This window comes from Spea bombifrons, chromosome 1, assembly GCF_027358695.1.
Source record: "Spea bombifrons isolate aSpeBom1 chromosome 1, aSpeBom1.2.pri, whole genome shotgun sequence".
NCBI lineage: Eukaryota > Metazoa > Chordata > Amphibia > Anura > Pelobatidae > Spea > Spea bombifrons.
This window is the reverse complement of record NC_071087.1, coordinates 9,509,457-9,565,199: the sequence shown is the minus strand read 5'-3', so window position 1 is coordinate 9,565,199 and position 55,743 is coordinate 9,509,457. Positions and strand designations below refer to the sequence as shown.

Sequence of the window (55,743 nt, the reverse complement as noted above, 5' to 3'; positions counted from 1 at the left end):
TATATGTTAGTACCAGGATTTTACATTTAATTCTAAAGGTAATAGGGAGCCAGGACGGTTTCACAGAGGGGGGAAGCAGAAGAGGAGCGACGTGCAAGGAAGATGAGCCTAGCAGCGGCATTTAGGATAGACTGTAGAGAACAGTCAACCAAAATAGTGTGTGTGTATGTATGTATATATATAATCATATACGTAGCGAGGGATTTCTAGAGCGGGAAAAATCGAAATCAAACAAAGTCATCACGGTTGTTTAGTGGCAATACTCAATCCGGGTCACTTAATAATTGGTCAAGCAGACTGCAGATGAGAGAGACATTGATTCCGGGGTATTCTGTTGACATCAGTCCACCATACCGCATAGAGGTTTGGCATGTACCGTCTGGTTTTGCCACGTTCCGGTAGTTTCCGGGACAATACAGAGCAGTCTGCCGCACTCCTAGCAGCGACTCTCAGACATATTTCAGTACGGCTTAGCAGGTGGGCTTGAAACGCATCACTGAATTTTGGTAATCAGCAAACTCCAATTTCCTTTTTTCTTTCATTGGCCTTTCTGTATTTTTTAAAGGAATTCTTTCTACGGTTTTCTTTTTTTTTTTTTTTACTTCATTTGAGCAAATATTGATTTACTTGTTGCGAATAAACATATTAGAAAAAAAATAGAAATACTTATAATATAGGGGGCGAGATACTATTTAGATAAATATTTAACTATTGAGCTCTTATCAAGAATAGCAAATCGTTTTTTAATAAATAAAAACATTTTTTTTTCATGACAACAAATACATAATTATGTTTAATTATCATTAAAAAAATGGAGCCACGTAATTTGATTATTTTAGTTAGGGAATAAGTTAATAGATTTGTTACCATGAGTATGACATAGCAGATATATTAAAATGCTATCATCTTATGCATTTTTTATGACCAAATCCGATTTCATTCCTACAAAACACACATTTGTGTCATAATAAAATCCAGATAATAAAAGTAATCAGCAAAGCTGATTTTAAACAATTTACACAAATTTAAATTAATCATTTTATTTTTTTACATTTAGGTTGTTTATTCTAATAGATTTTAATTTATTTACGATCACTAAACCTTTTATAGCCACATATACATCTGTCATGGCAGACTCTGAATTTTTTTCGAAGCTCCTAGACTGCCACAGAAAGCCTAAATTTGTTCTATTTACATAATTTAATTATCTGTGTCTTTTTTTCAACAAAAGGAATTAAGTTTTGTATCTAAAAAAATGTGGATAACAGAAAAATATTAAAATGCCGATATCCTTATCTTTTTGTTCTTCGTGCAACAGTAATAATGTAGGGAGAGGAGAATTCCAACACCCCCCCCCCGCGTCTGTCTGTCTGTCTGTCTCCAGGTCTAGGCGGCTGAAGTGCAGACCACCATAAGACAGAGCAGCAGGGGAGGTAGTGTCGGAGGAGTTAACAGAGTAGAAGAAAAAAACGTAAGATTGCATAAACTTAGGTTTTTTTTTTTTTTTTTTTTTACATATTAATATGTTTTGAGTTTTTCAAAAGAAAAGGATGTCCATGTTTGTCAAATGGGAAATCATGATTTATCCAAAATACGGTAAAAAAATGGCAAAAAAAAGCTCAAGTCATTGAAAAAGAAAAAAAAAAGCACGGTTCTGAAGGAGTTCAAATCACACACCCACGAGAAAAAAAAAACGCTAGAAGGGAAAATGCAAACACCAACATTTCAAGAAGAATAAAAACAAAATAAACAAAAAAGGCATACATCAGAAGGATACATTTTAAGCCAGAAAGGTGTTTATTATCCCCGTACAACATAAAATCAAACAAACGTTTCCACTGATATTTGAAATTTGCCATCACTGGAATGTTGGCCCCAGTTCAAATCATTTTCATAGATTCATTTTTTTTTGGACACAGCTTGGATGAGGACCTGAGTGTTAATAAAAAAAAAAAATATATAAAACTAGTAACCGTACAGCTGACAGCATTCCGGATTATGTAAATGAATTCGTTTCGGGAGCAAATTTACAGAACTGTTATTTTTAACATCAGTTTCAAACAAGGCTACTTGGCGTTAATAAAACGTCTTCACATAATGTATAAAGTCTTCTTTCAATTCAGTGTTTTTTTTTTTATACAGATTTAACACATTCTTTTTATAATTGTCCAACCAGAGAAGCAACGCACAGCCTTGTTGTTTGATGGAGAAAAAAAAAAGAAAACAAAAAAAAACACACTTTTTGGGGAAAAAGAAAACATTTCTGTTAGATTATCTGGCAGTAATAAAAATACAAAAATATGTGTTCCGTTTTGAGAACTTAACACCAAGATTAGTATCAGAACTAGAAATAAATAAAATAGCCAAAAAAAAAAAAAGGTGAGACGACGGTAATATGGTCTTTACAGATTGAGAAGTTCCTCGCGGAGTTAACCTCTCGCACCCCGCTAGACCATTCGGAGTATTCGTGTTTCTATGTGGCGGCTGACATGTTCGAGATTAACCTGCATGGTGCGAAAATGTTAGCTTCGCCCAGGAAAATGTAAAATTGCCCGTAGAACAACGCCTACAAAGAGTTAAAATAAATTACTTGTATGCAAAACACAAAGCAGAGACACCAATTGCCTTCTCACAATCCTCCTTCGCGGCTTTAATGCCAGGCTGCTAAAACGTTACCCATTCTCTAGGTGGCATTAAAGTTCCTTGGTCGCCGGACCCGTCATTTTGTGATGACTGTGCAAGGTTTCTTTTTTTTTTTTTACTAGGTTTATAATATATTTGTATTGTCTTAGTAAATATTCATTGTCCCTTTTCTCTGTAAATATACCTTTTTTCAAAACCCCAGTATGGATTCGTCCCACAAGATTTCCTCTTCTGTTTTTTGCACCTCTTCTTTTTTAGGCTTTTTGTGTTTTTTGGCCTCTTTGTCTACAGACTGTTCCTCTCGCTTTCTCTTTTCTTTCTTATGCTTTGATTTGTCCACTGCCGACAAGCGCGTTTCTTCTTTCTTACACTGTTTGTCATCATCTCTTCCTGAGTTGGCCTCGTCGACTTTCTTCTTTTTCCTCTCTGTGGTGTCGTTCTCCCTCCGGATTTTGGCTCTGCTTCTATGTTTGCTGTCTTTGTGATGCTTCCTTCTATGTCTCCTGTCTTTCCTGTAGGAACCACTACTGTGATCTGAGGAGGATCCTTCAGAGTCATCACTGGAGCTAGAACTGGATGAGGTCGGCATTCGGTGATGACCGCGCGGCGTATTATGGTGGGGATTTTCCCAGGGTGATGGCAACGGCGGATTCATGTGCTTGGCTGGGTGTAACGCATTAAATGGCGGATAGAAAAAGGAATGCTGATCATGATATTTGTAAGGGATGTTGTTTGTATGTTTGTATACCGGTGGAGGCCTCTCCTCCAATTCCTCCTCGTCATAATCACAGCTATCGTACTGATCTCTCTCTTGCCTAAACTGAGTCTTCGGCTCCAGTCCCCTGGCCTTCTGGACTTTTATGTAGTCTGCCAATTCTTCTTGAAATGAATTGTAAGACTTCTTTGAGGTGTTCATTAATTTAGTAACCATGGTTTCTCTGGAAGAAGATAGTAAAACATGTTAATGAAGTGTTCAAAAACAGAAACAATATCTCAACACTTGAGCAGAGAATGTTTAGTTGCAACATAACATCTAACACCAGCTTTACCACCAAATTCTACTCCTTATTGAAAGTGGACTGATTTAACCCTCTGTGCTGTCAGACATACACCATGTGGAATTGCAAGACTCTGAAGTTACCAATGACTGCACACAGCTCTGCCAAGGGGGTTTATTCACTAAAGTAGGAGTATGCAGAAGAGCTTGTCTGAGAGGACGATGGGCCCTTTCTAGACACATGTATAAATATAGTAGAGGACAGTAGATGTCAACAATGTAGCGGTGGAATAATAAGGGTATGTGCAGAAAGCTAGCCGAAAGTAGAAACAAATGATTATTAACAGTCCAACTTATAAAACCCGATACCAAACGGATGTGTGAGAGCAGCCATCTTCCACAATCTCGTACCCCGGGTCTCCCCCTAAGTCATGCGCCTGGTGAAGAAGTTATTAGGGAATGGGGATAAGAAAGCAGATCTTCTGCTGTGATTTATTATTGCGAATGCTTTCAGGGCATGACTTAACATCTACACAGACACCGACAAACACATTGCTATAGCACACAACATGCTAACACACTTGTGCATCCACCGGGTCACAGGTTCTTAGCTGTGATCACAATAAAGGGGGCAACTGGTGTATAAAAAAAAAGGGTATTTTTTATACTAAAGGGATTTTAAGCACTTTTCCTATTATGTTTTTAAGCATAACCTCCCTTCCTCTCGGTTAGTTCATCCACACAAACTAATAAAATAAATGAATAAATCTATTTAAATATAAAAACAAGTTTTTGAACTTGTCTTCTATGCCTCACAATCAGTGTGAAGCGATCGCTGCCCTCGGCAAAATGCATGCGATTGACTCATTGAGGCCGCAATTAGACATATTAATTCCTTAATTTTAAGCGGCGGCATAATATTCCGTCTTTCCGCCTGAGGGGGTTAATGAGAAACCGAATAAAGAATGCACTTACTTGACTTGATGTTTATTCCCTTGCATGTGAGCCTGGTACATTTCTATGGATGTGAGAGTAACGCTGCAAATTGGACACACATATTTCCCATCGCTCACTGTCCAAAAAAGAAAATAGAATATACAGATATGAGCGTTTCTAGCATTCTCAGAAAACAAAAGCATGGGCAGGAGCGTTCCCAGTCCATGACTTACCCACACACTCCAGAGGATCACCCGACTCCTCCATCTCTTCCATCATTCTTTTGCGGGCCACGTTCCGCGCATGCTTTTTGCCGCTGTAATGCTGCAGCGCCACTAGTGGCTTATTGAAGGAGGCGCAGCAGAGTTTGCAGTACTTGTCTGGGTCGGTTAAGTCCACCTCATTGTCGGTAGAGGACTGTTGCTCCGTATTGGCGTCCTGCGGCGTGGATTTCTCGACCACAGGAGACGAGGGACTGTAATCCGCGACGGGCGGCGCAGCTGGAAAAACAGCAGAAACAGACTTTACGCGGTGAGATATTGTTCGGACGATGCATTTTGGTTCATCTATATTTGTTGCTTTTAGTCTACAACCAAGTAGAGGAGTTTACTTTCAATAAGTAGATGCTTCCAATCAATTAAAAGGGCATTACTGGTAAAATTATTTTTAAAAAGTATTATATTCTATTTATAGAGCACTAGCATACAAATGGAAATTAAGAGGTTACTTTTAAAAGACTTGAAACTCCAGAGCTACGGCGTATCGCTTCCCTGATGTCCATCATTTCCCGCCACTGAGATCAATGGCAGCCATTTCCATGCATGCCGGATTCGGCAGAATCACTCCATATATTTGCAAGGGAGTTGCCGCGGCTACCACATGCATTTAAGTGCATTTGATGGATGGGTTGCCCCTTCGACGCATTAAGACAGTCTTAATATGTGTTAAAGGGCCATTGAGGTATCATCTGCACTTAAATTATCTTTTTATTATCTTTTAAATGCATGTGTCAGCCGAGTGGTCCCTTTAAATTTCCGTGGTGTAAATGTCTCCCCGTTCCAAAGGGAAAGCAGTCATTAGCCCCTTACCTGCGTCTGCCTGAGAGGTCACAGGTGAACACGCATGATCAGCCTGGGGCGTCCATTCAGCCTGGTCTCCACCAAGCTGCCTCATCTTCTTAGCATGGATCTTCCCAACGTAATGCGACTGCGCCACCACCGGGGAACTAAACACCATATTGCACAGGCTGCAAAACTTGTTTTTGTCACGCGATGCGCCGTGATCTGCCTGAAGCCAAATCAGAGAATTAGCCATTAGTCAAGTAGACAAAAGCAGGAAAAGCGAACCGATCTTACAATACAGTAAAACTTACAATATAATCGATGCGATCGACATTTTCCTTTTGTAAAGATGTTCCTTGTAGCTCCTTTTTCAGCAAGTACAGCCGGAGTTTCTGAGCGTGCTTTTTGCCCTGGAATTAAGACAAATTTACTTCCAAAAAGAACGCAGCAGAGTCCATGAGAGAGAAACTAGGCTTTTCTGGGTCAACACACACACACACACACACACACACCATTATGGAACTTCAAGTCTAAATGATGCTCCACGCATTACAAAATAGTTCAACACAATCCAATATCGGGGGTTAGACTTCCTTTAATATGTGATTTAACAAGAGGTTCGGTGCCGTGTAACGTAAGATGTAAGGGAATCTGGAAGCACTTTCCCAAGCAAGTTATACAAGAGCACAATAAACGAAATTCAGTTTAAATTTAGTGTTGTGGTATTCTCTAAAATAATACCATGCAGTCTGCTAAGTGTTAATCTAAGGCGTATATCCTAAAATGCCATTCCATAAACTGCAATCCAGGCATGTAGGTTGGAACCTCGCTCTAATACGATAACAGCAAGAGAACGGTCAAATACCCGGCTATTCGATATAAAGCCGTACGGCCCTTGTTGTTAGCTCCCATACCTCATAATGCGCAGACCTCTGAGACTCGGACTGCAGAACCGCTCCGCAGACCCTACAGAAGGTGTCTGTGAAAAGATCCTTCCTGGTTTGCTCATCCAGGATGCTGTCTGTGGGAATAAAAATAGACATTACTCAGCGGCGATCCCAAAAACAGAACGAGTATCAGATACGCACGGTATCTGGGCGTCTTGCGTTAATTCCATACGGAGGGATCAACTGACGCGGCACGTTCCGAATATAAACCAACATTCCACAAATCATCTTGTTATAAATAACTATTCAATTATCAGTCCCAGTATAATAAACATATATCAAAGGGACAATATTCTTGGAAGACAGAGAAATCCCATTTGTCTGACACTTTATGACCATACTCCATATATATGTGAAGTCATATGTCTACTCCTCTACACACTTCCTGTTTTGTGAGAGCTGCTTCCTGTTTAGCAGGCGCTAGAAAGCGTGATGAAACGTCCAGCAAGTTGACAAGTTATTTGCAAAATTACAAACAAACGATAGTCTTTGGGCAATAGGCTGAAGGTGAATCCAGGTACTAAAATATTATTTAAGGGCTGTAGAGCAGACCTGCCAATACGAGAAGCTAGAAAAGAGGGGCATCGGGGCAGGAAAGAGGGGTTTGCAGCCGAAGGAGGGGCTATCCTTTCTAAAAAGTGCTATTCCTCATGTCTGAATAAGGATGTAGTTTATTCTTTTACTTAGACACCAGCAGGCGTTGAGTTCTGTGCACGGCGCCGCTCGGTCTCCCCGCTGAGGTTAGCTATTCCCACGGAGCTACATAGTCCCCAGCATACAACCGCAACATTTATATCGTACAAACATCGGTCGCAGAGACCAGTAAAATAAACCCGTTGAGCCGGATATTTGTATAATGACAATACAGAGACTTCCATGTTCATTTTACAAAACATTTAACAATAACAAAAACGATCAAAGAGGAGAGCCCTGCTGCTAGCATTTTAAAGTCTACCCATACGCCAAACATTGTCATCGATTTTAAGATCCGAAGGGTTCTACAATCCAGAAAAGAATATTTCAACATTCTAACCATTATAAGCGGTACCTAGCTAAACCAATTATAAAAAGGACCCAAAATGCATATAATTGTCTATCTTTGGCAGTTACAGATTATATATATATATATACATGAAGGTACCAATCATTTTTTGCCAAAAGTAACTTTTTTTTCCCCTTTGGTATGCTGGGACTGTAGCCTAGATACATAGCATTCAAATACCTGAAAAATATAATACTTAGATAAGATCTTTATGGAGTCTTTATAGAAACCACAGAACTCTTGATTTTCCTATATTGCCCAAAAAGCTCCTTGTTTGACTCATTAGTACTTAGACCATCGTTCCCAGAACTCTTGAAGAACATCTAGGTGTCGCTGGCTAAACATTAGGCAAACATTAATGTTCTTTTAAGACGAAAATCAACGTGAAAAAAATATGCAAAAATCAGACGGGCCAAATACCTTTTCATCACCAACATTTTTGGATCCCCGCCCCCCCCCATCAGGCAAGGAGCCATGAAGAGACGGGCCTGCTGTTTGCCAACCAGTGAAGTCTCTCTTGAGCTCCCAAAATTCTTTAGACCAGGTTTTTTTGCTCTAACACTAGAAGCGAAGTAGCATACAAGCGTACGGCTTGCGATTGGGACCATAGAGATGGATGGGAGCTGCAGAACACTTTATTAAGCCAGAAAAATGTGTTTCGGTGACTTCCCTGTAGCTTAATGGGCAGAAGCAATGAAAGACTGCATTCGCTAACTGTACGTAAGCAAAAACTACCGGAAGAGCTAAGTGCCACAATTGGACAAACGTAGCTAGTTTTTTGGGAACATCTATTTTTATCAGAAGCCAGAAAACTGTATATAACCTATAGATATGAATATAAAACATCAATGTCTGGGGCCGTCTGGTGGAATTTGTTTAGCGAGATAGAATCGCTTGGCCTCTTGAGACATCATCTCTTCGTTAGCGTTACAAACTAATTGATAGGGAAATGCCCATCATTTTGTCGTCTCCCGTATGTGGACTTTGGACACATGCTTTTTACGGAAGTTACGAGATCTACTAAAGTAGAACGTGATTAATAAAAGAATGTGATTAACGGACGGCATCGCTGGTTTCATCACAGAAGATGGTGGATAGACGACAGGGATTCGTCATCCTTACATTAATCAAACCGCCTTAACTGAAATCTGCCAACTAATGGCCCAGGACACCTACCTGTAATTTTGTGGCTTTCGTGATATTGTAAGAAAAGTGGTTTATTCACTAAAGGAAGTGTTGGCAGGACAGCTGCGGTTTTTAACTCCTTCACTTCACTATTCACTACGAAGAGCCAACACAGACAGATCCCTCCAGCTAGGAGGGCTAAGCTGACCCTGCATAATGCATAATTAAATGAGACGCCGGATAACTCTCACTGAGGTAACAGTACAGTATCAGTGCATCAACCAAGTTCATCCTACAGAAGAAACTTACTGAGGATCACACTTCATAAGTTATAAGATATCAAACGACTCTCCTGCCAGCACACCCTTTGCTTTAAGCGGCACAGATACCTACTCCGGACTATCCTCTCATTCTAACACACCACGAATGAATGAATGTTCTGCACCAGTGGAAGCACGCAGCAATATGTCTCTTTAGGTTTCCATTTTGCTAAGTTGCTATCTTAGCTAGGAAACTGCCTTAAAAAGATGACATTATAACAAACGCCGCAGCTTAAAAATGTTAATTTAAAGGAACTTCGCTAAAGATTAGCAATGAAGTCGCCTTTAAGGTGTCTACGGATGTAAATATCACAAGACTGATACTCAAGGGATTCTGCACGGACTGAGAGCAACTCAGCAAATACTGATATAATAGCGTGCTCATTAGGTGAAATTCACCAGTTAATGCAGCAGTTCCATTACAAAATGTGTAACACTAACTGTATAATACTACATTTCCTTTAGTTTTGCTTGGGTTTGTCTAAGTCTGTCATTCTAGTTGTCATTCCCCTTGAATATATGGACTGTAGTAAGCGCTACGTAAATTGTTGCCGCTATATAAAAAAATTCTGTATTTTTTCTTAACGTAACATTGTTTTTTTATTGGAGGAACGCTTTAGAGCGTGTAGGGGAGCACCAGTGACGTCAAAAACTGATCCTTGCATGTTAGTTGAGGTCAGGCTTTTTTGGCCAGCCAATCAGCTGTCAGCATGCCGTCTTTTACTTTGTTTTGTTTTTTTTTTACACTTATTGGCCTTGTAGCAAGCAGCGATTATAGGCTGCCTGTTCCACACAGCAGAGATTGGATTTTATATTTTTATGGTGATGAATCTATCGATGGGTCGGTGACCTAATGTTTGATCTTTTCTGGCAGCAGCACTCATCAAGCATAACAATCACGCTAGAAACAAAAGGGCTTTAGGTAGCTTCCAGAAGGTTTCACACAGAAACGCTACGGAAAGAATGGGAAGCCAGGCCTGATAAACTTCTACAAACTGCTGCGTCAGCCATTAAAGAGCATTGCATGAGAATATTTAACAAATAGCCTCTAATACCTATAGATCAGGGCTCAATAAACCCTGGGCGCCAGGTCACCATGGCGACTAGATACCACTTCCTGGCACCCAGGTTTTCACAGCGCTGCCATCATGGCACCCTATGCCTTCCTGCGGGACATGGTGCAGCAGGGGCCATGAAGCTCCATGTAGGGTCATGTAATGCACATTATGTGACCCTGCACGGTGGCGGATTCACAATGGCAGAAGATAGGCAGCAGCGTGGCTGGTCGCCATAAGGGGAGGGGGGAGTAGTGTATGTGAGTGTATATTATCCTGTTAGTCAGTGTCTACATATGTATAGTGCTGGCATCAGTGTGTGTGTGTATATGTATAGTGTGTGTATACTGTAGTGTCAGTGTGTGAATGTTTAGTGCTGGAGTCAGTGTGTGTGTATACTGTAGTGTCAGGGTCAGTGTGTGTGTGTGTGACTGTATAGTGCTGGAGTCAGCCTGCAAGTGTGTGTATATTGTAGTTTCAGTCTGTATGTATTGCTATAGTCAGTGTGTATATTGTAGTATCAGTCTGTATGCAGTGATATAGTCAGTGTGTATATTGTAGTATCAGTCTGTATGCAGTGATATAGTCAGTGTGTATATTGCAGTATCAGTCTATATGTATTGCTGTAGTCAGTGTGTGTATATTGTAGTATCAGTCTGTATGCAGTGATATAGTCAGTGTGTATATTGTAGTATCTGTCTGTATGTATTGCTGTAGTCAGTGTGGATATTGTAGTATCAGTCTGTATGCAGTGATATAGTCAGTGTGTATATTGTAGTATCTGTCTGTATGTATTGCTGTAGTCAGTGTGGATATTGTAGTATCAGTCTGTATGCAGTGATATAGTCAGTGTGTATATTGTAGTATCAGTCTGTATGCAGTGATATAGTCAGTGTGTATATTGTAGTATCAGTCTGTATGTATTGCTGTAGTCAGTGTGTGTATATGTAGTATGTCTGTATGTATTGCTGTAGTCAGTGTGTATATTGTAGTATCAGTATGTATGTATTGCTGTAGTCAGTGTGTGTATATGTAGTATCAGTATGTATGCAGTGATATAGTCAGTGTGTGTATATTGCAGTATCAGTCTGTATGCAGCGATATAGTCAGTGTGTGTATATTGTAGTATCAGTCTGTATGCAGTGATATAGTCAGTGTGCGTATATGTAGTATCAGTCTGTATGTATTGCTGTAGTCAGTGTGTGTATATGTAGTATCAGTCTGTATGCAGTGCTATAGTCAGTGTGTATATTGTAGTATCGGTAGTCAGTGTGCGTATAAATGTATAGTACCAGTCAGTATGTCTACTGTATTGTAGTGCCAGATTCAGTATGTGTGTGTCCACAGTGTTAGTGTGTAATTTCATACATGTATAGTATTAGCCAGTGTGTTGTGATAGTGTGTATGGTGGTTTTTATGTTACAGTATGGCAACTTTTTTTGGCCGGCTCCTGGATCCAAACCAAATTTGCAGTAGGTAACTATGAGGAAACACGGTAACAGCACCTTCCAAGCTAAGGGTAAGTTTTGTTTGTAAGGGTAAGGCTTTCGCTATCTCTTCTGGGTTATTGAACACTTCAATCACTAGCATAGCTGTGTTGCGTTTAACGGTTTCACATAGAACGCAACATCAACCAGAAATCAACCCTTCTAGATACTTTTTGTACTTACCTCCCTAACTGTAGGTATATAATATGTCGCAGGAACAATTATTAGACGCTATTTCAACACCGAGACGGCTCTACCACATCGAGATTGTTAACAATTCCGGCCAGTGACCTTTCACACCTGTAACACACAGATCTTCCTATACTGGGAAAGGCATACAAACGATGGAATTTACAGCAATACGAGACTTAAGGGCAGCTACGTGGCCCGCGTGGCGTCTCTTAATGCTCGTCATTTTAAAATGCCCTCAATGCACTAATCACCATTCACCTACCATGCGCGCGCTAAAGATATACGTTCTTACACTTCTTATACTGCTAAACCTCCGGCTCTAAACGATTACCGCTTATACCAGTTTTCCTGTTGTACTTTAAGGCGTCTATCATGTTACCCGGTCCAAACATTTCAATCAACTTTAAGTTTATTCACTAAAGGGATTTTGGGGGAGGAGTTTGTAGTCCTTGAATTGATTCCAGGACATTTGGTACAAAAATCGATATAAAAACCATGTATGTTGTTTTGGAGTCATATATATATATATATATATATATATATATATATATATATATATATATAAATAAATAAACACACATACAAGTTGAAGTGTTCTACATAATTATTTACAAACTATCCCACTCTTCTGTTCAAATTCTATCATAAACTACCACAAATGAAGTAGCTTTTGTTTTTGCTCACAGAGCCCAGACCCTGAAAAGTGATATTCGTAATTACTTGTTTTATTTACAATTAAATTATTTCTTCCTAGAAAAATGTGCAGTATAAAAAAAACAAAGCTGCTGCTTCCGCTATGTGAAAGTTGCCAGATACGCCAATGGCATGGAGGACTGCAGAAGAGGCTTGCGTGTCCACATACGAGAAGGGTGCGCGGCGTAATCATTGCTGAATTCTGCCCCAAGTAGGGATGGGTTGAGAGGATAAGAAAGGAAGCATCGCTTACTGAAATGTCGCTCTGTTTGTAGGGACAAAAAGGACGATGAAGGACCTAATGTCACTAATACAGACATGACCATTAACCGCACCAGCAGAAGAATTCGCCACAACGAAACCACAAAAGGCATCAACTTGTTGCCAATGGCTTTGTTGTGTAAAGCTTTCACAATTCGGTAACTACGCTGCATTCTAAGGTTTCTCATTCCTGGCCCATATGATCCCCATCAGTAAGCCTTCCTTCCACGCACAAGCGGCTCTTTACAGGGACCTTCCAGCCCTATACATTACGTAAAATGCGCATTTCGCATGAGATCCAAAGCATTTTACTGCATCGGCCGCGTGCATTCAGCTGCTCTACGAGCCAGAATACATGCATCCGGCCGCCAGCCAACTCGCATGTACGCAACCCGAGGTTCAACGATTTCAACGGGCACTCGGGTTCAACTAAATCTACCCGGACTTCTGCAGCGCAGGAAGCCTACAGGCATGGGGAGGAACAAAATGAGATAGAAGTCTCATTCTCTAACTCAATTCTGACCTAAATGTACGCACTGCTGAGCACCCTCCGTGAACGCACATCGGGAGACTCCAGCTTATACTCTCTTAATCACGGATTTATATTATTTCAGCTACGCATTTTTTATAATAATTAAAAAAAAGGGGAAAAAATGTTCTGCTGAGGTATATTCTGTCAATAAGAATGCAGAAGCCCTCCTTAAAACAAGACTAGGAGAGCCTGGCACGTGGTGGGGTGCATCATACAGGAAAGCCATTCTCCCTAACAGATCCTATTATGTAAACCCCAAAAACCAAAAGAAAGCCCTCCGAGGCAAGAGTCATTTTATTAGTTGTTTTTTAAAAGAAAAAAAAAATGAAGATGAAAAGGTAGCTTGCGGTATCTGGGCACAGTAGGGCTCCCATGAATCCACACATACTCACATGCATGTAGCACGTGAAGTTTGAGTGGCCCGGTCCCACAACAAACACGCATCGTCCTGTATTATCCTCAGGTACGATTGGAGGAACCTCTGTTGATTACGTACCGCTTCGGATCAGCAGTCACAGAGGGTGCGGGGAGACTCACGTTTTCTATGGAACAGATAAGTGAAGGCTCTCAGACACCGAGCGCTGGTCTACCAGCCCATACCCCGCTACCCGTGCAATCATTCAAAGGTGCGATCAGCGTACTGAATTATATTGCTGGGCATTTAAGACACAGAGAAGTAAATAACGTGATAATTTGGGGCACTAAAGTCTGCCCTCACCCAGATCTGCGGTGATGTCACCCCACGCTCTGCCGAGGGCATCATTTTAATATCATACAGGATCCAGGGAAGGGGGCCAAACACACAAGAAATAATGGACTGGCTGCTCCAGTCAAGCAATCCACATACACTGGGATACTGCAATTATCATTGAACGGTCTACTTGATCCCCCCCCTTTCGTTACACAGCCTGTGATCCCGGGGGAAGATATTTCAGGACGCACATGTATACATTTGGTTTGCTCTGGGGACAGGGAGGCCCTTGTTGTAAACACACAGGCCTGAGGTCCATAGCCCAGCGCATAACACATACTATAGCGAGGTCTGAGAGCCCCGTAACCGCTCAGGGACACATACCTGGGAGCCGGCCCCATATCCGTGTCGTGCAACGCTAAACATAAGCCTCGCCCTCACTACAGGTCTACCCTGTGCCGTCCCAAGCAGCTCCCCGGGAAGCAAAGCCCTGGGCAGCTACTGGTTAACTTGGGCCTATGTGGACAGCTCCCTGCCGGGTCTCACTCAAACTCACCTTTCTGGCAGGGATTGGTGGTGTGTGCATTACTACTAATGTCACCCCCCGCCATAGTCACGCTACAATTGGCAGAGGGGCTGCTCTGTGTTATACTCTCCACTAGCTGCGGGACGGTGGCATCCTCCGTCGCCATGTTACAGGCACTCGGCTACTCCCACTTCCCCCCACAAACGCCGAGGGCCTGTCCAAGGCGGGAGCGTGAAAGCTACGTCACACGCGACGCACGCAGAAACGGTCAGTAGTTTTGGCCGCGTACCACGTGATCGGAAGTACGCCCACATCTAGTCACAGGTGGCGCGCGGCTGCCATCTTTAGTCAGGGCAATGTGCCCACACAAACAACTTCACAAGGGTCTCTCTCTCTTTTTTTTTTTAAGTTTATTTACTATAACATGTAGAAAACGAAAACAATGCATCATAAGGTCTAAAGGGAATGTTAATAAAAGTAACTTTTGCTACTATTACTCAAAAATGTTGTACTAAAAATGTACAAATCGTGAAAGGATTTGCGGAGTTCTCTGGGTCAAATTCCCAGGTATTGCCATACGCTAGCTATATAGAGACATTTTGAATTGGGGCACAAAAGGTATGAATAAATTAGGAAAGCAGCTTCCTGTCCCATAGAGCTTACAGTCCAAGTAATAAACCTTATTTTTTATTATTTTATTTATCACTATTTTCAGTCGCTACGTTTGATATTCTCTCCCAGGGGAGATTGTCAGATTTAATAAAATGTAAATCTGAATATATATTGTGGCAATAATTTTTTTTCTAATTGTTATATACATGCCTCAAACTGCCTATAGCATGACGGCTCGCATTATAGGTTGATGCCTTAAAAAAAGCTATGCTAATTTTTTTAACCACTTCAAGAATTATTAAAAACGCGCAGAAAACGTCTTGTGGGGTCTTTGTGTTTGGTAGCTGCTCTGTATTTAATGGCGTTGATGCTTTAAATATACACCGAGTAGCGCAGGGTAGTGGGAACTTTTTCCAGAGGGACATAATTTTTATAATTATTTTTTATTTATATAGCGCCAACAATTTACGCAGCGATTAATACAATACATATATTCAAGGGGTCTGACAAGACGAGAACTGACAGACTAAGACAAACCAATACATTAGGTGGAGAGAGCCCGGCTCGCAAGCTTACTATCTTGAGGGATCTAAATTTTAGACGGGCAAAAATAAGGAAACTGGTAAAAAAAAAAAAAAAGGGGCTGCTGACTCCTCGTGACAGTTTGGGGGAAAATGGCGGCGTTTATGCATTTTTTAGGCGTGAAGAACCCCCACAAACACGTTCTCTGAGTGGGCCCGGCAGATCGGGACATATTTTCACATATTAGTTTTATTCCACCAGGGGGGGTGTACAGACTTTGCATGCTGACATCTGGGCGCTCGGTGCTGTGTATCATATTCAGTTTCTTAATGTATTTCTATTTCAAAGTGTCTGGTAGCCACCATTATAACATTCAAGAATATAGGATTACTGTATTATTATTACCGTATTCGCTCGATTATAGGCCGCACCCTTAAAGTTTGGTGCTATTTTAAAGAAAAAAATATTTTAAAACAGGGCTTGACAAATTTGTTGTGAATCTAGGCGCCAGGTAAAAAAGTTAGGAGCCAGGATTTTTTTAAACTAACAGTTGGTTAGGAGTGATCTGATCATCATCATCAGCCCACTTACTAAACTCACAGCATTTGACCTGGAAGCACCCTGGACTTTCAGGTCAGTGCTGGTTTTTTTTAATAATTTTTTTTTAACCCTTTCAATGCTGATGTTCCATTGGAGCACAGCATTGGCTGATATTTAGTCCCCACAAGCTTGTGGGGACAAATGTTAACCCCTGCAATAACACGAATGTGTCATACAGGCAGCAGGGGGGTGTTGGGGCTGCTCTCCACACTCACAGGGAGACCAAAGAACCCTCTCCCCCTGTCCCTGAAGCTGCCTCTGGCAGCTGGGACTCAATTGCTGGTCTATAGACCAGCCACTGCAGGAGGAGTCTCTCTGATGACTGCTGTTGGCTTCCATGCCTACAGGAATCAAAGGGCTTGTGGGGGCTCGTTTTTGCTGTTGCTGGTCTGCCTGGCAGCACCACCAGCAGCAGAGCCCCGTACAAAACGGGAATTAACCCCTAAATTGAAGGGGTTAACGCTGCACTGTCGCTCTCATGGAGCGATCAGGCAGCTGGGGGTGTTGTGTCAGGAAACCACACTTGTGTGGGGACCAAATCAACACACAACCTCCTTCCCTGAAGCTGCCTGTGGCAGCTGAAAACGCGATTGCTGGTTTTGCAGCAACCACGTTTTCAGCCTACAGGCTCACTCCGTGGGAGTGATCTCAGGCTCGGGGGCGGGCTCGGAGTGGCTGTGCTGTCTGCCCAGACTCCTGGGCACACAGCAGCAGCAGTGCCCCCGTGTGATGACTCAGCCTCTTACATCCACAATTTTTTCTGGATGTAAGGGGCTGACAAAACCTAGGCACCAGGACAAAATATAATAATATATAATAATATGCTGACAAACTGATAGATACCAAAAATGTTAAAATACATGTATTCCTGTTCATTCATTAGATAAAATACTGTTTTACCATTTCATTAATGTGTATTTTTTCTTTTAAAACAGGGCTCGACAAATCCCAAGCGCCAGGTCGCCATGGCGACAGAGTATTTTTGTATAGGTTTTTTTTTTTTTATTAAGTAATAATTATTATGTTTTATTGTACATTAAACATGGAAACTGTGTTTAGGGTATGAAAAATCCCTGGTCCAGAATGGTTTAAATGCATGTTTTGTTTTTTTTTAAAGAAAAAATACACTGATGACCCTTTGTGGACTTGACGCTTATGATGAGGTTGGTGGAAGTTCTATTCCTCAAAAAAGCTTTTGGGGCTTTTAAAGAAATTATTTAGCTAGTAAGTTTACTTTTATTTGGTATTTTTACCACTATATTATAATTATGACTTTTCCACGATGTAAAGTGAAGGCTGCTTCTAAGATCCCCCCCTATAACTATACAATAGAAACAAATGGAACAAAAACGTGTCCCACCCCTGGCACTCAAAGGGTTAAGTGTTGTCGCATAAGGTATTCCGTTATCTCTTTCCTGGGACTTGTTGTGGGCTATATTTAGGGATTGCATGGGCACTCATGGATCTGGTAGAAGAAAGGCTGTAGATAAGGCAGGAATTTGGCCTTTACCGTTTCTACTTACGGTGCTGATATCATTCGTATTTATATGATTTCTAAGCCTGCGCGGAGCTAGAAAATGTGAAGAACGATTTGGTAACCAGAATTATTTTTGGTTCCTGCGTGTTGCCGTTATTATTTTTCCTTTTTACTATGGTCTGCAGATTTACACGTAGCAATAAACACAACAGGCAATAATTCCAGCAGTATCCATAGGTGAGGTGAAACGTTCCTCTTGCCCACCAACGCACACTTTAGTAAATAAACACATCTTAATTCTTTCCTTCCCGGGATTACTTTCCAGTGTACACATGTAATCCTGAACATTGAAGGACGTGACACCAAGAGCTTTTAAAACAAAAACTTTACAAACTGTTTAAGGCAGCCATTGTTCTGTCCCCATGGGCTAGATGGGGATCTACAGGGAGGACCAAAGATGAGTGAGAAATTCTTCAAGGGAGTACCTTATAAACTCTCCCTCGTGAACATCTTAGAAGTATACCTGCAAACTCTCCCGGTCTGACCCTGGTGAAGTCCTAATTTCCCAGGTCTCCACCATTATAGGATGTCTGGGGCTAACCCCGCCCATAAGTGAAGCCAATCCATCGTTCCCATGAATGCTTAGAACCTTAGAACATCTCCTGGGCTATTTCAGAGGCTTAGACCTTGATTACTGCTATTGTAGAGGTGCAACCACTATAGCATATACTGGACGAATAACCCCGTCACGCGTTAAAGCTATGTAGTCGGTGTTTATAGATAATTACACGTTTATGACGCTTATGTATCGCCAAAGGAGTAACACCAATGCCATGTAAGCCACATATCTGTACAATATAAACAAATTCAGGGGGCAAAAGCAGAGAAGAAACCCCAAAGCCAAATGAGAAGGGGTAACCTTAAGGGTTACAAGCAACAAGCATGAACAAACAAGGTCGGTATATGTATATTTATTTATGCCAAAGTGCAAATGCACTATAACTTGTGACTCCTTATGTGATTGCTTACTATTGCTTTTGATTACATAGCAGTCTTTGTTGTGCTGACCTTGTTTGTTTTTGCACCCATATACATGTACCCATCTCCACGAATGGGTCTTCGCTCAACCCTTACAATAACATTATACAGACTCTTTAGGTTGTACCAGGGGCACGCTAAGGCCCGTGCTGTGGGAGCCTGGCACCCAGGCGTCCGGCGACTGAGGGACCCAACAGGGTAACCCAAAGCCCATCAGGTGACCTCGTGGTTGTAGGATTGGAGCAGAGCAGCAGATCATCGGTCGAGCGAAAGCCGCAGTGACTGTAGGGCTGAAAAGGGGTGAGCAAGCTGTACCGGTGATTGGAAAGGGAGAGAGTGTGTATGTGTGCATGCATACGTGTATGGAGTTAGAGTGAGTGTGTGGTAGTGTATGGTGCTACTTGTGGTAGAGTGTGCATGTTTTAGTGTTAGTGTGTGTAGTGCTATCTGATATTAGAGTGCCAGGGGTGAGCCCAGGGTTGGTGGAGCAAGCCACAGGGCAGAGGAAGATAGTGTATATATGTATGGTGTTAACATGAGAGTCACTTTGCATGTTAATATGTGTGTGTTTTAGTTAAGGGGGGGGGATGCCCACACCCCTGTGTTACACATTACTTATTGTACAACTGAATGCTATTACTTTGAGAATTAAGATATTTAAGTCTTCAATATAAGTGTTTGATCCGTGTGTGAGTTATCCATTCACAAGCCAATGAGTTGTGGTGGCTCAGATGGGTCGACTGCCTGACGCGTTTCGCTCTGAGAGGCGGTTAATCATGCCCCTAAAACCCTGGCCCTGGCCTGTCATTAACCAAAGAAGCTGTCGTGTGTTGGCATCCTTATTCTGGGGGGCATGCAGATTTGCTTTGCTCCATTACAGAAAATGTTATCTCAAAGCTATCTATTTTGCAGTTTTTGTGCGTTGTAACCAGTTTTGGTCTCTCGATTACAAATCACCCCCAGCACGTGCCTTCCTTTTTGACTGCTTCGTTCTCTGTAAATGTTGCCCCTCCAGCGCAGGGAAATCAGTCTTTCATGTTTGAGAACTGGTTGGAAAACGAAGGCATGCGTATACACAGAACATTACTCTGCATACTTTCCATACAATCACTACCGAGCACTTGACCAGAGCAAACCTATATGTCACGCTTTCCTAGTATGCTTCTAGAATTAACGTATACAGTTTATAGATAAAGATTTATGTGGAGATAAAGCTGGACACGGTTTCTTCTTGCATTTAAAAAAAACATATTTAAAGTACCATAAGACACTGTTCTCCTTCCACTTATAACCACTCTTCGGTTTATCTTTGGTCAGAGATCATAAGCCTCTTCTGTTTTGTCTTCTGAATCCATAAGTAAAATGTCATGGTACTTTGTATCAGTTCTCATGGAAACAAGCATATAATTCCTGTGATTGGGGCTTACAGAGGTCACATGACATGGCTGCCATTGGTTCCTGAGGGACTGTCTTGGTCGTGGTGGGTAACAATGTTTTCATTAGGACATACCTTGACGTTCCCGGAGTGATTGCTACCTCTTTCTCAGGGACATCATAGTATCTCCAGATGCCAATGAAAGACCCAATGGTCCCCGGAAGTTGGAGAAACCAAAACACTTCCACCATTGAAGGTACTTGAGAACCAGAGCGGAGACTCTAATGCTAGTTACTGGTGGGAAGTCCCAGTCCCAAAGGGCTACCAACAAGCCTTAATTTAACAGTGTTCATACTTTATCTCCAATCAATAATCTATTGCCTATCAATAGATTATTCATTATGGTAGTCCCACCTGTGTTCAAGCACAATTGTCTTTAGATCCTTCCCTGTTCTAGAAATATTTTGCGTATGGTTCTTATCATTCTCATCTTGCCTCCTTTCTACATGGACGCGCTAAAACTTTTTTTTCCCGTGACAGATCTGCTTGATGTGTTGGGTATCCAAGGTGTTGAGAATTTGGGTTGCTCCAAATTTCCAATACCAAGTGCCAGGTTTGGAATTTTTTTCAATGCTATTCATCTTCAATGGAAATATAGCACCTGCCTTTAAACAGATCGTCCCCCCTCCTTTCCCGCAGAACGTATTATACACCTCAGCCTCTTTATTCTTTCTGGATAGTAAATGGAACTTTAAATCACGCCGAATTCAAAGCCTGTCTGATGCAGAATGTAAACGCTACGTATTCGGCTGCCGGGGAAATGTTTCTTTTTATTTTCTTCTTGCATTCCTTCCGAAGTTTATTTTGTAGCAAAGATGTTTAGCGATGTGGACATTAAACAGGCTACGAAACCGAAGCATGAAAACCATTTAAACATCACCGTAAATCTCCAAGCATCTCGGAGTCCAAGTTAAGGAGCCTAATCTTGCCTTTTTCATTTCTTTATTAAAGGAAACCTTTAAAAAATGTCATTTAATATTATATCACATTTCTCGATGCCTTCTGCACTGGTTGCTCATCTTTTATATTTGTTTTATTCTTTCACTGTTTGGAAAATGTGGAAAATAATAGCAAATAAGACAGACTTTGTTCAGTGCCCAGAGATGTTCAGAGTTGACATTTTTTTTAATACATTTGGAAATGTATTAACACAACAAAAATAAATTTTTGAATTTTGACCAATACAATATTGTAAATCCAAGCAGCAGGTCAATTTTAACTGATAAATTTATAAAAAAAATGCCTGGTGGGAGATTTAAGGCACTTTTAGACGGCCAATGACGTCATTGCGGCACCCAACGCTGGAGCGTCAGATTGGGTAAGGATGGAGCGTTGTTGGTCAGTGACCCACCTGGCATTTGCCCAGAGTTCCAGGTGGCTCGTTTGGGACTGTTAACAAATATCGAGGCTAAAATCTTAAAACACCACCATATTCCACATACACTAAAAACATAAACCACATAATATAACATTAAATACGAGACCCTCAAGGAATATTAAAAAAAACCCCACTTAGTCAAGGTTGATGCTGTTTCATTCACTAAATAGACTATGTGGCGGCTTAGTGACTCCCTTAGTTTATGCGGCTCCTATGAGAGGATGAAAAGAGACCTATAAATGACCCAGAGTTCTCATAATGTTTATAATTCGGAGTTCTCACTCTTAGCCCAATGTAGTAGGGAAGGGGCTAGGAAGAATTGGACTAGATGATGATGAATAATATGAGTGGGGCTGAAAAATTTCACTTCTCTGACATCAAAGGAATGTCAAGATTTACAAAAAGGATTCATTAAAACATTTTAACCTGTGGCTGCATTCCAGATACCAACCAACGTTATGGGGACCACAATGACCAGAAACTGTTAATGTGACATCAATTTGATGAGAATTTAGTATATTATTATTAAATATAATTTTTAGGTGAGAAGGGATATTTACTACTGATAAACATGATGTCAGAATAATTTACCCTACCCCCCCAACTGCCCCTCTTTGGAATGCCAGTTACTTTAGTAACAAAAGTCACTTAAAGCCATGCCCACTAGCCACACCTCTAACCACACCCCTAAATAAAAGTGGCCCCTTTTTTCGCCAATTGAAATTTTGGGAGGTTTAGACACAAATTACATTTCATTTAGTTTCGTAAGGTCCATAAGCAACATTCTGGAAAACTTACCATTCTGGTAATCAGTAACGAAAAAGTACATTTCTAATGGGCGATCATAGCAGGAAAATTGGTTAAATGGACATGTCTTTATGGCAATGGCAGGGGCTTCAACCAAATCTATCTTGAAAAAAATGGCATTTTAGCCACATTGTGGCCTGGGTGATGTGTGTTGTGTTATGACAGGGCTATACTTGGCGTGTGGCGCACATGAGCACCCAACAGCAATGCCCCTGCACCTCCTTCCAAAAGCAGATGTGACATCGGCATGGGGCACGAACCACGAGCTTGCCCTAGACGCCAAGATCACCAGATACGGCTCTGGGGACAGCAGGTTTATAAATGTATTATTTCATATGGCAGGATTATGCACCATTTCATTTCTTTCTGTTGTGACTCAAAACCATTTATGAACATTGCTGCGGCCTCTGTTGTCACAATTTCCCATTTCTTCACCCCTTTGACTTTTGTTTGACTATGAGCACACTTACACACACATACATTATATATATATATATATATATATATATAATGATTATATATATACCGGTATATATATTTTTATATATATATATATATATATATACATATATATATATATATATAATTATTATTATTTATTTGTTTTATATTATTGTTTTTATATAGTGTCATCATATTCTGCAGTATATACGGTATATTTTTTAAATGTATACAGTATATATATATATATATATATATATATATATATATACTGCATATATATGTATATTTAGTGCATATACTGGTATATATATATATATATATATATTTTACAACTATTATTAGGCAAGCAAAGGAAAGGTTCCAGAAAACACGAGTCTGGAAAGGATGAGAATATTCGAGAGAGGTAGAAATTCTCCCCATTTGTACTATTTTTAGCTCTGATATCGCTCTCTCTCCCGTGCATCTGCTGGATGTTTCTAGATATTGCGCGCTGTACCTGCGCAAAAGGTTTTTACGGCCGCTATGAGATCTGCCGGCAGACAAACTTTTCTCAGCTGTAACAGAGAACAGCCGCCAGCAGAGAATTTTTATTTATTCTTCGGTTAAGAAGACACAAGGACATGCGCTTGCGAAGAAATTCCACCCCAGTATATCCCAGTGTGTATCCCAGTGTGTATCTCAGCTGTTGTCACTTGATTGGAAAGAGCAACTGGTTTCTAAAAATAGAGAGAAGGGAAGAAAGAACTCCGTCGTGCGTTTGGAGAAATGACATGTTTTATCTTATTATTTCGCAGGCGCTGCGTGACGGGATGTTCTCGGAAGCCGCTACGTTGGAGTTTTGTTTTATATAAGTGTTTGGATGGATGTAGAGCAGATCAGCGGTGGAGGGTCCTGGTCGCGCAGGGTATAGGATAGCTGAGCCCCCCTCCATGCTGTGGGATAGGCTCCGGGGGTAATCCATTTATAGGGCTGTTCTTTAGGAGTCTGAAGGTGCTGAAATAGCAGGCGTGACGAGGGATTGAGACCGTAATTAGCAGCCGGGGTGACTTCAGTCGCTCGCTCTTGTGTCCAGAGGACGGGCATGACGGTGGAAGGAATGGAGTGCGTCGAGATTTTCGAGTCGGAAGGAAAAGGACGGGGTTTAAAGGCAACTAAGGACTTCTGGGCAGGGGACGTCATCTTTGCGGAACCCGCGTATGCTGCCGTTGTGTTTGACAAGTAAGTTTTAATGTTTTTTTATTTTTGGATAAATAAAAGTAACAAAACTGTCTAACGCAACAACGCAGCTGATACATTTAGACCTGAAGGTAAGCGTGCAGAGAGGTGCGAGTATGTGGGTATGATGTGTCGTTACTTTATCTATAAAAAGTTATGTAGGGATGCAGGGATAGCTTCATTTTTCTCTTCCCTTTTCCAAAATAGAGCCACTGCGTATGTTCTCCTTTCTATACAATGATGTGCGCAGGTAGCTGCTTAATGTGCTCAATCAGCAGGTTCTTATTACATGACATTTATTAATATAGCACCAGCAGATTCCGTAGCGCAGATTCAGAATAGACAATACCAGACTGGTACAAAAGGAGAAGAGGACCCTGCTCTTGTGAGCTTACAATCTAGTCGATTACATATACACTCGTTATACACAAACTGTATTCACCCTAAAAAGTGTGAATACTTCCACCTGAAAGCAAAAAGTACCGTTTACTATTTTCTCCTCTTTTATAAGATGCATACAATTTTTTTGTACAATGCTGCAGAATGTGATGGTTCTTTATGAATAATAATAATAATAATTAAAATAATAATGATGATTTTGTGCGTCTCTAGCATTGCGTACATGGTTAGCTTTTAACAAATATAAATGCACATGTATGTATAATATACTAACGGGGTCTCAAAGCTAACATTCAACATTCTATGATGAGTTAATGACCCTCAGTGCCGGTATACAAATTTATTTCATAAAGAATATTTAGATATTAATATTAATAAGTATTTTTTTTTATTCATTGTTTTACACATTATTTTTTTTTTTACTTACAGCTTTCAGGTCGGTTTCATTTCAGAAAATGAAGTTGCAAATGATTATTTTTACATTTTCTAAAATTAGATTTTTTTAAATTATTAGTATCAGCACCCAGCTGGACACTAATGACAGTCTATGTAGGATCGGACCTCGTTAGCATTGCCATAAAGCATCAGGTCAATGTGGTGATTGAGCAGAGAAAGTCACCTAAAATATCACATGACCGATAACAATGGCGGCCTCCGGGTCTGCAGATAAAGGACATTTATTAGAAATAAGATATAAGTAATTTTTGTCCATGCCGACCTACATTACTGTATACTTCATGAATTTTCTTTTTTACCACGGGATCTCCCCTTTAAGTTTAACATTAAAAGTATGTCTCAACATGTCACATGAGTTTCATAAATTAAGCTTCTTCTTCCTATTATTATTCTTTCTAAAGTGAAAAAACTATCGGCGTCAACTCCGAGAGGTCTTTAGGAAATAAAAGATGTTAATAGTTCTTCTTCATTGAGTTCTTCTTGCCGACACAGCCCCATTGAAGTACAATTTTGGACTTTTACAATGACATTGTGCGAGAGCTTAGCTGTTGTCATCCATCGCGGTGACCTCATAGTCTTTCATTTTTAAAGTGGACAAAATCAGGGCTCCTCAGTGTTTTGCTTTTTATCTCATGGCTGAAGTAGTGCTGGATAACCCTGTTGGTGGTTTTTTCAAAAGCATTTTATGGGTTTCACATTTTAACACAAGAGTATATTTTATAGAAAATATATACACTATTCGAATGCAAGATCATACAAATTCGGGATGGCTCACTCATATGATTTATTCCAAAAACAGAAAAAAAAAATCACAAAAACTTTATTTGGCACAAATGATAACTACATTTTCATCGGTTTACGACAAACTGGGCAAAACCAGGATACTCCTCCTTAAAGAATATAGCAGTTTTCCGGCACTGTCCCGTTCTCACTGCCGAGCTACACAACTGCACCAATTTTGTGGGCCATGGTGAACGTGGGCTGGTTGGGTAGACCAAGTGAAATATTGCATGGGGATATGACATCATATGCCAACTTCCTGCTCCAACTGCAAGGTACAGGTGAGTTGTTTTTTTTGCCTATCCTTGGTAGCCAGGCAAAATTAAATATATCCGCAGATTAAAGAAAACATGCTATCTGGCTGAGCATTTCTATTTATATCCCTGATATACACCAATAACATTTATTGGAATTTTTTTTTAATATTTCAGCTTCAACCACAACGTGTGCCACACATGCTTTAAGAGACAGGAGAAACTCCACCGCTGCGGACAGTGTAAATTTGCGTATTATTGTGATCGGACCTGTCAGAAGGATGCCTGGGCCAACCACAAACATGAATGCGCGGCCATCAAGAAGCTGGGCAAAGCTCCAAATGAAAATATTCGGTGAGTATTAGCAAGAATGGCGAGGAAAAAAATTCTAAAAAAAATCTAAAAAACCCCAAATTAAGTTAGGTGACATCACAAATACATTAGATGATTACCTGAAATTGTGATTACTTAAATGTGTCAACAGAGAAGCTAATCATATACAGTTAGGAGGACTTTTGAAATTTATTTAGGAAATGGACCATTTGGAAAAATTCAAGTTTCATTCACAGGCGGCCATATAAGCAGTTTAAGCAGGTGACTGGTAAAGAGCTGATTTTTTTTATAATGTTTAATTACGAAGTACCGGTATATTCTTTTTGCATTAAGAAGCCATCCCAGTGAGCTTCTTCTGCTAGAATCTTAACCCTGCACAATGTATAGTTAAGTCAGTAAGATAATGCATAATTATTATTATTATTTATTGTTTTATATAGCGCCATCAGATTCCGTAGGTGATGACCACAATAAGGCTGTCCAATTCTTTCCAAGTGCCCCTCTTTATAAATGACAGACAGTCTTTATGACCCAAATCCCTCTGGTCCACCATAGTGTCCCTCTCTGGTCATCTGAAGTGTTGGGAGGTGTGGGTTGTCCATGCTGACCATGCGTGCCCATGGTTGTTAATTGTGTAAATTCCAGTAATGTAGAAAACCCAGGTAACACAATGAACCCTTTCTGTTGGTCCTCTGTGGAGTAATCTTTGTCAGGGTTTCTATCAGGTTCCATCAAAACGACCAGTGTTCCAATGGAGGATCTAATGGGGAATCCAATGGGGAATCTTAGCCTGATAACATACATTAAACATCACACCATAGCCTATTTATTTTACTTCTATGTTATTATTAAACACCTTTTCCACTAATATGCTCCTTGTGTCAAGTACATAAAGGGGCAGTATCATATAGAAATCAAAATCATTTTTATAGATGGGTAAATATAATAAGCTCATGAGTCCAAATTGTTATGTCCTGTTTACTTATTATACACATTATATTATGCAAAATATGATGGCGATATATAAATCAATAAATTATAACATTTAGTGATTACAATGTATAGTACCGGTAATTTAGAATAAGAGAATCAAACTATTTGATTGCATATTTCTGTTAAATGCATTTTTAAAAAAACATGCTGAGGCTCTTATCTCCCATGTGTCTGATTACCTTAATTACTACTAATCAGGAACATTATCCAGACCACCTACTGGAAAATAGTATAAAAAGGTCAAAAGGTCATGCATGGTACTTGATCCCACTAAATGGCTTGAACTATACTGACAGAATGTAAAACATTTCCCCAAATAAATCAAATAGAATTACAGAAGCATTATAATAGATTGTGAAAGTGATATTTAAGGGGATTTTTTATTGCAGAACCAGATTAAGACCCTCTTGGGCCCCTAGGCACATGGACCATACCTCACAACGCTTCCTATTTAAGAGGGACAGTCTCCCTTCAGCAACCAGATCCCTCCAACCCTCAACAGACAATGTTCCTTCTGTAAATACAATACTTCGAAATGCCTTACTGAATGATCTAAATTGCAACCTTGCGTAAAAAGTCCCAGTAAAGCTCCAACCTCTAGTCACACTTCTTACATGACCTCTAAAACAACACTGTCCCTCTTTGACATTTTCAGATGTTGGAAGGTATGTGTGGACTTTAGGAACCCATAACCCATGCGCAGATCATCAGCTAGCCTGAGCTAGTAGTTCATGGTCACCTAATGCATTACATGTAGCAAGGTGTTCTAGCCTAGGCTGACAGTTCTGGGGAACAGCAGCCCCCCTGCCACCAAACCAAGAGCTTCTGGGCTCTCCAGTGTCCCATTACTCCAGTCCTCCATACTCATACTCGAGCCATCAAAACCTGTTCCTAGGTGCCGCGTGACCTTAATAGGAGCATCTCTGGGATATGACTTCATAAGTAAGGATGGTTGTGGCAGAGGGGTCAGGCCTAGGGCAATCCTGAAGATAAATATGTCACTGGTTACATGATCCGGGTTGCTAACGTCCCAGACACAGGAGCTCAGGGCAGCTAATGCTGAGCAGCTGGTAGTGGTCCGTGTCCAAGATCATCCATTAGACCGCTGGGGTCTCCAAGAGCTCTAGAGGCCCTAGGCAGGTGCCATGGTGTAACAGAGATTGCCTCAACCATGATAAAAGATAACACCATGATAAAAGATAAAATCAACTATGAAATAGCAGATAATTCTAGATTTAGTAATTAAAGGTAAAGCTTAAGTCAAGGCATACAAATTCATAAAAGCCACATTACAGATGTTCTGGGCTTTTTGGTGTGGTAGATATTGAGCCAACCTGACTAATATACAAATGTTTGTCTCCGTTGTGGAATGTATCTAGGCTTGCCGCTAGAATCATGTGGAGGATCGAAAGGGAAGGAAGCGGCCTCACCGAGGGGTGCTTAGTCTCCATCGATGACTTGCAGAACCACATAGACAACTTCGAAAAGGATGATCAAAACGGACTCATGGACGACGTTCAGAGCTTTCTTGATTACTGGCCAAGTCAGAGTCAGCAGTTTAGCATGAACTACATATCTCATATCTTCGGAGTGGTAGGTGTACCAAGAGCAAGGGCAGATACAATACAACAAAGGTTCCCAAATGAGGATGTGGCGTTCATTTTCCCCCAAATGGTCCATCTTATAGACCAAGGCATCAATATACCCATGTTTCTAGGATATGCATGATTGTACCTCCCCATCAAGTTATGTCTCCAGTCCGCTTACATTAATGTTAATGTTGATTGTGTACTTTTTAGGCACACACATTGTTGGTGGGGAACATATTTTCGGGGAATATGTATCTTTAATTTCAACCTTGTGTCAAAATACACTGTAATGAAGGGTGTTTGCTTCTTGGCATGATGTCACCAGATGAAATGACGCTTGGTGTGTCATTACATGATGCTCCACAAACACAATGTGACATCACAGTGTGTTACACCCATAGAACGTCCCATCCTCATCTCTTTTTCATGACCGTTTTCAGTATCGCCTACATTGGGAACATAAGGCTAGCTAATGGCTCTTGCAAGTACTACGGCTTCAGTTGTCGCAAATCAATCCAGTGAAGTCACCTAGGAACAAATAAATTATTTTTTTCCTATCCTGCCTTTTTCACACCTGATTTCTTTATGTTTTTTTTCGCGGACAGATAAACTGCAATGGTTTCACTTTAAGTGACCAAAGAGGTCTCCAGGCTGTGGGTGTAGGGATCTTCCCAAATCTCTGCCTCGTCAACCACGACTGCTGGCCAAACTGCACCATTATATTCAATAACGGAAAGTAAGTGTGCGCCGTTTTATGTTGTGTTCTGTATTTAATGCAAATGCTCTATATTCACTTTTCCGCAATGCTTTACATTGGTTCATAAATCATGGTATTATGACCCGTTATTTTATCCTTGTGAAATCCCTGCTTTAGTAGACTCACAACGAGAGTTTGAGGTTTCTTCACTTAAGCGGGAGTTTGCGGGAGACTTGTCCTTTCAGCTCACAATCTTCATCATCCTTCATTATGTTGGGGCGACCCCAGTAGGCTTCTCCTGCAAAAAGAGAGTTTGTTTGTCCCCGTATAATGCATAGTTCAATCAGAATCAAAAGGCAGCTCACAAGGGTTTGGCCTTCCCAATGCCCAATGAAACCGTTGCGATATTTCATTTAGTCTTTGAGAACTTGTTTGAAGTTCCTCGAACTGCCCCAGCACCAAAAAGCAAATGTCCTGTTTCAGCAGTGGCATTAAGTCAAAAAATCCAAGGCTACCTACGATGTGTACTGGTTGATCGACATGCTTTCTTTCTAAATGTAGATTTAAGATGCTGAATTATATCTGAATGATGAAGATAATATCTGACAAAATAAAAATGGACAAAGTAAATGAATAACGAGATAATCAATTTAGGTTTTTGCACTGGAAATTTTTTGATTAATTTCATATTTTAAAGATTGAAACATTCTTGCATTGCAGGACCTATCTGTATATCAGAGACGTTGAAACCCAGGCCTTGATGGCCACAAATAGTCGTAGGCTTTATGGCTATCCCACTGTGAAAACAGACAACAGTGTCCAAATATATGGGAATTATTACATCCAGCAGTGATACACATAACACGTGGTCTGTTTGCGGAGTTCTATATTCCAGCAGTGCAATATACTTTTGCTTTCATACAATAGCTTTGAGTCTCTCATGTGAATTCTGTTGCCTAGTGGTAAGAATTAGGCATTGCTTTTTTCAACAAACCTTTTATTATTATTATTATCTTTTATTTATATAGCGCCAACAATCTACACAGCGGTAAATACAATACATATATTCAAGGGGTCTGACAAGACGAGAATTGACAGACTAAGACAGACCGATACATTAGGTGGAGAGAGCCCGACTCGCAGGGAATGGGGTGACAAACATAAGGCACAGAGAAAGGGTGAGAGGTAGTGTGGTGGTCGTACCAGTGACAAGGAAGTTCTATCAGCTAGATGGTGCGGCTTCTCTGAAGATGTGAGTTTTGAGATGTTTCTTGAATGATGGGAGGGAGGGTGAATGCTGAAGGTTCCGTAGAAGTAGATTCCAGTGATATGGGGCAGACCGAGTGAAATCTTGTAAACGGGAAAAGGAAGAGGTGGAGAGCCTTAGACCATGGGAAGAATGAAAGGATCGAGTAGGAGAGTATTTGCTTATGAGGGCAGAAATGTATGGAGGAGCAGTATTATGGAGGGCCCTATATGTTAGTACCAGGATTTTACATTTAATTCTAAAGGTAATAGGGAGCCAGTGGAGTATCAAGGATTGTTTCACAAGGATAGACCTATATAATTCTGTTCTGTAGAAAAGCTTTAATGGAAGATCCCCATGGAGAAACATATAGCATCCAATGCCTTATCCATAAGCCACAGCTTTATTTCAAGCTACATGCGGCTTTAGGTAGGTGGCGTCTGATGTCAGCACTGTCTAGGGCCGCCACGTAAAGTCCAGCTGGGCAAGGGAGAGCAAGAGAGGGGTGAGGATGGGATTTACTGCAGCCTGTGCACAAGGAAAAAACTAAGGACAACACTTTAGTTATGTTTCCCAGCTCTAATGGCTACCTACTAAGCATACATTACTTATTCATACCTCCCAACAGTCCAGTTTTCTTAGGACAATCCCAGTATTTGGGTGCTGTCCCCAGCAGCTGTCACTGTCAGTAGCATGGGCTGATTGAGGAGATCTCCATCTTTCATGGCCTAGGGAGTTGTAAAACGGTGGCTATTCTTGTAAGTGACCAGGGCCATCTTCTCCCCTCTTGCCACACACATCAAAACAGGTGTCCTGACTTGATCATTAGAAAACCATTAAGCAATTATGTTACAGCTAGAAATGTCCTTATTTTCCATGAAAACAGCCAAGTGACCCCAAACTATTGAATGGTAGCGTTTATGACAATGAGCAAGTTTTATCCCTCGTAAATATGTTCTTTTGCCTGAAACCCCAGTATCACAGCAGTACATGGAGTCAGCTTGTTACATATATCGTAACACGCCTGCGCTAGTCAGTTCAGTTGGCTTGCCCTGGTCCCGGGAGCTGTGAGATATAAAGATCCCCCGCAATTATTAGTGAGTTAGTTCAATGACTGTGATAAAGTGAGTTTACAAGCAGTGTCCTCTCAGTACTTATCCCCCTGACATTTCTGTGACATTTCATGCATTGACATGTCCCTTCTGTAGCAGATCCAGGCTAAACGAACAGCTGGCCCTGCTTCCTGGCTGATAGGATGCAGCAGGTGTTAAAAGGCTTTAGCTGCAGGATTCTCATACATCAAAATAACAGACTGTAATCAGGTCTTCTCAGAAGGCACAGGGCTGCACTCTCTATATACAGTACATTCATGCTCACATACGCTTATGGACATTCATACTCATATACACTTATACTTACACATTAACATTGACATACACTTATACATACACATTCATGCTCACACACTTATACATAGACATTCATGCTCGCATACACTTACACTTTATTACCTCTCCTGCAGCTTCAGTTTCACCGATGGGTCACGTAACGTGACCCTCTGAGTTCCCCATGCTGGTGGGAAGGGCCCCTTCTGAACATGAACAATTTTGAGCCAAAATTAAGAGACAGGAACAAATGGTCGCAGGGGTCGCCAGGCCCCCCCAGAGAAATGGGCAGCCAGCAAGTACAAGGCAGCGACAACATGGAGAAGGGCAAGCGCTCACCCTCCCTGTTGATGCCCATATTTAAAGTATATTTTCAAGTTATCCAAATGTAGTAATTTATGATGGTCTAATAAAGTCAAAATACTTATATATATATACAGGTCTGTTTAGGGTGCCAGAGTGGACTGAATAATTTCTCATCAGAATTGTTTACTTGTTGGCATTCGAGGAAAATAACAAAATAGTTATGGAGGGTTTAAATGTCCATACATTTTGTTTTATACAGCCAATACAAATATATATGACACATACCTAATTTATCTTTTTCCTCTATAATTTATTGTTTTTTTGTTTCCCTATATTCCTGTATTTTACCTTGTAATTGGATGCTAATGCTAATAATTCTCTGACTATATACCAAGCAGAAGTTAATAGTTTTGAAGACTATATTGCATAAATATTTGGAACAACGGACGGTGTAGAGCGGTACAATATAAGCACTGATCTGTATTATTCCGGCACCTAAATTATCAAATTTGTGTTACATTTCTTAATTACATTTCTTGAGGGAAAGAAATGCCCCCCCCCCGGAAGAAAGTTTCAATTGTATTAATTGCATCAATTTAATTAAGTGGGTCACAAAACTGCAGCACTAAGCTTTTATGTATATGAACCAATTTTGTAAAAACATCAATATCAACATATCATATTGCTTCTTCCAGGGGTAACAAAAGCCTTCTTCTACAGAAAAGCATACTTTTATATATAATTAAGCTGATTTTACTTCCATGAACTAGCTTATTGTGTAGACCCCAGAATCCGTTGCTGTATTTTGGTAGACCTTATTATACAAATGTACATTGTCGTTTTGTTTTTCAGTCATGAGGCTGTTAGATCAATGTATCATACACCTATGAGGTGGGTTGGTAAATCCGAGCATCCATTCCCTATGTAGCCCCTCACTCTCCTCCTCAAATTCAGTTATTAGGCTCCCAAATCCCCATCCTTCCATTACACTTTTGGATCCACCTGACTGTATGAACCAACCATTAATACCCATGTTGGCAAAACCTCCACATCACGCTAACCATGTTCCCTTTCTGGTAATAACCAACACCTGGGCACTGTATGTCATTGGATCTTCATCTGAATGCATGTTATAGAGAATGTTTGGAACCCCCAATAATTCTTCATAATTTTGTTCAATAATTGCATCTTTAATACTAATGTTAATTTTAACACAGACAGAAGTACTAAAATAATTATGTATAATTTTTTTGATATCACACAATTTTCCTATAACAAAAAAATATGTATTTTTTCTGCCCTTTAATGATGCCAAACTTAAAAAGTAGGGTCACGTTGTGGTGATCATTATAATTATCACATATTCCGTTATTTGCAAAGTATTTTTAAATGGTGACCAAAAGAAAAAAAACAAAAAACTGAACATCAATTAGTATGTAAATAGTTTTTTTGTGTTTTAATCTAAAATTTATTTGACTTTGGCTGTCCAACTCCCAGTGTAGGTTTCTTATTTATGGTTTCATTTTTTTTCTTTTTTTCTTTTTAGAAATTATGTTTTCTGTAAATTTGTTATATGTTTGGGTTTTGGCTTTAGGTTAGCCCAGTCTACCAAACATTGCCTTATTACTTTGTGATGAACAGTAGAATGTTGGAATCACCATAAGACCACCTGGTAAATGAAGGTCTACGAGGGAAGAACTTATCTTAACTTATTCTTAACTTAAGAATCTACCACTTTTGCCAAATCATACATTTTACAATTTTCAATTCTAAACACTATAGCGAACATAATAAAAAAAACCCACCATAAGTGTATTCTATAGGGAAAGGTATCTACCCGCACTTATGTATGATCAGGAGGGCCATGTCAGGAGGCCCCATTATGTTTAATCATGACCCTGCTTAATTAGCTCTCACGGCTACTTCTCTTCTTCAAGCCCATACTGCATTGTTGTATACAACGCTCTCATTAAAATATTTTTCCATTGGACTTCACCTTTTAGGTCTCCCGAAAATGCAAATGTTGTCCTATAGAGTAAACCGTCCCACCTTCTAAATGATCATGGTTGATCAACCCATAGCGATATCTAATTCTTCATGTTTTAGCACTCATACTTATCATGGGACTTATTTTTCCAAATTCTTTTTAGATTATTCATAGTTTTAAATACTCATAAGATGGTTTCAACCAACCCTTCTGGGTGTCTTTACTTTGTGTGTTGGATACCCATGTTGGCATCATGAAAGAAGGTGTTTGATCGACAGCGCCATTAAATCTAATGCATGGTTCTGTACAACTGACATCAGGTCTTTAGTAGGAATGTTCTTGTATTATGGCATTGTGTTCTGTTTTTATAGCCGTCAAATCTGCCACTATCTGGGTTGCCAAATGTCTTTCCCCGTGTAGCCAGCAGCTGCTATTTGGAACAACTGGTCAATGGCTTTTGCTCCTGTCCAGAAATAGAGACCACAAGCTATTCATAGTGATCAAAAACGATGAGATGTTTCACAGCAGATGGGTTGATCTCCTTTCAATGAAAATGTAGAAGCAGAAGAGAAGACGCGCTTCTGCTCATATTAACCCCTTAATGACAAAGCCCGTACATGGGTTTAGGGACCGCCCATTGTCCTTAAGGGGTTAAAGAAGGCTTTGCAAAGTAACATGCCTATGAAAATGAAATGAAGGGTGAATATAAAACTGCTCACGGAACAAACAGGGTTAAGCCATGAGTTACTTCGATTTTTAACCATTTAACTAAAATGACGGATACTAAAAAGAAATTCCATGAAAAATAAAAATCATAAAGACTTTTTTATATTCACCCTGAAACATTTAAGGTCATAATAATGATTAAACGCAATGGCTCACGAATACCTCTACTGTCTTAGCGTAGAGGGAAACAGAGTTTAGAAGATATCTGCTTGGTGGAGCTTTGGACTGCTTCCCCCATGTGTTGTTACAAGGAACCCCTGAAGCCATTTGGCTCAGGTTAATACCCCAGAGGATGGCGTTATGACCCCAGTATCAGCCAATATGAACTCCATGCTCCTTTAAATGTAACCGGACCTTTGAGCCCACAGCGGATTGTATTCTGTTTGTATTTTCTAAATGCTGCTTCAGCATTCTTATTTAAATGTAAAAAACCCGTTACATTTGAAATAGTAATTACCCGTATTAAGCTCGGATTCAACAAAATAAAATGTTTTCGGCCCTAAAGCACTAATCTAACTCATACTTGCTTCCCAGCATTATTATGGCTAATTTCTACCAGCATTAACGCGTATTTATGTTGAAATGGCTGTATTGTCTTAATTTACACTGTTTATATAAATCAGTACCGCAAAGTAAAGAGGGCTGAGCATTCCCTAGATGTATTAAGTATTTATTCGATAAACGATATAAACACATTACTTTCTAGAATTAAAGGGACCACTTGGCTATCATATGTATTAAAGTGTCTGGGGTGTACAGTCATCAAACCTTTTTTTGTAGTAACTGTCCTTATGGGGTTTTAGGCTATGTCACCAACGAGGCACCTGGATAATTATTACCTACCATTCAAATTATGTAGTTACAGAGTCAATTCTATAATTTTTTTTATAAACAGAAAGAGCACTTGGAGTTGTTCGGACATTTATGCAAAATTGACGGGATTTATGTGACATATTCTGCCCTAGGCTGACTAGGCTTAGGACGGCAGCCCCACGACCAGGGGCACCCTATAGGGTGAACAGGCTCCCTTCTGCCCCACTGCTCCATGGACCAGTTGCAGAGATCAGAAGTCTCTCCAGCTCGTATAGAAGATGCAACCAGCTCATTTACACGATGGAGCGCCGTGCCTAGCTGGCAATGGGCTCCATAATATCTAACTCCACATGGCGCATCTATAAATTGCATCACGCCAGGATATGATGTCATAACCCGGCGCTCAGCATAAGGGATGGCGACCATGGAGCTGAGTGGTGGAGGCAGCTGAGGTGCTGCCCAAGGCTCAGGCCAAGATAAATCTCTGTGGACATACTAACACTTTCACCAAAGGATGGCTCTTGATACCCCTGAGTTTCCTCGTGTTCTGAAGTGCTTGACAGACGTAAAAATAAGCCACATCCTGAAAAATTAGTTAGTTTTGCATCTGCATGAGGATCGCTGCATTTGAAATGAGATCATATTTTTGAGCCGAAACTACAATTTTTTTTTAATGAGAAACATAACATTTTTCAAAATGACAACAAAGGTACAAAGCTCGTGATGCGCAAACATGTTCAGAATGATAAAAGGTAAATAAAAGTTATTAACGTCACCTTTGCCTGGAACTCATCTAACCGAATTAATGGCCTGGACCTGGAAAGCTGAGGTTCATCGCTGTAGGTAATTTTACGCATGCTCGTTCATGTCACAGCTAACAGTAATGTACTGGTCTTCACTCTGCATTTTGCTAGCTACGCTAAGAATTTGTGGCCAACCTGAAGCTTCCAACCTCCCGACTTTGTCATTGACCTTGGCTATTTCACCGTAGCACATGTTAAGCCATGTTTTTGAAGGTAAAACTGGAGTGTCTTTGGTTCAAAGCTTAATTCTTAGAAATCCCCTGGTCCAGTAACTTTGGTTTGCATCACAGTGGCTCCAAATCTAGAATGTTGACCCAGAATTGTCCACATTTAGACTACTGCTGGATGAGAGTATATCCTCACATAAAGCACCAGGCTGGCCACAGAGGAGCCTACAGTTCTCCTGCCGCGATGGTGCTAATTATGTTTCCTCATTAATAACAGAATTGAGCTTCGTTCTCTTGGGAAAATCAACAAAGGAGATGAGCTTAGTGTTTCCTACGTCGATTTCCTGAACCTCAGTGAAGACAGGAAAAAGCAGCTGAAGAAGCAGTATTACTTTGACTGTACGTGTGATCACTGCACCAAGAGGACCAAAGATGACCTGTTGTTGGCTGTGAAAGACGAAGAAAACAAGGTAGCGATATCACTTTAATCAATTCTTATATATATATGCAATTTAAATCGATTTGGATTCTAGATTGCGACTGAAAAAACTGGTGCAACTTTTTCATAGGAAATAAAAGACGCATCTGAAGAAATGTATCACATGGTAGAAAGCTGAAATAAACAAAGGGGAAAATGTGCTTTGCCAATGGCAGTTAAACCCTTTTACTGCCAACACAATGACCGTGTGCTGTAATGAGCTTCTGCCGTGGCAACAAAATGTGCTAATAGCAAGTAAAGTTTTAATACAAGCAGCACAATTGGGGCATTGTCATGCCTGATAAATGTGTACAATAATTTGAGTTGTTAGTGATAATATTTTTAATTTGTGGCCAAAGTCTAGATTTTACATTGGTCACTAAATCGAGCCCCGAAATAACAAAATGGAAACTCCAGAGTTGGACTCAAACCAACTTGAGTTTATCATTCTTGGTGCCTCATTGCATCAAAACATCTTTTAAAGTATGTGGTCAACCAAACATGACGTCAGGTCTCGAGACTTTGAGTGACTTATTTGCACAACAATCCTACGTGGACATATCCTGCCTAAATTCACTGTGTAGTTCAAGAGATATAAATATGCATTCATGCAGGAAAAAAAATACAATAAATAATAAGGATTTCTGTTATTTTTACAGCCCGCTGACAGTTTGGTTAAAGAGCTTATACAGTTTTCAAAGGATACCATGGAAAAAATAGACAAAGCGCGTTCTGAAGGATTGTATCATGAGGTTGGTAGTCTTCTTTTGCCTTTATGGGGTGGGTGGGGGCAGAAAACGAACATGAAAAAATTGGTAGAATCTCCGTGGACGTTTATCATTGTCTTGTGGCATTAAGCATAACAAGTATATGTTGGGCAGGAGGCTCTATTTGGGAAAGGGTTTGGGGCTGGTGGAGTTCTTTGGATTTGTTCAGAAGGTTCAGATCTGAGCTGTAGTGCGTTTTAAAAGTAGGTTAACTTAATAACTAAGGATGATTAGGTCCAAGATGTCATCCCTTCTAAGTCTTGTTCTAGAACAGAATAGTCTGAAAGTAGAGGGGTATTATTCCTACTCTGTATAGATGGCATTGAACTACAAAGAACTCACCAGATGATCCCTAGTGCCTTGAAAGAACCTTAAGGAGAGCTTCACAAAGAGATGAAGAATGGACAACGACTGAACAATGTACATCTCAAGGAACTGTATAATATCCATAGCAAAATGATTGATTATAGCTTTATATAGTATATATATATATATTTCACAGTGATGTACAGTGGGTAAATTGGACATAATAAGTTGAGTATCCCATAACACTTTGGATTTACAGAAATAAAAAGTTAGGAGGGCTCTGCTCTGATGAGCTTGGAATCTAGAAGATGACTGTTAATTCTAAAAATGACATGTAATGCGTCTTAACCCTTGAACCCAATCTCAAGTGTCTGATTTTTGGTGACAAGGTGGTGAAGCTGTGCCGGGAGTGTCTGAAGAGGCAGGAACCTGTTTTCGCCGAGACCAACATTCACATGCTACGGATTCTGAGTATAAACTCCGAGGTCCTCTCCTACCTTCAGATGTTTGATGACGCGGCAGAGAACGCAAAAAAGATGGTGGATGGATACTTGTAAGTAATAATAAGGACTATTGGATACAAAACAAACGAGTGAGAATGGAGACTATACAGGAACGGTTTGCGGGCTTTAATGGGTGTAGATCACCTATACATGAATAATAGTATTTTTTTTTATTTAATGTGATAATTAATTAGTTACTGGAACATAAACGTTAGGCCCATAAAACGCTTCCAGCCAAATAGGAAAATGAAAAATGAACCTGAAGTCCCATTTTTTGTGTTTGTTTTGTCTCGTACTTCTAATCTCACAGTTATTATTATTATTTTTATCCTTAAATTGCATTTATTTTGTGACGCGTTGCTTTGTTACATTTTGGGCATGGCTTCCATCAGGAACATTAGAGTGTCTCCTAGAATATGTGGTTTCATGCATTATTTTGTGGTTTGCCAGGAAGATTTACCACCCTCACAATGCCCAGCTTGGCATGGCGGTGATGAGGGCCGGGGTAACTCACTGGCACGCCGGGCTCATTGAGGTGGGCCACGGGATGATCTGCAAAGCCTATGCCATCCTTTTGATCACCCACGGACCTACGCACCCGATTACCAAAGACTTGGAGGTAGGTAGCCGCTGAAACGATGGAAATGATACTCATTAGATCAGATAAGCGTAACAGTCCCGCAGTCAGAACCCTTTAGCCCTTTAACCCTTTACGCCATTTTGACTTACGAAAAGGTTTCATAAGAACACTCTACTTTTGGAATCCTGTATGCTATGGTGGAAGCTAACTTAGCGAACCTTTTCTATAGATCTGTACGATATTATAGATTTCAAAGATCCTTCATTAAGTTATTCCTCCCCTTTGTTGGATTTTAATTGGTTCTGGCAGCCTTAGAAGGACGAGAGAGGGGAAAGGGGGATGAGGACAGGTAAATAGTTCCCAGCCAGCTCGAGCACTTTCCATTTTATGTCCACAGATGATGCGTGCGCAGACCGAGATGGAGCTGAGGATGTTCCAGCAGAATGAGTTCATCTATTACAAAATGAGAGAGGCCGCTCTATCCAACAAACCCATCCAAGTCATGGAAGAACCCAGCGCCGAGCCCTCGGGGACAATATTCCACAAAAAGCCCTAGGAAGAGACTAACGAGCTCTTCTTCTATTCCAGACAATGCTACTTTTAACCCATGTTGCGCCAGAAGGATCGACTATGCCTGTATTCTAGCAGCTGATGGGTTAAAGCTAGCAGCAGATCCTTCTAGTCGACGTTTGTTTCTGATAAGCTTTTGTGTGTTTCGTTGTTTGGCCTGGTCTGTTTCTGTCATTAAAATACCCTCAGCTTGCCTGCATTTTGTCATTTTGAAGCTTTTTTTCCCCTGTTTCCCACATCTGGCTGGATGAGTGCTATGTGAGCCGTAGTCCATTAAGTTCCGGAGCTCAGGAGGCTACTACATTCTGTGGGGCAGGACGCAGAATTATACTACATTTTACAGTTACAGACCTTAAATAAACAGTGTTTTCTGATTAAAATAAGGAATATATTTGTATTAAAACCGTATAACGTAAGAGCAGCCGTCCTAACTTCTGGTTATCTGGATCTGCATGGCGTTTCTCGCCATTTAGTTATTTTTGCCCTTTAACCCCTATCGGTGGGGAATTTCTGCTACACCACTTATTACTTTCTCACGTTTTATATGAATCTCAGAGGAGATGGAATTCAGAATTTGACTTTTTAATCAAGAAGAAAGAAAAACACAAACAAACATAGTTTTTGATATGGTATATGTCTGTTTTCCGTATTTATAATCAACGGCTAAAAATTAACGCTAACCCATGGTGTCTGTAATTGATGTCACCTTTTCCGCAACACTATGGAAAATGATAGCCCATGACTGTAACGACAAAGAAACAAACATCCCATTGCATACACAATAAGGAGGTCAGTATGACAAAGTTGTTAAGATGCATATTTATATACCTTCTCTATATGCCAGGTAAGTGAACACTCAGGATTCCCAGACCGAGCATATAAAATTGTCCTGTAACACATTAAAAACACAGATGTTTTGGTTAAATAGCCTTTATAGGAACCATATCTTATATGCAACTGTTCTAGAACTCTGCTGGCCTAAGAAATATGAATACAAACGTTATATAGAATTTGGAATTTTTACATTTGTCTTCTATCTTTTCCTAGTTCTTCTTTTTTGCCAGGTATTAACCCAAAAATCCTATTAATTATTATTATTATTATTATATTTACATAGCACCACCACATTCCACGGTGCGGTACAATGGGTGAACAGGACATAACAGGTAGTGCTTAATTTAACAATTTGACTTACAGAAACAAAAGTTAAGGAGGGTTCTGTTGAAATGAGCTTACAATCTAGAAGGCGTTAGGGGGTAAAGTGCCACTTTTGTGATGAAGCGGCCACACTAGATAAATAAATAATAATAATGCTGGACATAAGTAAAGGATTCAACTTGTCAATGGAGGATAATTCCTTAAGCGTACAGATAATCAGTGAAACCAATCCTTCATGTGACCTTTATGTCTGCCATTTGTATGGAGGCGCAGAATATACTTATATATACTAAACTAGCAATAATGCTGTCAAGTTGACATGTCCTTGTACTACCGTGTTAAGCCAGTAGATGGCAGTAACGTCTTTTCTAAAGCATCATTGAACAGTTACTTCCTCTCCTTCTTTTTTGTACCCTGCTTTAACTCTTAAAAGTCCAAAGGGTAGTAATGCAATACTTTGTTACATGGCAGCTGCATATTACATGCATTGTATTTTAAAATCATCCATGTAAGCACGAATTGTTCATGTGATGCACCGTTGTACAGCGCTGCAGAATAGGATGGTGCTATGTAAACCAATAAATAATAGTATGCAACGTTTAACTAACAATCGTTAAGATTTTTTCTTTAAAAAAAAACATGATTACCATCAACCCTATGGACGTTCAAGGAATCCTTACCAGAACCAACAACGCACAGAAATGACATCACATTTATTTATAAAGCGCCCGCAGATTCCGTAGCGCTGTTACGATCAATGATTACAAACTAAAAGACCTCAACCGTGGGCAAGGTTTATAAAAACAGAGGTTTTTGTTAAACTGCAGAGATGGTGGTGAGCATGTTTAGTAATATGCATACCAGTCTAGGTTAGTACGTGTGTTTAAACTGGATTAAACAAATAAAAAATAATCAGAAAAAACAGACACGGCAATAATTCAGTCTAACTGCAGCCAGGTGAGAGAATTCATTTAAAAAACCATTTTGTTTATATAAAAATGAATCGAAAGACCCAAATTAAGAGTGAACAATCAAGACTCAAAACTGGGTCTAATTTAAAAAGGAAAACAGCTTCCAGAGGTTGGTATTAAGAGGATTGTTTAAGGTGTAGTAACTGGCTAATAGACAGAAATCTTCATCATTTTTTGCCCATTACCGAATCATGTTAAGAATTCGTAAGATAGACCTTATACTATCGGAGATGGGCAGAGCGGATGTGCGTAATGGCTACTAATGGCCCAACTTTTACCCACGGCGAACTGGAACGCCAGGGAACTGGAGCTTGGGAGGTAGTCTGTCAAAATCCAGTCTCCGGTGTCCCTGACTCATGACTCGCCAAATTAAGAATTTTAACAAAAGATCATTCAATATGTGAGATCTTCGTTAGATCAGGTTAGATCAACTGTTTTTTTTATTAGATCTACTCTAAAATATGCAATATTAACAATCCCCCTTAACTGAAATTTAGATTTTTTTATTGATTTTGGAAGATGTTCGTTAGATCCGGTAAGATCAAATGTTGTTTTCCTTAGATCTATCACGCAGGAGGGGGTATTCACAATCCTATTTTCACAATCCTATACGTGTGATCAATTTACAAAGCTTTTATTTCTCCAATAAGGGTGTTTTGAAAACACGCAGAAAGATGGTCTGGCTGGGTTCTGTATCAGGGATTATCTGCTGAAAGGACTTGAGTTACCTTTGGCCAGATAGTGATGTCAGTCTTTGAAATTGTACAATGCCGTCCTAAAGGGGAACTCCCGACATTTTTTTTTCTAGAGAATTGTGCTGAATGCTTAAAAACAAAAATGTTCTAGTTTTTGAGTGATACGATGTTTTCAGGCAGCTCCGTATTAGCCATTTGTATATGCTCTATATCAGGGCCGGCCCAAGGCAAAATGCCGCCTGGGGCGAATTTTAAAATGCCCCCCCCTTATCTACCCTTCCTCTCCCTCTGTTCCTCCACCCCCCCTTCCCTTGTACTTACCTTTCAGCAGTCCTGCAGCGAGTCTCCCTGTTCGGTCTCGGTGCCGGCTTGTAAGTCCTTCATCATAGTCTTCTTCGGTTCCCATTACAAGCCGGCACCGAGACCGAACAGGGAGACTCGCCGCGGAGGAGAGAGAGAGAGGGAGCTCTCTTTCGCTATAAAAAAAAAAAAAAAAGGGCTTGGGGCGGCGAAGTACCGCGCCTTCAAAAGTGCCGCCTGGAGCGGTTGCCCCACTCGGCTCCATTGTCGGGCCGGCCCTGCTCTAGATCTGTTATCTTGGCCAAATTTTTAAGACAATCGATCTAACTCCTTATCATATTGCCTGTTGGGAACAACAGAATGGCTCAGTCTTAATCACGCAAAACCGACACCGACTAATGAAGATCTATGCATAAAAGGATTTCGTTGGACCACCAGGACTTCATTAGCATTGCCATAAAGTATCATCTCAGTGCAGTGCTTGAGCAGGGAAAGTTTCCCAAAATATCACATGACCGGCCACAAGGGCGGCCTCTGGGTCTGTTGATAAAGGAAATTATTGGAACAAAATCAGTTTTTTTTTTTCAGTTTTAGACTACATTATTGTACTGTATTTAATGCTCAGAGATTTTTTTCCCATTGAGAACCGATTCCAGATAGGACATGAATATAACCTGAGTAAACCAGCCACAATATTTACACCTGTGATAATAAACTTACACATTTATACACCTTTGGAACACCCGGTCATACATTATACTAACAAACAATAAAAAAAAACTGGTTTCCTTCTACGCCAGCAATAATGGGAACCGAAGAAGTCTATGATGAAGGACTTTTGAAGGTTGTCCGGTACACTCAAGTTTATATGTTTGACAGGGTGGACTCCCCGCTATCACGCGAGGTACAAAGGTAGAAAGAGACGGACACATTTACGAGCCAGACTTTGCAGGAGCTCCTCCGACTTCTTTAGGAGCCGGGGGGTGTGTCACATTTATAGAGTTCAATATAAAACACTTAAAGGTTAGATACCTGCAGTAATATTATACGGGGGCATTGACTGGTTGAGTTTTTCAAGGCCAGAAGAACACTAGAGAGAGGTTGTCTCACCTATTACCTACCGGGGGCAATTCTTACTGCCGATATGTCTGAGCAAAAGCACTTATAACCCTAAAAACCCTAAAGTTGTGCTTGATTCCGGAACCTTGCCAACAGGACATTGTTCTGCTCTGGCCAATGGGCACACAGTACAAGAAAATAATGTGGCAGTAAATCAAATGTGGCTGCTGTGGCCCCGGGGCCTGCTGCTTAGGTCAGAAGAAGGTGCTGATTTAAACATGCATGGGATAGACATACGGCTTTTGAATCTGAGAGGAGACCAACGGCTGATTAAAGTTTGAGCTTTTACAGCTCAGATAGTTCTTATCTTGTTCAGCCATCAAATTCTATGTTTCTATCATTCTGTCTGCATTTCTCAACGTTTTATAACTCTGTCTGGCTAACTCTAAGACATTATAAACAGCTATTCCCATGTCCCCTTGCTGTTTTTGCTTTCAACACAAAATTATACATCCCAAATTTCATTATTTTCCTTCTATCAGCTTCAAAGTTGCAGCTTCTATCCGCGTCCCTGCTTCCCCCCCGAAATGTTCAGCCTGTTTAAGACATTTTGTGATATAAATAATAAAATATTACAAAAAAACATTGGGCCCCAGTACAGATCACTAAAGAATCTGACTTACAGCTTGAATGTTCTCCTTTAACTAGAACCAGAGGCAGCCCCTTACATGGGTCTCGGTGGGTCCATTGGACCCACGTGGGACTTTGACCCAAGACATGTTCCATGTTCTTTCCGGCGCCATTATATGTTTGGTGGTCTATGTGTTATTAGCATACCTGGGAACATCCCGGGGCAAGCCCCTTTTCGGGATGTGGGTAGCCATCATAAAACAGAGATGGGGACAGTAAGTTTTCACAAATAGGGGATGATTTTGTCTCATTGTTCAATGATAAGGACACACAAACCTAATTAGAACCTAGCATAATAAAAGTTGCAAATGATAAAAAAAATAATATTAATAATAAAAAACCAAACAAACAAAAAAAAAAAAATATAATATATATATGAAATAGAATGTGAAGTGCCGGGTGATAACAAAGGTAAGGTCATGAAATAACTATTTGTAGCAGATGAAGCGGCTAATCCCAGTCTGTGAGCCGTTTAAATAACCACTACAGATTGTTAACAGGGAACCCATTTTATATTAATAATAATAGCAATAAGAATTTTTTCTAAAATAAAACTTTATTGCAGTTTTTACATAGTAAAAGTAAAGACATTGTCATCTTCTCTCACACCCGCTTGCTGATTCTCTTATACACGATGTCTTGCACTGTCAGCACCTGTGAAGCCAAACATAGATTTTATTACGAACAAGAAGCGCATGCAGTCCCCATCGTTTGAAAACAAATTTCCAGACACATTTTGCAGCACGACTATCAATTACTTACTTGCCCCAAAGCTCCGCCCAATTTACCCATTTCACCCCGCCTACTTATTATAATGCACATTATATCACCAATTTCCCACCAACACTACCATACATCCATGGTATGCGGTGGATACTTTTGCCGCACAGCATCATTTTATACACTGCCCTAATAAATGCCTGCCCATACACATATACAGTACATACACACGCACATTCACGCTTGCCCTTACACACAAACATACTAGCTCACACTTGCCCTTGCAGCCACACGCTTTCTGGCCTTTAGGCGCATACACTTTTCAAATACAAACACTCTCTCATTACCCTTCCCCTGTTTCTATTTTTCTTTCCTTTCTCCTATTCATTATCGATCCCTATCTCTCTTATTATCTACCCCCTTTCTCCTTATCTCTCTTCTTTCTCATCTCGTTTCTTTCTCATTGTCTCTTTCCTTTCATTTTATCTCTCCCCTTTCTCATCTACCCGTTTTCTCCCTATCTCTTACCCTCCTCCCTTTCCTTTTTCCTTCTTTAATCCTGTGGTGGGAGCGCCATATCCCGATGCTTGGCATCAATCGCTGGCACTGAAGCAGCTGTCCCTGCCCCTGGGGCCTAGATGCAGAGTACCCCTCACACCCTCCTTAACGCGACCCTGCCGACACCCGCAAATGCTAATTCCCCAATGTCTTGGGACACTGAAAGTAGTGGGGCAAGCTCCCAAATCCTGGGACTGTCCTGGGAAAAACAGGACAGTTAGCAACTGTGGTGCATATAGAAGCTCAAACACACCCAGGTCCTTTAAATGACCCTTCGAGAAGCATTTTTATAAGCTCTCCTGTTTATAGGAGCCTTCACGTCACTCACTATAACAGCAAACATGTTTACTGTCAGGCAAGCACTAGTTAATCGACCATCTGTGCTCCGGGCGAGTAGAATCGGAACGGAAGGACGCCAATTTCCACTCATTTACAATTGAGTGGCAATTCATGCAGGGAATCAAAAATAGCACTTTCCGCTCCTATTACATGATTTACGAATTTATTTTACCTCATTAAAATCAAATCTATAACGAAGAGTACTCAATTTCTGCTTCCGCACTCAAATGTTCGAGTGTATACAAAATAATTCACTTTTTTATGAATAGCTGTAGCCCAAAGGTTTAATATTGTACAAAATAAAAGAACACGATATATATTACTCTGGCTATAACACCCATCACACTAAGCCAGTGTTTTTTATTGGTGGACAAAAAGACCAAGACCAGTATTTTTAAGGAAAACTTGAAGTTGCCTCAGTGGCTGGTAAAAAGTTTGGTGATAGCTTTGCAATTAAAATAAATTTGGGTACAGGACTTTTTGACCACTCATTAGGTGGCACTTTCAGCCATATGTGTCCCCCCCATCACTTTCAGCCATATATATATATCCCATCACTTTCTGCTTATAAAAAAAAATATAACAAAATATCTTACATTGGTGAGAACATCTCCAGAAAGTTCGGTGACAGAGAGGACTCCCTTAAGTTTCACGACCAGCTTGTTGTCCCCTTCCAGGTTAACAACGGACTATAAGTGACAAGAAATGAAGGAAAAAAAACCCAGTTATTATCATACTGAACCAGACCAAGCATATTCATTGCCGGCATCGCCAAACCCCAGTAGGGAGGACAGTCCGTATCCAAAAAAACAAACAAAAATGAATGAGAAATGTATGGAAATCAGGCGTTAATCTTTGAAGGCCTTTCATCGATTTCTCCCCCTTTGTTATTAAACGACATTTCCCATGATTCTCCCGGAGCCTCTGCTTGGACAAAAACCTCTCCGAATTGTTGAAGTTTTAACCTAAAGCTGAAGCTGTTCCCGTTTCCTGACCCTGACTAAAAAGTCTGATAGAATTTTATGTTTGTTATAAATATTTTTTATATATAGTTTCTGTTTATTGACGTGATTTTTTTGTTATATTTAATAGTTAAGAAGCCCGAACAATACATTTGTTGAGCTCCCTCTGAACCTCTCAGGGTCGGCTACCCGGAGCTCTGCATTTCCTGAGGATTAAAACGTCCCACACAATCAGCTCCTTGATATAGCCGTGAAACATTAGATAGGACTCACAATACTTGGGGTACTTTGACGTAGTGGCCGGCTGAGCAATATATGGCCATATACTGTGACGCAAACCCCAATATTTATGCCTTAGATGGGTGTTTTTTTTATTCGCTGGATATGAGCCGAATTCATGCTTTGTTTAGTGTACTTATTGGTCATTATTAATCTAGCAGCAACTCTGAATTTTTAGGCTTTTTAGGTTATGCGCTCTTCTATTTTTGTATATTTTACGAGAAAATAATGAAAATCCCTCTTCTTGGGCATTGGCTTTGCTGATGGGGTGGAGATGGGGTTTGCTGTGCGTGGGATGAGGCTCCCTGTCTGGAGAAAGACGAAAGTGACCCGGAGACCCCGGGTAAAACCCAGGGAGATCCCCGGTACGGTGACGTCTCATACCTTGACCTTCTCTCCCGTTAACGCTTCGAACTCGGCCTCCTCGCCCAGGGTAAACTCATTGCGCGTAACCTTGGGGCCTGTGGTGACGGTGACGACAAAGTGGTTGCCGTTCTGCACAATCTCCGACACACTCTTGATATTTTTGCCCTTTTCTATCAAGTCATCGGGAAGACCTTTAATCACAAAGATTAAGTGTTAAAAAATTTGACATCACTGATCACAGTCATTAAGGTTGTCGCTGACTATACTAACGCTAATGACATAAAGGTATAATAAATGCAAAGTAACCAGAAATAAACTTTTTCTTCTAGAAATGTAACTTAAATTATATTCATAAAATTCGGTGTTAGGAACATTATTTTTAGGCGGGGAATATATATATTTATCGGTATCAAGTAAACTGTATTTATAAATGTTATTGTTTGTATAAGCATTTAAAAAAAACAGTAAAATTAAATAATTTTTATAGACCTTGGTGCATTTCAAAACTTTCACTAAAGGCAATATTATACGCTGGCTCTTATTAAAAAAGAAAAAGATAATTCTAGTACAAATGTGGAACAGTAGGCAGGAACAATTTGGTTTCTACGCAGACTGAAATTTTGCCCAGAGGTTCTCTGCCAGAAACACTCACCGATGGCTTTCATGAAAGGCTCAAAGTTTTCCTGGGACTGAAGCTCGTAGGTTCCATTGAAGGCCATCTTGAAGACGTCTCAACAGCTAGAGAGGATGAGAGTGAATGCACTTACCCTGCCCATTCTACCGACTTTTAACTGGTTTCCATTATCTCCAAATCTGGTTAGAGGTGAGATGACGTCACCTTTTTTTTATAGCTCTGCTCAAACATTAACGTTTAAGAGCAATGCTCACCTGTATTGAACATCTTGGCCGATCGAGTGATTGGACCTCGGGGAATTTTAGATGAGATCTGATGGAGAATATACTATAATATTACTTGAGGGGTAGAAAGACTGTCCTGCCTCTCCATCAGATAATACATTGTATACTTTGTGATAGTATAGGCCACCTGTACACATGGACCCCCAAGGAGCAAATCTGCCAACTGGACCATCAGGAACAGGGCTGTTTTACATTTGAATACATACATAGATGGTGATGTCAGAAAAGAACCAGTTGGCATATCAAGTCAACCTTTTTGAATCACTTTTACTTATTGTAGCTTTTTGTAGATCCCAAGCTTTCTTGAATTTCTGTGTTTGTCTATACCATTTCCCTTGGATGAACACCTCAAGCATCTACTACTTTTTCTGTAAATGTTCTCATATTCTCTTTTTCCGCAATAACATGCTTGGAGAAAAGACCCAGTAAAGCTGTCACTCAAACATGGATTACCACATACATTTATTTCCGAAATTGTAAGCTTAGTTTGTAAGAAATAAATACCTTAACTTCAGGTGCTCCATGCCCCATAGTGACACCACATGGAACACATGCAGAACACAGGCCACACTACACGGTTTATTTTCTTTGTAAAACTCTGTGTTATGCAGCAAGACCTATTACATCCTATAACAGAGACAGGGACAGTAAGCACCTACTGATAATTTCCCAGATAACGTCTGAGTGTTCAGTGGGAATGACACATAAATCGACCATAATCACAGTCTGAAGTTGTAAATGATAACTTCTGAAAAAACACTGCAAGTATTTAAAACATCTGCTTTATAATGTAATGCCAATATGTATATAGACAAAAACATGCAAAAAGGGAAGCACACTCCCAAATACATATAAATAAAACTTTTGGGGTGCTGCTGAAATGGCCAACCTGTACAAACAACAACCAAAGAACCAGCTCCATCCAGCAAATACTATTCAAAAGCATAAATAATTGGGGCTTAACTGTTCGGGATTCCATCACTCCTGGGCCACGCTGGTACACAGTTTGCACCATACTCTGGGGGTCTGAATAGCAGGAGCGCAGCGTGAGGGGTGAAGCCTCCCTAACATCTCTGCCAACCACTAACGTGTCCCTGTGTCCTTTCTTGTAGTCCCGCTTCTTCTCTTGCCTCTTCTTGTTCTTCTGTCTTCTTTCTCCCGGTGTCTTCTTTCTTCGTCCGCTTATGCGTGAACCAGGCCTCCTGGTGCACTTCAGAAAAAGAGGAATGGAGGAGAGGCTGTCCCGTGGCTCTGCGCTTTTAAGGGAAGTACTCTGAGAGCCCAGAATAACAAAGACAGATTTGTGGAGAAACTGAATCCTTTCTGCACTTCTCATTCTCCACAAAGGTCTGCATTTTTGCAGGGGGGAAAGAAAAAGGTAGGCAGCCTGTGGAAGAGAGTGAGTAAAAGTAAGTAAGAGTGAGAATGTGTGAGAGCCTGAGTGAAAGTATGAGAGAGTGTGAGTAAAAGTACTTGAGGGAGCATGAGAGGGTGAGAAAGAACCAGTGAGAGTGAAAAAGCAACACAATGCAAAGGAAAATGATGATAGGGGATGGGAATCATGCTGTATGATTGTCAATGTCTGTTTCAGTATATAGTGATGGGAGGTATGCTATACCACTGTTGATGTCTAGTTCAGTATATAGTGATAGGACTCATGCTGTACCACCATCTGTGTCTGGATCACTATATAATGATAAGAGCCATGCTGTACCGTGGTCTGTGTCTTGATCACTGTATAATGAGATGAGTTATTCTGTGTCTGGATCAATATGTAATGATTGGGTTTATGCTGTACCACTGTCTGTGTCTAGCTTACTATGTAATGACAGGAGTTGTGGCGTATGACTGTCAGGCTCAGTATATATTGATGGGAGTTATGCTTTACCGCTCTCAGTGTCTTGCTAACTATTTAATGATAGTTATTCTGTACTATCGTCAGTGTCTGGCTTGCTATATAATGATGATGGCAATCTGATGATAAATATGGTGGTGAAAAGCTGTTTGAAGGCATGGATGGCTCTGACAAGCTGTTTGGGCACACATATTATACAGACAAACATGGCACTGACAAGCTGTTAATATCATTCATTTCTTTGTTATTTACCTACTTTCCTCAAAATAACTTATGTAAAAAATATAGTGGGGGTACCATTTTCTGTTCTTGCCTTGAGGGGGAGCAATGTTACTGGTAAGCTGTTTGGGAACAAAGATAGTACTCACAAACTGCTTGGACATAAAGGTGGCACTGACAGACTGTTTGGGCACAAAACAAGTAACAAGCTACAAGCAGGATACCAGTAGATCAGACCTAAATAATGTTGCAGCACTGGGGTGTAGTGAAGGCGCGTTAATATAGTGCTGCTAATTAGGACAAGACAGGTGAATCACTCGGAACAGCTGTGGAGAAGAGGACTGTCTAGAATTGTCCTGCAGAGCCAGGACAGGTGATCTTCAAACTCACAACCAAGACTCCTGGTGCACAATGTTTAGGGAGAAGTTCTAGTAGCCACTAGGTTCTGAGTTAAATTCCCGGCAAGACCTTACACCCCTCTGCTCTGACACACACCCTTAGGTGCCCTTCTACTCTACCTTGCCCCATTCTGTTCTGACCTGCCCCTTCCTACTGCCCCTTCCTCTGCTCTGGTATGCTTAATTTGCTCTGATTTATCCTCTCAACTCCCCTGTGCTCTGACCTGCCCCTTCCAACTCCTTACTGCTGTTACCCATGGACTCCAGCCCCCTCAACTCTGATCGGCCCCATCCAGCTTCCCACTCCTCGTCTACCCCCTCTGTTATGGCTTGCTCCCTCCTTCCTCTCTGCTGTGACCCACACCCTCTGCTCTGCTCTTTCAGCTCCCCTCTGCTTCTCCCAGCTCATTCATGCCTCAACTGCCTTAACCCCCTATTTAAACTGACCACCCTAGCTCCCCTCTGCTCTTACCTGCCCCCCCTCTGCTCTGACACCCCCACCAGCTCCCCTCAAATTTGAGCTGACCCCTCAGATGTGACATGCTTCCTCCAGCTCCCCTCTGCTCTTACCCATGCCTTCTTGCCCTCCCCCCCTTGTACCTGGGGCTTAGAGAGTGGAAGGGAGAGAAAGGGAAAAAAAAAGCAGGGAAGGGAGAGAAACAACAACCGACAGACATATGGGGGAGAGAGAGATAGATTTGTGTCCACAACATGTCAGTAATAATAGCATTTTGCATGTGTTTTGTGTTAAACCAAGACTTTTTTTGTTTTAAATAAAACTTTATTGCAGTTTTTACATAGTAAAAGTAAAGACATTTTCATCTTCTCTCACACCCTCTTGCTGATTCTCTTATACACGATGTCTTTTACCGTCAGCACCTGTGAAGCCAAACATAGATTTTATTACAAACAATAGGTCACACTAAGCCACCCTTTTTATGGGGGACAAAAAGGCTAAGATACGTATTAGGCTACAAAACGTGTTTAGTGATTTTTCCTGAAGACTTGACTCTGTTTTTAACATAACAGGATGTTCTTAAGGGCTTTCAACAGACTTCATGACCACTCATCAGATTTCACCCAACGTACTGTATTTTCCAGGCGTTTCAGGTCGTCTTTTCCTCCCTTATACATTTATCCCCATAAAAGCATCATATAAAACAAAATATCTTACATTGGTGAGAACATCTCCAGAAAGTTCGGTGACAGAGAGGACTCCCTTAAGTTTCACAACCAGCTTGTTGTCCCCTTCCAGGTTAACAACGGACTATAAGCGACAAGAAGTAAAAAACTCAGAGTTATTTTCATACTGAACCAGACCAAGCATATTCGTTGCCGGCATCATCAAACCCCACTAGGAAGGGCAATATGTAGAAGAAATAAAAAACAAAATAAAAAATTGCAGAGAAGTTTATAGAATTCATTCATAACCTGTGATGGGTTTCTCGCTAGTTTCACATCTAATGCAGGAGTAAGAAAAAGCAGCCCAATTGTTGTTGAACTACATTTCCCATGATTCTCCCGGAGCCTCTGCTTGGAATTGTTGAAGTTTTAATCTTAAACTAAAGCTATTTACTGACCCTGACTAAATAGCCCTGTCTCCTTTCTACAGCTCAATCTGATAGAATGTTATGTTTGTTATAAATAGGTTTCTAAGAAATCATTTATTTTATTTGTAATTTACGTTTGATAGTTAAGAAGCTCCAACAATACATTTAACGAGCTCCCCTTGAACCTCTCATGGTCGGCTACCTTAAAAGCGTCCTTCTGGGGTATTGACTATGTGAAGGGGTGGGGCTAGCCATATATGGAAGTGGTGTTTGCCGTGCATGAAGTGGGGGTAGCCATTTATGGAAGTGGAGCTTGCTGTGAATGGGGTGGGGCTAGCCATATATGGAAGTGGGGTTTACCGTGGATGAGGTGGGACTAGCCATATATGGAAGTGGGGTTCGCCGTGGATGGGGTGGGGCTAGCTCAGACACCCTGCTTGTAGTAAAAAGAACCTGACCAAGAGACCCGGGGAAGCAGGGCTTCTCCCAGACAATCTGGGTAAAACCCAGAGAGATCCCCGGTACAGTGAAGTCTCATACCTTGACCTTCTCTCCCGTTAATGTTTCCAATTCTGCCTCCTCGCCCAGGGTAAACTCATTGCGCAGAACCTTGGGGCCTGTGGTGACGGTGACGACAAAGTGGTTGCCGTTCTGCACAATCTCCGACACACTCTTGATATCCTTGCCCTTTTCTATCAAGTCATCGGGAAGACCTTTAAGAACAAAGATGATTGTGTTAACATTTGATATTGATAAAAACAAATTCTATCTATATATCTAAAGTATATAACACTGATAGCAGTCATTAATAAAATATATAATTATAAAACTATACATATGGTATATATTATATTTTTTTTCTGATGCTGTTTTTTGGGGGTTAGTGTTTAATAAAACACTTTGGCCGAGGAGTGAGGCTTTTATGATGCCATTGATTATGAGAGTTAAGAAAAAACATATAAAAAGCTGCTTTCGAAATATAATTATATAATAAGGGTCCCCAAAAAGCTGTACACTACAACTCCTATCATGCTCAGACAACCTTGGGCATAATGGGAGTTGTAAATCATGGCACATTGAGTACCAGATGTTGCCGGTATAAGGAAATGTTATGCAAAGCCAGAATTTTACTAGCGCGCTTGTAAAAATATGACAGATTCTGTACTAGTCACTGATTGCGTGCAATATTTTTTAAGCCGTAAAATCGACTTATTTTTACAGCCCTCGGCGCATTTAAAAACTTTTAATAGAGGCAATATAATACGATTCTAGTGCAAATGTGGAACAGTCGGCAGGAACATTTATCGGTTTCCACGGCGACTGCATCACATTTGAAATTTCCCCCATTGTTTCTCTGCCAAAAAACACTCACCGATGGCTTTCATGAAAGGCTCAAAGTTTTCCTGGGACTGAAGCTCGTAGGTTCCATTGAAGGCCATCTTGAAGACTCCTCAACGTCTGGAGAGAGTGTGAGTGAATGTACTTACCCTGCCCATTCTACCGACTTTTAACTGGTTTCCTTTATCTCCAAATCTGGTCAGAGGTGAGATGATGTCACTTCTTTATAGCTCTGCTCAAATATTAACATTCAAGCTGAGCAATGGTCACCTGTATTGAACAGCTTGGCCGATCGAGTGATTGATTGGACTTCGGGCAATTCTTTGATAAGAACTGATGTAGAGTAATAAAGGGGAGGGGGGGTAGAAAAGCCTAAATCCTAATTGGGTTGGATTTTCTTGTTAATTCAGTCTCTCTGTGCACACAGAACCTCCGAGGAGCATGAAAGGTCTCCTACCTAGACCACCAGAACCTAGGCTTTTTATTGACATTTAAATTACCGGTAAATACGTGACAGCAGAGATTAATACTTTACAGTAGATCACAAGCTTTCTTAAATTAATTTATTGTGTTTTTTAATACTACATCTGCTCGAAATCTATTCCAAGTATCTACTACTTTTTCTTTAAGGGGGAGGATTTTCCCACATTGCCTTTTTTTTTATCAAATAACATGCTAAAGGATCAAGGGAGTCTTAATAGCTGGCACTCAAGATAAAAAGCTATTACTACCGCCAATTAACACATATTTCTGAAATTGTAAACTTAGTCTGTAAGGAGGAAATTCGGCCTCTAAATCTTCTTGTCTAGCCAGTCTTTATAGCTGTTGCAGTCATTCCAGTGCATGGAATCTATACGTGTCCACGAAGCGTGTTCCCTTCTTCCACTATATACATAAAGGTTGTTGACGGGCGGTTAAGTGACCTTGAGGTTTGCTGTTGTTTGTTTAAATTGAGTGCAGACGAAGGCTATGCGCTCTTTCCCATGAACTGTCCGGCTCAGTGACCTACACCTGATCACCCTTACCCCATATTAGTGACACACATTAGTGTGAAGTATTCTCTTAAAACGGATTACACAACGGCACTACTTTACTTTAAATTCCATGAAAGGGCTTTCAGAAGAACCTTTTAGAGGTTACGTAAAAGATATATCCGAAAACATATATTTTATAGAAATAACAGGAACATTTCTC

The 55,743-nt window shown here is 40.5% G+C and overlaps 4 protein-coding genes across 5 annotated transcripts; 1 reads left to right on the top strand and 3 right to left on the bottom strand.

Annotated features, from left to right (window-relative positions):
* Positions 1-1,774: 1,774 nt before the first annotated feature.
* On the bottom strand, positions 1,775-14,684 carry KRCC1 (lysine rich coiled-coil 1). The gene is made up of 7 exons (XM_053458147.1): positions 14,539-14,684; positions 6,552-6,658; positions 5,949-6,047; positions 5,665-5,863; positions 4,810-5,076; positions 4,616-4,712; positions 1,775-3,581 (listed from the first exon to the last, which is right to left on the bottom strand). The coding sequence occupies exons 1-7, from the start codon at positions 14,672-14,674 to the stop codon at positions 2,834-2,836; spliced, it is 1,653 nt and encodes a 550-aa protein (XP_053314122.1). The 5' UTR covers positions 14,675-14,684; the 3' UTR covers positions 1,775-2,833.
* Positions 14,685-23,639: 8,955 nt separating this feature from the next.
* Positions 23,640-40,373, top strand: SMYD1 (SET and MYND domain containing 1). Of its 2 annotated transcripts, XM_053458148.1 has the most exons (10): positions 23,640-24,039; positions 26,103-26,279; positions 28,631-28,844; positions 29,446-29,576; positions 33,327-33,365; positions 37,248-37,440; positions 38,108-38,200; positions 38,911-39,074; positions 39,475-39,643; positions 40,002-40,373. In XM_053458148.1, the coding sequence occupies exons 1-10, from the start codon at positions 23,903-23,905 to the stop codon at positions 40,158-40,160; spliced, it is 1,476 nt and encodes a 491-aa protein (XP_053314123.1). In that variant the 5' UTR covers positions 23,640-23,902; the 3' UTR covers positions 40,161-40,373. The 2 variants fall into 2 exon arrangements, with proteins under 2 accessions (XP_053314123.1, XP_053314124.1); XM_053458149.1 differs by lacking the exon at positions 33,327-33,365 and having other exon boundaries at positions 23,642-24,039.
* Positions 40,374-45,584: 5,211 nt separating this feature from the next.
* Positions 45,585-49,065, bottom strand: LOC128478741 (fatty acid-binding protein 1, liver-like). Its single transcript, XM_053458164.1, has 4 exons — positions 48,924-49,065; positions 48,290-48,462; positions 47,261-47,353; positions 45,585-45,701 (listed from the first exon to the last, which is right to left on the bottom strand). The coding sequence occupies exons 1-4, from the start codon at positions 48,988-48,990 to the stop codon at positions 45,651-45,653; spliced, it is 384 nt and encodes a 127-aa protein (XP_053314139.1). The 5' UTR covers positions 48,991-49,065; the 3' UTR covers positions 45,585-45,650.
* A 3,355-nt stretch (positions 49,066-52,420) lies between these two features.
* On the bottom strand, positions 52,421-54,699 carry FABP1 (fatty acid binding protein 1). The gene is made up of 4 exons (XM_053458163.1): positions 54,584-54,699; positions 53,752-53,924; positions 52,836-52,928; positions 52,421-52,540 (listed from the first exon to the last, which is right to left on the bottom strand). Exons 1-4 carry the CDS (start codon positions 54,648-54,650, stop codon positions 52,490-52,492), a joined length of 384 nt encoding a protein of 127 aa, XP_053314138.1. The 5' UTR covers positions 54,651-54,699; the 3' UTR covers positions 52,421-52,489.
* Between the last annotated feature and the right edge of the window lie 1,044 nt (positions 54,700-55,743).

What these genes read in the sequence shown, in the direction of transcription:
- KRCC1 (XM_053458147.1), bottom strand. Translation starts at nt 14,674, where the DNA reads ATGGCGACGGAGGATGCCACCGTCCCGCAGCTAGTGGAGAGTATAACA. An exon ending in AGAGGTCTGCGCATTATGAG is followed by an intron (nt 6,048 to 6,551) that starts GTATGGGAGCTA and finishes TCTTAATTCCAG; the next exon opens with GGCAAAAAGCACGCTCAGAA. An exon ending in TCGATCGCATCGATTATATT is followed by an intron (nt 5,864 to 5,948) that starts GTAAGTTTTACT and finishes ATTTGGCTTCAG; the next exon opens with GCAGATCACGGCGCATCGCG.
- SMYD1 (XM_053458148.1), top strand. Translation starts at nt 23,903, where the DNA reads ATGACGGTGGAAGGAATGGAGTGCGTCGAGATTTTCGAGTCGGAAGGA. An exon ending in TATCTCATATCTTCGGAGTG is followed by an intron (nt 28,845 to 29,445) that starts GTAGGTGTACCA and finishes TTTCGCGGACAG; the next exon opens with ATAAACTGCAATGGTTTCAC. An exon ending in AAGATGGTGGATGGATACTT is followed by an intron (nt 39,075 to 39,474) that starts GTAAGTAATAAT and finishes GTGGTTTGCCAG; the next exon opens with GAAGATTTACCACCCTCACA.
- LOC128478741 (XM_053458164.1), bottom strand. Translation starts at nt 48,990, where the DNA reads ATGGCCTTCAATGGAACCTACGAGCTTCAGTCCCAGGAAAACTTTGAG. An exon ending in GCCTTTCATGAAAGCCATCG is followed by an intron (nt 48,463 to 48,923) that starts GTGAGTGTTTCT and finishes TTGTGATTAAAG; the next exon opens with GTCTTCCCGATGACTTGATA. An exon ending in TAACGGGAGAGAAGGTCAAG is followed by an intron (nt 47,354 to 48,289) that starts GTATGAGACGTC and finishes TGTCACTTATAG; the next exon opens with TCCGTTGTTAACCTGGAAGG.
- FABP1 (XM_053458163.1), bottom strand. Translation starts at nt 54,650, where the DNA reads ATGGCCTTCAATGGAACCTACGAGCTTCAGTCCCAGGAAAACTTTGAG. An exon ending in GCCTTTCATGAAAGCCATCG is followed by an intron (nt 53,925 to 54,583) that starts GTGAGTGTTTTT and finishes TTGTTCTTAAAG; the next exon opens with GTCTTCCCGATGACTTGATA. An exon ending in CTGGAGATGTTCTCACCAAT is followed by an intron (nt 52,541 to 52,835) that starts GTAAGATATTTT and finishes TTGGCTTCACAG; the next exon opens with GTGCTGACGGTAAAAGACAT.